Source organism: Leuresthes tenuis, unplaced genomic scaffold, assembly GCF_036924035.1.
Source record: "Leuresthes tenuis unplaced genomic scaffold, fLeuTen1.0.hap1 SCAF_5, whole genome shotgun sequence".
NCBI classification, from domain to species: Eukaryota; Metazoa; Chordata; class Actinopteri; order Atheriniformes; family Atherinopsidae; genus Leuresthes; species Leuresthes tenuis.
The window spans coordinates 12,124,699-12,193,637 of NW_027325359.1; the positions used below are offsets into that span (position 1 = coordinate 12,124,699).

Here is a 68,939-nt window from a genome sequence, read left to right on the forward strand (position 1 = left end):
AGTTTCCAAACAATATATAACAGTCAGCAATCCCTTCATTAGTACCTGTGCTGTGACGGTAATATAATTAGAAGTATGGGGGGTTAGAACTGTCCCCACAGACCAAGCTTTAGCTCCATATAACCTGAGCTACATGGCACATAATGTGCACAAAAGGTGAGGGATTCTGACTTGACATGAAAGTGAACTGCAATAATCCATCATTTAAATATACACAAAGAAATATGCTTTAGTGCATAAATGTCTCTTTAGTATCAGAGTACTCGCACAGTTCTTCTTTTGTCTCTTAGTTTTACTGAGGTGATTATGACGGAGATGAGAAATGAGTGCAGGCCCAAAGAAGAAAAGAAAGTGGACGATCCGAACCATCATTCCTGTCGTACAGCTGAGGTTTCCATGACAACGAAGAGTTCCCCGCCAGACAAAGACAGCTGAGGGCAGACGAGAGAGACAGAGAGAACATAATGAATGAGACCTTTTCAGTAACACAAGGTCACTATAAGCTAAAAATAACATTATTCTCTGTGTTTAAATTATATAATGTGTCATTGCAGAAAATATTCAAGACTAGTTTCTGATTTCAAGTCACGACTCTGAAGAACTTTGAGTGGACGGCAGCCAAGGTGGAGCTGGCTAAAAAAAAGGTGAGAAAATAAGCTACTATTCAGACAACAAAAGATACCAAAATGAGATAAAATTGTGATTAGTATTAAATCATAATAGATCATAACTTTAATTCTTAAAAGTTTTGTAAATGGCTGTATTTAGGAGCTATTATCCACGTCTTGTTTTTAGCTTCAGTTTCGTTGGATCACCTGTCGGTGGACGTCAGCCTGTCCCAGGAAGCTCCAGCAACACCGCCGAACCCTGAACAAAACTAGCACGATGAAGGCTTTCCTAAACCGAGCTGCACAGACGAAGCCGTGTGCAGAAATCAAGAATGATCAAGAAGGAGACACCGACAGCTCAGACTAAATCAGAAACAATGTGACGTGTCAACTTCAGAGGCTGGAAAGTGTCCACTGCTCAGGGAAATCTTTTACTCTGACTGAAAAGCACATCATAAAAGTTGGGAGGAGGTCACCGAGTCACGTTGCTGTGATGTTATTTATTCTACTGATGGTCAGTTTAAGAGAGAAGTGTGTCTGGAAGCCTGCTGATCAGCTGAAGTCTTGCTTCGTGTCTTTATGTCGGCGCCACTGTGCTGAACTTGTGAATGAAGTCATTCAAGCTGTATTTAACGAGCTCATTACATATTCATATATTTTAAAACACCTCTGGGGATGAATGGACTTTTCATTGAAATAAACATGTTTATGAGATGTTTTTGAGACTCGTCTTTTTCAGAGTTTGGGGTATGTTTACCGTATAAGGAAATATGAACAATTAAAGTAGTTCAGATGATCCTGACTTATTAGAATGACCATCTTTTAATAGATAATTGTGACACTGTTAAAGGTGGACCTCACACTGCTATAAACAGTTTTTACCAGAAACATGATGAAACTGAATGGAAATGATAAAAAGCATCGGCTGTAACATTTAGTTTATCCTTAACTTGCTGAACTCTGGTCGTACAGTCGATGCTCCTGGATTTTATTTCCAAAATTCTTATTATGAGGTCCGTTTTTCTAAACTGCTCCAAGTCCAACAGTCTATCACCAAAGACAAAGAAAAATCTCTTCAGCATTCCTCTGAAGCAATGACATCACAGCTGTTTCCACCCTGTTGATCTTTCTCATCATGTCACCACGTTCCTTCTTAATTCATGCTTCATTATAGGTTCTTTTTACGTAATTATGATTGTGAAAAGACAGATGTGGCCAAAGCTCCTCGCCATCTATTAATGTCTCCCAGTCACTACAGCAAGCCAAGGAAAGCGAGTTCAGCCGACTGTTACCTCGATCTTCTTTGCCTTCAAGAATAAGTCTCATTTGGCTACTTCATCTGTCTATTTTCTATGCAGGTGTGTTTGCACAAAGCTGTTGTCTTTTTTTCTTTTCTTTTAAGAGCCAGTGATTTTGTTTCTAGACTTTCTGAATGGTAATTGGTGCCACAATAATTCCTCAATAACACAGCCATGAGGAACCAGGCACCACTTGTTCAAACACTGATTAAACGATGACTCGGGAGCCTGTTGAAAGAATTGTTATTCCAGTCATTGCACATCTTTCTCCTCAGCTTACTAGTTGTTTCTCTCAAGAGTATCCCAGCATGTTAAGCCTAAAAATAATGAGAACAACGTGGAGCTGTTTTCGTTCTGTCCACACATCTGATTATCTGTAGCTGGATGCTACCACACCTTTTCAGAGGTGTTGTGAGCTGTTACAAAGCTCAGGCTTGGCTCAGCAGAATTACTGTGAGCATCAAATAAACCACTGCCAAAAGGTTTGTTAACCTCACTAAATGAGCAATTGCTTCTGATTGAGACATTTTCCTTTTTATCACCCTTTTTAAAAGAGATCAGCTATATTTCAGCGTTTAATCTCATGGTCACTGTGCAGCGCTCGAATTGGAAACTGCTGTGTCTGAACTGGGAAATAGATAAGCAGGTGTGCAGAGGGCAAGGCAGAGCCTATTGGGGACATAAAACCACCTGATGTCCTCATTATAGAGAGATTAAATTGCTGTAAAGACTGGGACTGGAAACAAGTGTTGCGTGTTGACAGTTTAGTTATCGGGCGGAAGAAAAAAGAGAGAAAGCAAGAAAAAAACATAAAATGGGTGAAAAAAAATCCAAAAGGATACTTACTTATATATAAATACCAGACCATATGGATACAGGATATGAACTAGTAAAACCAGCAGGATGAGTACAGTCCAGCTGAGTCATGGTGATTAAAACCTTGTCTTGTCGCTTTTGTGTGACACTAGTCCTCAGATTTTGTAACCAGATCAGGATTTTTAGTTCTCATTAATGTTTATGTAGACTCGTCAGATTCTGTAAGACAAAAAGTAACATGATATGCTGGTGACTGACTAAAAAGGTCACTTTTTTAGTGTGCGTGGACATTTAAAAAGGGCTCCGTGGTGTTTAGTAACTTCTCATATAGGTTCTTTGTAATGCATTAAAAAAGGAGAATTGCTCGACATTGTATAAAAAAAACGGGGAAAATATGCAGCAGTGTGACGATCAAGATGCCGTTAAAAATCGGCAACACGTCTGGGTTTGTATTACAAACAGCGAGTGTCAAAGCTTTATTGTTTACTGTCTCGGTTTACGGACGGGTCATTCCACGCACGTCCACGTTCTTCCAGGCCATAGAGAGTTACTTAACTGCAGCGGACTTACAGCTTTCCCACACACATGTCCAAAATATCCCGTTAAAAATAGTTGGCCTACATTTTTGACGTCGCTGTGAGGTCGAATAGCCACCCTTCGCTGTAGCACGTTAAGACGTGTTATATGAAGTTTAAGTTAGAGTTAAATTATAAACAATCGTCTGTGATTGGTTAGATATTGGATGGGCGGGACCTAAATTTTCACACTTCAATTGTTATTGGACACCAACTCTGACCGTAATCCGAGGGGGCGATAACTATAAGTCCACATAGCTGCTGTTTTTTCGGTTGAGGTGTGGTTTGTTTCAGTTTAACGAGGTGCAACAGGAGAAAAGACGAAGCGTGGTATTTCCTCCCCCTGAATTCATGGAAAAAGGGATATAACCGCTCCTCAAGGTAAGAGACATGCAAGTTTGTGTGTTTAAGCGGAATCCATCATTAATGTTTTTGTCAGTGCAGGAATGAGTGTAGTGAATACAGTTGATTGCGCAGTATGCAGCAAAAATGGGGTCAGGCAAATAATACACTATGATGAAATTAACCTGGCATGATGCATAGAAACGCCGCCATGCACGTTAGACTTTATATATATATATATATATATATATATATATATATATATATATATATATATATATATATATATATATATTCTGAGATTTAAATTTTTTTTTGTCAAGCCTGCTACTGTGTAAGCCTCCTTATTACAATAGCTGTGGTTATCAAAGCCACAATCACACCCATGACCTCATTACTGCCATGAGCTTAGCAGGCTAATTATTTGGACTGATGAAAGAAGTGATCAGAAATGGGTTATTTACAGTACCTATTCCACGAATCGACCACATCTGATTTTAAAAAGAGAACAATCTGAATGTGAAGCAACAAAACAGGAAGTGCAGATTTTTGTCACCTATGGTGAGACTCAGCCTTAGGCTGTACAAGTGGAGTTCTTACTAAGCCTAACGTTAAGCATAAATGACTTGTTTTGAAGGATCAGAGTCAAAATGAGTTGCCTGCGCCACCTGAGGCAGTGCCACACTGCAGGCATTGCTATCTCTCAGTATCACACCAGCAGCCGGGCCTCTGCCAAGCAGCATTACAAAATGCTTGTCCTTGGAGGAGGAAGTGGGGGAATTGCAATGAGTGCACGTCTGAAGAGAATGGTTGGAGCTGAGAATGTGGCTGTTGTGGAGCCATCCGAGGCAAGAATCCTCTATCCGTCTACCCTGCCTCTTTTACAGTATTTGTAAAACACAGTGCACTAGTTGACGTCAAAATGTTACAAATCTGCACATTTACATACAAATTTCAGTCCTTCAGACATATGGCAGTGTTTTTGTCACGCAAAGCTTCTGTCTCAACAGCTCCTCTTTTCATTTTCAGGTGCACTACTATCAGCCAATATGGACTTTGGTTGGTGCTGGTGCAAAAACTGTAGCCTCATCAGGTCGTCCCACTTCAAGTATTATGCCATCTGGAGTGAAGTGGGTGAAATCAAAGGTTGAGGAAATAAACCCAGAGACAAACAGCGTCCGAATAGATGATGGGTCTGAGGTATGTTCAGTTAAGGAGACTGAACTTGCTTGGTATTGAGTTGCTGTGTTCAGATTAAGATAAATATGCATAAGCAGTGTAAAGAATGCTTTTAATTTAATGCAGTCCTATGTCACCCTTTTTTCTACAGATCTCTTATGAATATTTGATTGTGTCTCTTGGTTTGCAACTTCATTATGAGAAGGTGAGATCCTGCTTCTTCTTTTTTTTTTTCACTCCTTCATTCTGCGTCTATCTAGTAAATGTTGTCATTGTATGTATATGGGCTTATTACATGTAGATTAAAGGACTACCAGAGGGGTTTGGTCACCCAAAGATTGGGTCAAACTACTCTGTTGAAACTGTGGAGAAAACGTGGAAGGCTCTGCAGGACTTCAAAGAGGGCAATGCTGTGTTCACTTTCCCAAATACCCCCGTGAAATGTGCTGGAGCTCCACAAAAGATCATGTACTTGGCCGACGCTTTCCTCAGAAAGGTACTTAAGAATCTTTTGGAATCGATTGATCGTACAATTGAAAAAAAAAAAATTAAAAGTTTGTTTTGCCTAATTCAGTTTTCTGCTCCTATTAAAGACAGGAAAAAGGGCAAAGGCAAATGTGATATACAACACGTCACTACCTGTGCTCTTTGGCATCAAGAAGTACGCCGACACGCTCTGGGATATTGTGAAGACTCGTGATCTACAGGTGAACCTTCGGCACAATCTGATTGAGGTGCGGGCAGACAAGCAAGAGGCCGTGTTTGAAAATCTTGACAAACCAGGCGAAACCAAAGTGTTTGAGGTAACTGTCTAACTGTAAACTTTCACTTTTCTGTGGCGTACCAGAGTTCCCCTAATGATATAACCATTGGTAGAAAAACTATTCTGTTTCCTCCATCAGTATGAAATGCTCCACGTCACACCGCCAATGGGGCCAAGTTTAGTGATTAAAAGCGGTCCACTGGCGGACGAGATCGGCTGGTTGGATGTCAACAAAGAGACCCTCCAACATAACAGATATCCAAATGTGTTTGGGATTGGAGATTGTACCAGCCTGCCCACGGCCAAAACTGGCGCAGCTGTGGGTAAGCAGATTTTGTGTCATGGTTTTTTGACCCCGCTGGAATGTGCCAGATTGCTACAAGCAGTTTGTGGCTTTGTCTTTTGTGAACGGCTTGTTCGTCTGTGATGTGAAAGCCATAACCCTTAAAAACTTCATTGCACAATCCCCTGTTTACACAGCACCATAAAGATACAAACCACGCCCGTATGAAGTTAATGTGATGGAATTTCACCCAGTACCTGACAGGCTGCAGTTATCTTTATCTTTGAGTGCAGCTGTGTCGTTACATGTCAAAAACACACGGCGAGAAAGTTGGACCCTGTCTGGCCGGATGAATCGAACATCCTGGGGATGGTGTCACTTCCTCTCAGTTTATTCCTAAAGTAATTTATAAGTTCTTTTTTTTTTTTTTTGGCAGTTTAGTGCAATAAAGTCAAGATTCTAGCTTTATCATCTCATCATCATTTAGTGTAAACAACGGACAGTACTGTTCCAGAAAATACCTCCTAACCGTGTCTGCAGTGTAACTTAGTAACTTTTTTTTCCCATCAGCTGAAACTCAGTAACCTTTAATGACAAGTTGAAAACATGTTTTATGAAACTATTAAAAAAAAACGATGATCTGTAAGCTACTATTTCAAGTCTCTCCACATGTTCTGGACAATGAACATAGACTGCGGTCCATATATTCCTCAGAGTTGCCCTTTTTCACACTCTCACCACTGAAAATACTGTTGTTTTCTTTTTCAAGAAGTGTTTCCAGGATAGTGTGCGAGAAGCAGGGCATGCTGCCAAAAAAAATTGCTGCAGTATCATTGAAGGTTTGTAGCTGTGACTGAATATCCCGTATCTGCTTTATCTGAGGATTTCAGAGTTTGCTCTCACTGAGAGACGTTCCTGGATGTCTCCGTTTCTTCTGTTAGACATTTTTGTTTGGCACCGTTAGTGTAAATTACAGTCCTCCATTTTCGCCCCCCCCCCACTGCCTGTGTTCTTATGGTGTCACTTTAGTCACATGACAGAATTCTCCAGACAGTTGCCTGCTCACCTCTGTAAGACCTGTCTGGTCCAAATGATTTGGGGGCATTTGTGTTCTCAAACATTTAGCTAATTTTGAAGAATGTCTGGAATGTTCCAAAGATGTGTAAAAAATGGCTTCAGAGACTTTTTCTGACATCAGTTTCTGTTGAGTCATTGTTGTGCTGCAAGGCGAACTGTCGCCCCAGTGTTGTATTGCACCGCTGTGGAACGGGTTATCTAAAGGGACCTCGCAGTATCCTGCCGCTTTTATCCATCTCTCTGTTCTTGTAAGCCTTCCTGTACCTGCTGCTGAAAGGCATCCTGATGCGGGCATTAAACAAAACCTCACTGTATGTTTGACAGTGTTGTTGGTGTTAAACAGACAAAGAGCTTCTGGTTAATCATATGTTATTTACCTTTTTTTTTTTTCTATATTTACATCCCAGAATCTTTTTCTTCGTCCTACTAATTGACAAACTCTTAGTTAGCCGTTGTGCCATTTACTCACTGTTGCTTCTATCCAGCTCCTTTACGCAGAAGGCCATCAATATACTGATTGTTATGCCTCTGCAGGGTTCTGCCATCTCTGCTTCTGAGGCTCAAGTAGAGTGACTGTTGGGCAGACATACTAACTCTGTTCAGCGCGGCTCTGTTGGTGGTCACTTCGCTCCGGTCAGATAAAGAAACAATTCTTTAATTCACTCTGACCTTCTGTATGTCTCGGCACTCACACCCCAGTTTTGTCACGATAGTCCTCGCATGCGATGCAAATGTTTGGATGTTGAAATGATGGAATATGGAATCAAACGGCCTAAATCAATTGTTACTGGCACTGGAAAGGGTCTGAATCCTTTCAGTTTCAAAGAGGTTTCAGTTTTTTTCTTTTTTCTTTTAGTTTTTCAGTGGATTTGCTAATACTGCTAAAGTATGTCTTCATTTTGAGGCAACACATTGTAGGTGCTGGGTTGATGGGGTAAATGGCTACTTATTGAGGAATCTCATTTTTCTCCCTTCAGGGAGGGTAACGCTGCTGTTTTTAACTCACTGGCAGTTGCACAGTTGACATTGTCAGCCCGTCTGTGTCACTTGCAGTAAAATCCATCCATATTCTGTACCAACTTAATCCAACTCTGGGTTGCGGGGGGGTGGGCTGGAACCTATCCCAGCAGTTATTGAGTGAGAGGCGGGCCGCATCATTTGCAGGTCGCCAGAGTTGCAGCAAAATGCTGCACAGACTGAGGGCTGCCAGTTTAGATATTATTGTGTTGACAAACATAAAATATTAGCTCAGTTCATGCTGATGAACATTTGGCAATAAATATATACATATACATAATTTTAATTTAAAATCAGGTGAGAATCATCACTCTTAAATTTAAGTGGAGCTCTAAAAAATATCTTGTAATTGAAATATTCACGTACCAAGTTGAAGTAAATCGATGCACAGAGACATACAGCAAAGAGCTTGACAAGCTGTGTCATTATTGATTATTTCACAAACGCACCGGCTTAAGGAAAGAAAAAGCTTTATAGCTTTATATTGCTGTGTGCCGTATTTTGAGCTGTAACTATGCTCAACAGCTCTGGCTTCTGATTGGTTGAAACGTTTTTTTCAAGGGTTAGGGTTCATGCTATATGAGTAGTTTGAAAAAAAAAAAAAACAACAACTTGAATCTCGTTTTGTCTTTTCAGCCGCACAGTCTGCAGTCCTGGGCAGAACTATCAGCAGAATACTGAAAAAACTGAAGCCAGATAAAAAAGTAAGAGGCACACGAATATCAACTGTCATTCATTCTTTTGAGTTTTTCTTTTTTTTTTTTTTAACTACTCTCACTTTGATGAAAATACACCTCAATCATCTTCTCGTTTATAGTACGATGGGTACACCTCTTGTCCGTTGGTCACAAGCTACAACACAGTCGTCCTGGCAGAGTTTGACTACAATGCGCAGCCACTGGAAACATTCCCCATCAACCAAGCCAAAGAAAGAAGACTGATGTACTACATGAAAGCTGACGTGATGCCTCACCTCTACTGGCATGGTCTTCTGAGGTACGTATGTGGTTACTTAACCTTTTTAGCGCTGATGGTGATCGGTCTTTCCGCAACTTAGAAAGTTCCCTCTTTGTCTCTTTCATTAGGGGCCTGTGGGGCGGACCGGGACCATACAGGAAACTCTTTCATCTTGGGATGAAATAAAAGCTGAGCATCAAAGGGCACATTTACTAGAATTTCCGGGATGAACTTGCACATGAAATTCATCTTGTCATAGCGCCCAAATGGACGGACGCGCGTGGCTCGAACAGGAATGGGTAAATGTTGTATCTTGAATGTCGCAACATGTTAAACTTTTTGAAATATCAGTTTAATCTAGAAATGCATCGACAGAGTGATGGTACAGTGAAAGCGCTTCTTTCTTTAAGCCGCTTGAAGACGAATCTTATGCTTCTTTTCTCGTTGAATATCAAGATTTGTTGTAGCCAGGAACAGTTTTCTGTTTTAACATTCTTTCTCAAGTGCATATCTGCACCCTTTTGTATGCTTGTGCGCATCAGATGAAGCCTGCCGTTATTTTTTTACTGAAATCCCGGAAGATGAATGAAGTTGAGGCAGCTTCTCTCCGCTGTGGATAGAATACACGTCCATATGGTCCAAATTACTCCAGTAAATTGACGCACAATCCCGTGACGCAGCTCGTAATAACTGTGCATTGTATGTGTAAAATTGCAGTGTAAGCTTACAAAGCGACATCTTGCTTCACCCGTTTTTAGCCTAATTATACAGTAATTTCTCGCTGCAGAATATTGTATGTATGCATTACTCCGTAGCTGTAATAAAGGAGTGGTGTTGACGGTGGTCACCATGCACAGCAAACATATATACTCTTTTTGCCACTACAGTTAAGATTGTATGTATTGGTGGAGGTCAGTAATTGTGGATCAAACCTTTAATAGTAGTGGGATTTTAAAGGTTTCACTCTGAGACGCTCAATCCATGATTGAGCATTATTCATACAGGACCATTAACATGGAAACTACCACAAATGCTTTTTCTTACATTTTAAATGTCATTGACGGATGTAATGTTTTCCTACACTGTGATTATTAACTGTATTCTGAGCTACGTTCCAAACATCAGGGTACACAGTACTGAGTTCATTGTTGAATTTCAGAAGAGTTATAACTCTTGAATCAATTAAACAACAGATTATACAAACTTTTTGTGGCTGTTCTTTTATTTTAAAGGAATGAAATTATATGCAGGATATTTTCAACGTACAATACAATGTTAGATGTCGGGTACAAATATTAATCGCTTTGCAGTTTTATTAGATGTATTTGTTTACTTGGAAACTGGCAAATGTTTGTCACTCGTACCATGATGCTGGAGGTTGTTGAGAGCTTCACTTTTGCATGTTGTTACTGGTGAACACAACCGGTTCTACCTGTTTTTAGCGTGATAATTGTATTTGCCGTTACCTGGAGGCATCAAAAGTCATAGTCCCTGCACAGGTCACCAGCCCATCCCAGGGCCTAGATAGCAATTTTTCCTTTTTTGTAATGCACAAGTTTTCACGTGACCCACATATCCATGTCATATGTGATTGTTTTGTGTCTCTGCCTGTACCAGAGTTGTCTCTGGTACATTTTCGTGTCATTTTTCGCTGGTTGTTTGTGGCCATTTTGCATTCTCTTAACATTTCTGTCTGTCTATTGTTGTTTTTGCTTTAAACTCTTCATTTATTTAGAGTTGATGGATGTGCTCTTAGCTGCAAGGCTCTTGAGTTGATTTTCTCTATAATGTTCCATTTTTTGGTTAATTTTGGTCACATTAGCCCCATTTTAAGTCCCCTTTAAAATGATCTAGTATCTCATTTAATGTTTAATGTTATGGATCTATATGTGGTGGTGTTCTAATGTTCTTTGCCATTTGACCCTCTGAACTTTACTTATCTTTTGTCCGTCTAATTTCGGTTGCTCTGTATCCCTTTGTTCAATATATGGAAATTTATAACTTGAGGATATTATCAAGACCCTCTGACTCATAGGGGCCCTGGAACAATGCCCTTTGGATCATTTAAGTGATCAATTAAAACAAACGTGCACACGATCTTGCAATCCTGATATCGATGAAAATAAGCGCATCGGTTCATTTGTTATTTAAAGCTTTCTTGTTGTCACGCACCAGCACCAGCGGGGTGATAGAGAGCGTCAGTCCAGCTGTGCACATTATTGTCATTTTCCTGTTGACTCCGCCACGTTGGTTCCTCTACGTCTGCGTTACATTCCCCTGCGCACCACCAACGTTATGTTTGTGAAGAGGCGGGAAATGGCGCCCGAAGACATGGTTGATCTGTGATTAGCCAACGAGCGACGGACACAGCTGGCTCGGCAGTAACCACGGCTCGACCTCTACTGGTGGCCGCCACGGTCGCGGCCGAGAGCCGACAGCGCTGGGGGAAGTTTCCGAAAGCTTCCAAGATAATCGGTATGTAATAAACATTACATAAACAGAAACGTTTGTCCTCGTGAGAGCCAACAGCTGCTAGCTAGCGGCTAACGTTAGTCAGCGAAGGGGGCGTAGTCTAATGGCTGAACATAGTTATGGAGCGAACAAAACAGCTTGTTTATTTGCTTTTGTTTGACCAACGAAATTATGGATAGCTTGCACAGTAAACAAGCAGACATTATCGGGGACACGTATGCGCTAGGTGGCTTACGGTCTGAATAATGTCACGGCATTGTTTTTGCTGCCTCTCGCGTTTTGTTAGCCACGAAGCTAGCTTTAGCCTGTTAGCCAGATAACCCACGAACAGTGTGGTGGCATTAATTGTAATTAACAGCTGACCTATTTAACTGATAAGTCTCCATTGGGACCAAACGAACACTCTGTTTTACAACCGAACAGGAGACGTCAGCGTCAACCTAATTTTCTAATGCGCACTGGGCTGTTGCTGCTACATGGCAGCACTTTGCTAGCGTTAGCGGCTGACGCTGTTTGTGTTAATACAGCCTGTCCGTCCGATGTTGCATAACGACAGTCAGCGGTTCCGTTTGCGATTGGATCTGATTTAAACAATCGCCCAAACACAGTGACAGAATGTTTTTTTCCTACTATACATAAGCAGAACCCTTAACATATCCCTTGTAGTGATAATATTTACGACTACCTCTTATGTCTGTGAAATGATCAACAGCAGCACTCCTCGGACTGCCCGTACAAACATTTGTTTTGTTTTGTTGACAACTTTTGTCTGTTTGTTGGGTTTGGCGCGGTTTTTGAGTGAAAATCGGTTGTCTGTCCAAAAAAAAATATATCCACGAACTTGCACTTTTCTTGAATGGATGATCATTCAAGCAAAGTGCTCATGTGTTGATAGACGTGTGTGTGGGATCGGGTTTACTGCACGGGACTTGTTGGTCAAAATTGGAGACTTGGATCTCGGTGATTTTCAAAGACTTAAGTTCACAGTTAGAGATGTAAAATGAAAGGTTTATTACAGCAGGTTTTAGGTGAGCGAGCTGTCTTGCTCAAGTAGGCAACCAACTGTTGGACTTTTAAGGGGCAGCTGTAATCTCTGATTATTTTTAGTGAATTGAGATGGAGGAACTGAGTAACTGCAAACACAAGTGGATGATAACACACTGTATGCTAAAATGTTGTTTATCTTTCATGTTAGAGCTTGAAGAGTCCAAACCATTCACTGGACTGTATGGGGGGGGGAATTAGGATTGCTTGCATGTTACAGGGCACTGCAACTTAAATCTAATTACATGTCATTAGGCGTATCAAACCTCCACTGGCTGCAGAATGCAGTCCAGCTTGGACCTTTACAAGCCAGAACCTGAATCTAGAGTTTTAATTGAGTGGATTTTCTCCACTTTTGCCAGATTTGTCTATGTGACGTTGGTGCATGATGAGGCTGAGAGTGCGTAAAGCTCCTCAGCAGCTGAACGCAGGCCATCGAACGCACCAGTCCCAGGCCAAAAGGAAACATTGTGAAGTGGAGCCATCCCCAGTGAGAGGTCGAGGCAAAATGCAGAAGAATGAAACTGGACTGCTCTCCACAATAAAGAAATTTATTCGTGGAAATGCTGTCAAGGTAGGTACAGATGGGGTTTCGGGTGCTGTTCTCATCTGTTGTGTTTTGTCCCACCGTGAAGCAAATGCACTTTTGAGAAACACACGACTTCTGAAAACAAAGAATTAATTGATTGGTGAATCGTTTCAAGGTTACATTCAGATGAATTCCAGATCTTAAGGTTTCATTCTCTTATTTACTTGACCTGTCTGTGTTTGTTTTTTTTAAGCAAAGGTTTTAACCATCACAATAACCTTCACAGATGAAAAGAAATAGACGTTGTCTTTTAATTTTTTTTGCTGATGTTTTTAAAAGTCTGAACTTTTAATTTTTAATCCAGACTCGTGTGTCTCTGGCTTTTCTTTCCCAGGTGGAGCAGGACATCCCAGCCAAGAGGAGTCGAATTGATTGTAATTCTGACAATGATCTCATTACTTCAACGCCACAGACCAGGGGTCTCACCAACAAGTCGGTGTCCAGAGTGTGTCGGAAAACCCCCAACAGAGGTAATGCAGTCTGAGTCTTAGCTGTGCAGCCTGCCTGAAGCTACGTATTCCTGGTTATGTTGTTAGGGGGGAAGAAAAAAAAAACCTTTTTTCCTTTTTAAAAAAAAAAAAAATAGACACGGTGACCTGCAACAGTAAACCCCTGAAGCCAAATGGGAAGATGGAGGCACCCGTCGACTCAGTGAGCAGCCCACCCCGCACCACCTTGCTGGGAACCATCTTCTCTCCAGTCTTTAACTTTTTCTCACCAGCAACTAAAACCGGTAAGAAAGCAGTGACGTTCATTGATTGTTAGGGAATTTGGAGACATGCGTTATTCAGAACTGAAGATATTTGAACGTCAAACTCGGGGCTTCGGACCAACTTTTCCTCTTGTAGGACTAGTGTTGTCAATTTTCTCAGCCAGGATGTGATTTGGTTGTTTTCTTTTTAAATGTAGTTTGTGGAAAAGAACCCAAACAGATTCCATAATACACATAATTCAATCCGTAATGTCAGCACGATATGTTTTGTTTTGAAGTCTGAATGCCTTAAATGAGGCCAAATGCATAAGGGAATAATTCTATTTATTTATTATATTTTATTTATTTAAATTAGCAAAGTGCAAATTTCAATGCGTGCGACTTTTGAAGGCTTCGTGTATTTTTAAGTGTTGTGGTAAATTTCCCATTGCGGATTAAGTTCTCTTGCTTTCATGTTTATCTTGAAGCATTTTATTAGGAACAACTGTTTTATTAGAATCGAGCTGTTTGAGTCGTCGATAACAGAAGTGATGGCGCACATGCAAACGCTCCTCAGTTCCTCTCCGCCATCTTATCACTGACAGAAAAGGGAAGTGCTGCACAGTACAGAGCGATTCCTACCGTTGAAGTTTAAAGTTTTATGGACACCGTAACAAGTCTGTAGATACCCGTGTGTTTGGTCACAGAATTTAATGTAACGTCGGCCTCTGCTTGCCTTCACTTGCACTTTCTCCACCCCCATCATTAGTTGTGCCCTGCTGTTGATTCTCCCTCTTCTACGGCCTCCTGCTCGCGCTTTCTCAGCCTTCACTTCTAATTGATTGTAGATCGCTTTATCTTTAAAATGCCTAAGTGGATTGCGTCACAGAGTGCAGGACAGAGTGAGCTTGTGAAAAAGAAAAGTTCTACTTTCAAACACAAACGCTAACAGGTGCTGCCGTCGCAGGGAGGGCGTCAAAACAGCCTGATGATTCTTTTACAGTTGAGCCAGTGTGACCGTGTGAAAGCCCTCCAGCTATCTTATGTGACCATGATTTTTCCCACTGTAGCCCTGTAAATTTGGACTTAACCTCACTTATTTCATTACACTGTATATGACATGTTCCTAGTGAAATTACTTCGATGTTTCACGCCATTTGTTCTCCCGCTTTTAAGCCACTCCAGGCTCAGACTCTCCGGGCCAAGCAGTGGAAGCAGAGGAAATCATTAAACAGCTGGACATCGAGCAGGCAGAAGAAATACCGAGCAGCACTCTCACATCCACCGAAGAAATCACTCCGTGTCTCGCTTCCCCGTTGTTACCTCAGAGCCTTCAAATCGCCTCTGATGCAACCATAGAAGAAGGAGAGATCGTCACAGAAATTGACATGCCCCCTTTAACGGGTAAGACCACGCTCCTGTTGAGCCTCGGCGTCACTCTTGTCTCTTAGGAAACTTTGACATAAGCACTGCAGAGTAAGTTTGAATTACAGGATGTTACCTGGATGGAGTTTAACATTATTGGTCGTAACCACCTTCATCATCTGAGGCCTGGCCCTGACACATACGCTGCCTTATTGTCTGTTATACTGAAAGTTGGGTTATTAGCTACTAAATGCTGCATTCGAGAATATGGGGAAAGTAGCAGTTGAGCCATAAACTCCAGTTTGTTCCAATAGATTACTGAGATCATTTATTAGCTGAAGAGTGAGGTCACTTCCTCAGAGACTCATGGTAAATATCAGCTGCCTGCTTTTTGCAACCACAGGAGGCACCAATGTAGAGATAAGCAACAAAACCACCATCAGACCATAGAATGCAGGTTGAAGGCTCTGCCGCGTTGGTTTAAATTCTCAGACTCGGGTTAAATTTTTTATACAGTTATAGCCTCGCCATTTTTTCTTCTTCTTCTTCATCTCGGTTGAATTAGTCTTTACTGTCTTTGTGTGTCCACCAGCTCCTGGATGTATGTCAGATGGCAGCTACGCACACACGATACCCTCGGCTCCTCCTGAAACCTCGTACGATGAGGACTGGGAAGTTTTCGACCCGTAAGTTGATCACAGTTGGTGCTTTTTAAGGATTTTAAGGACCTCCGCTCTGCCTTTTGATAGCTGTTTGGGTTAAACTGATCGAGTTGCGATCGCAGGCAAAGTGACACTGCACATTTGTGGGAGCAGACTTTTACTGCAGTGGAAACCTTTAACCACCAGATGGCAGCAAAAAACAGATCTTATGCATAATCCCTAACAGCAGCGCCTCCATGTTCACGCCACTGCTGCACTTCATCAGACAAACAAAGCCAGATCTGACTTACCTGACGATGATATTATTAACATCATCTTTTCATTAACTTGGCAGTTCCTACACTTTAGCCTGGGTGACCAACAGTAAATGATTACAAAATATGGGCGTTTGTTTGAATGCTAATTTCTTTTCATGGCTTCTCTCTTTCAAGGTACTTCTTCATTAAGCACGTGCCTCCTCTCACAGAAGAGCAGTTAACGCGCAAACCAGCGTTACCTTTGAAAACACGCAGCACGCCTGAGTTCTCTCTGGTCCTGGACTTGGTAAGCAGCGACGTCTTGATGTGCATTTATCTCGGCATCCGAAATGAACGGACTCTTATGGGTTTTTGTGCTCCCGCTGCCAGGATGAAACTCTGGTTCACTGCAGTTTGAATGAGTTGGAAGACGCAGCCCTGACATTCCCTGTGCTCTTTCAGGACGTGATATACCAGGTAGGAGCAGTGACAAAGTCTTTCTCTAATTAAAGAGTCTCTCCCCTACTGCCGACGATATAAAACTTGCTCCGTGTTTGTGGCTTATGCGTCTGAAGGTGTACGTGCGTTTGAGGCCCTTTTTCCGAGAGTTCCTCGAGCGCATGTCTCAGCTGTACGAGGTGAGACTTTTCTTCACCGCTTCGTCCTCACAGTGTTTGTTGGAGCTCACCGCCGTCACTTTGAATGTCGCGCATTTATTCCTGTCCGTTTTTAAAATTTCAGATTATTCTCTTCACGGCTTCGAAGAAAGTCTACGCGGACAAGCTGCTCAACATCCTGGATCCGAAAAAGCAGTTAGTGAGGTTGGTGATTTCTGATCTGGGCATCTCACTCCTTAGCACAGGGCCTCGTAAAAGTGAGCATTCTGCTTGGTGCGTGAATGTTCTGCTTTTCTGTTGTGATGGAATTGCACAAAAAGGTTAAAAGTGGTAAAGTTCCACCCAAAAGAGCACAATATTTTGAAATACTCAAAAGTATTGCATGTATATTTATGTAAGACCTTTGGTCGGTGCCAGTTAACTTCAGAAGTTACAAAGTTGGTCTGATTTAAAAACCGTCCGTGAGCAGCCCATCTGTGTCACGTTGCCTTCAGTGTACATGGGCCGTTTGCGAAAGGTGTCTTCAACACCACAAAGCAAGCAGAACAATGGACACAAAGATGCCGTCCGAACCAGTCAGGGCAAAGTTCTGGAGGTTGGGGTTGGGTAATATCCCTCAGAGCAGTGTTGAATTGGCAAATGGAGAATATATGGACAGACCCACCAAGAAAAGGTCAGACCACCAGAAGAGAGGTAACAAAGAGGTCAGAAGTGAGCTGCAAAGCTCCACAGCACAGATCGGAGGCTCTTTCTGTCGGACCACTTTGATTCCACAGAGATCGTCTTTGTGGAAAAGTGGCCATTGTTTCAAGAAGAAAACACTAAAGCACGTTTGTAGTGAGCAGACTCTTCAGACACGCAGCGCAGAAGAAGGTACCCTGGTCAGAACCCAGTTCTCCAAGTGTACCATCCAGTGAAGCAGGGTGGTGGCCGCAGCGTGCTGTGGAAACGAAACGTTGAACTGCACTGAAATGGCCTCGTCAAAGGCCAGACCTCAGTCAGGTGGAGGAGCCGTGGTGTGACCTAAAGACTGGTGAACGACAGCCGAAACCATCTAAAGTTGAAGGAGTTGGAGCAGTTTGCCTGTGTCACGTCTATCACCCTCAAAATGAACATAGTTTGTTGATCAAAGATCCATTTTTTAAGGTTATAAAGGCAGTAAAATAAAGCAAACGCAGGTCATTAATACGCTTGAAACAGCACTGTTTGTCAACAACAAGATTGTTAATGAGTAACCACGGTTTGTTATATGTCGAGGATCATTCTCTCCTCTTCTTCTTCTTTGTTTTTTTTTTAGGCACAGACTGTTTCGAGAGCATTGTGTGTGTGTTCAAGGAAATTACATTAAAGACCTGAACATTCTCGGGCGGGATCTCTCCAAGACGGTAATAATCGACAACTCGCCCCAAGCCTTTGCTTACCAGGTAAAACTTTGAAAGCCAAAAAGAAGACTTCTGTGGTGTTTTTGGGATACTAATATGCGTTTTGTCTTTTGCAGCTTGCCAATGGAATCCCAATTGAGAGCTGGTTTGTGGATCGAAATGACAACGAGCTTCTGAAGCTTGTTCCTTTCCTCGAGAAACTCGTGCAGCTGGTATGTTTATTGACTCTTGGCATCTGAAGCATGTTTGCTGACTATCAGTCCTCTGTACAACATTACTCTTACAGTGCAAGTGCTGTAAGAGGAAGTAAGATGCCTGATTTTGAAGTGAAATAACTGTGACTGAACCTGTTACTAAATTATAAATCAAAGAAGGTTGAAGGTCACGGGGTATAATAGAAAGATTGTAGTGATGAATGGTTGGTATTTTATCCTGCTTTGATTTAAGGCCATTAAACAACGCAGTGGTTCCTTTTTTTTTTGTTTCAGTTTCTGATCAGTCGGCAGTTCATTTGCCACACCCCCTCCGCAGTGTTGCATGTTTCAAACGCTGCACTCCAGCTTAAATTGTGCAGCATATTGCTGGGCTGCAGTATTGAACGGCGTTGGCTTTAGCCATCCGTTTGTCAGCAGGCTGATCGCGTAATGGGACTAATGCAGCTGTGAAAGTCTGCTTTATTGCTGCTTTTAATGGCCACCTGCCTCCGTTTTTATTTTGTTTGTTTTTTTTAATCGCAGAACGAAGACGTCCGGCCGCACATCCGAGAGCAGTTTCGTTTGCACGACCTCCTTCCTCCAGACTGAGGCGCTCGTGGTCGTCTGTCCCTCTGAGGCGGTAAACAACGGTTGCGTGGATAAAGACTGGAAAGGATACATTCAGTGGTTTTTCTCTTTGCACACACACATGACATTGCCATATTTTTTTAAAAACACACACACATAAAAGAAGTAAATTACAGCTATGTTTGAGTCTAAAAGTCCTGGATGTTTTTGTACACACACTCAAACCAGACTCGGAACAAACGGACGGCCTTCTGGAGGACAGTTTGTCTTTAACAACCTTTTTGGATTGACTAAACTGAATGTCACGCAGTGTTGGTTCATACGGACCCTGATGGTTTCGGCCTGACCTTGAACGGCCAGTCAGACCTGTATATTATTCATTCTATTTACTTGTAAATATATGTACATAATTGTTTTAGGGTTGTTTTTTTTTTTTTTTGTCCCCCCCCCCTCCCCAAAGATTTTTAAGTCATTTTACTTTCACTTCAGATTTTATTACGTACTCCTTTGATTCAGTTGCTTTTATAAACCAACAAAATGTCCTGGTTTTTGTTTGAAGTCGTCGACGAGCAGCTGCTTTTCTGTGGTAAGCCTGCAGTATTCCTGTGACGCTTTACTCCATCACACGCGGTTGTCTGTAATAAGGTGCAGTTTTTTGTTTTTTACAAAAAAAAAAAAAAAGAAGAAGAAGAAAGTGTATCTCTTTGGGAGGAAAAATGTTTCTGAAAAAAAATTTAATTTTATTAAATGCAAGCTAGAATGAGGTATCAAATGAATGCAAAGCCATAATGGCCAAACAATAATTTTAGAAATTTGTATCTTGAGTCCATTTCTGATTTCGACACTTTGATCGTCCTCTTTGATGTTGATGGGGGGTGAGGTTCAGGCATCTTGCACTTTGACATCCAGCCCTTTGTAAGTTGATGTAAAATCTTGTCACTTTTCTACACAGGTGTGTATCGCCTAAATTTGTTATGTGGGGGGTGGAGGGTGTGGGTGGGGGTGTAATTGTAGCACCAGCAAATTGCCAACCTGTTTGCTTTGAAATCTTGTTTTCCAAGACGTCTTGTATGTTGGATCTTTGATGTAGGAGTCACACGTTTTATTGACTATTGAATGATCACTCCCGGTGTATTCAGTGTTACTCAATGGTTTCCTTGAAAATAAATGCATTTTTATACGACTTGCAGCTTCCTCATTTTCACGTCGATGAAATGAATGTTTCCATTTGAATGTTTATACGAACTAAAATAGAGGACAGACTAGGAGAATCCTTTACTACATGAACGTTACCGGCAGTCATGAACTCTTGCAGTGCGATGGTGCGAGAACACGCAACGATTATGTTGATGTCCAAAAAAACGCTTAATGATGAGGGAGGTCATCTTTTATTTTTTTAATTAAAAAAAAAAAAAATCAATCAACAAATTAAATGAGGGCTGCAGTGGAATTTTTTTTCTCTTAAGACACACTGGTAGGCTCGTTCGGTATACAGGTACTAAATTTGTTATAAAAATTTATAATAAATTTGTGAAGCATTTAAAACTAATATACAGCGCATGGAAGAGACCGGTACTTTTTGGGGATTTTTATTTTTTTACATCGCCGCGTGACGTCACCGTATTACATTTCGGCGAGCAAGCAGGTGAGTGAGCAAGAGAGCGGCTTGGAACAGCAAAGGGAGCTGGAGTCTGGCGACACAGAGAGAAAAAGGATAGAAAGACAGGAGCAGGGAGAAAATGGCAGCTGCTATAACCTTCACCATGCCGCAACTGGTAGATAAAACAGATGCGAAGTACTATATGGAATTACTCCGTTAAGCCATTGATACCGAAGCAACACCGTGCAAACGGTGTTACAAAACATGTTTGGCCAAGGGTGGAAACGCTTTCAACTTGTCAAAACACTTTTAAGGACAGACACACAAACCTGCACAAGGAGTTCAGAGATCAACAGGTAATAACTTATATACCCATGAAAAAAAGCCACATTCAGTGCTAAAAGCAAGCAAGGCCTTCGCTCTTCACAAAAGTAGCTCTGGAAAAAAAATTAAAGCTGCATTGCAATTAGCTACCATTAGAAAAGCCTGTCTTTGTGATATTTATTTTATTTACTGATACATAGTTATAGTTCTTAGATTTTCTATTAAAATAAAGTCAATGATGACATTTTTTGTGTTCTCTTTTTATTTGGAAAAGTATCGAAATACATGTTGGTATCGGTATCGGTCGGTATCGATTGGTATCGTCACAACACTACACAAGGTTTGAATATCTATACTTTCAGTGGTCAGGTGAACTGAGATAAACAGGTTATGCAATTATCTTAAGATTTCATAGTTTAAAAAAGAACATAGTAGGAGCTCCAGGCTGATTTAAAGCCATCGGATCGGTGGTTAAAGTTTGCAACAAACGCAGAGAGAGAATAGGCCATGTCTCTCTGGGATGAAACCTCTGTGGGTGAAGGAAACCAAAGCAGTGCATCACTTTTTTTTTGTGGAGCCCATAAGGGCAAGAACACAGTGCCTGCTATAAAGCAGGGCGGAGGTCCTGTCGTGCTGTTGAGCTGCTATGCTGATGATACTCCTCTATCAAAGGTAAAGTCAGTAAAATGGTTTGAGCCTTTTCAGCTGAACAACGACCTGAAACTCGCATCCAACGTCACCAAAGAGATGTTGGGCTGTTTTAAACTGGGTTGCACGATAAATGCCACTGAAAACCTCCAGAGTCAGCTGAAATACACACTGTAAAAAGAACCGCAAACAGTTTGGTGGTGGAGAAGGCTACAGCAGAGGCTACTGTGCTATTACATCAAACATTTAGTGGCTGTCACTCTTTCACCTATCAACCCGATGAATTCAGAATTAATTAATTTGTATTGACTTCTGAGCATTTTGCCAATTCTGAATTACAGTTCGAGGGCACCTACACAGCAGCCTAAATGCTTTTAAAGATAATAAAATACCCGAAAAACAGGACAATGCTAAATTAGTGTTGAGGCGCAAAGCAGGAAGCTACAATACTGATGAAACCAACTTTTTCAAGGGAAGTGAGAGGGTTATGCGACGGCCATATAATGGGTTGTGACACCCTACAGCCATCTTTTATTATTGTGCACACATCCCGCCAGAGTTTTTATTCGCCGATACGACACTTACGAGATGTCCTGATCAGATAACCTGCTGGTGTCTTGATCCTTTTGTTCTTTTGAGAAATAGGTCATTACCTGATTGTAGGTGTGCAGTGAATTGCCCCTTCTGGAGGTCATGTGACTCCAAATACAAAGGGGGACAGTCTTTCCAGCTTCAGCTTCATCAGACTTATCTTAACTGTGCTCAGAAGGAAGAATTGTTTCAAAACAAAATCACGATAGTGTGGAGATAAGACGAGGGGTTTATTAAACCCCCCCACGTCCTCTGCCCCTCATCTATTGGCTGCTGGTAGGGGTTGTGGCTGGTCCTTGTGGATATAAACGGTGCAGACAGGTGTGCTCACATTATAATAACACCATGGTGACATCGAGGATGTGGATGCTCTTCTTCCTGTGCGTCTCCTTGGGGGTATCGGGGTCAGAGGGAACGCCGGTTGGAGACCCTCAGCAGCTTCAGGCTCTTCACTGCCCGCCCTGCGAGAGGATCCACTGCTCCTCCAGACGGGTGCTGAGGCTCCAGTGCAAAGGTGGTGTCACCACAGGTGTCTGCGGCTGCTGCCCCGTGTGCGCCAGAACGGAGGGGGAGACCTGCGGGGGGACGTGGGACTACCTGGGAAAGTGCGACGAGGGCCTGGTGTGCGTTCATCAGGAAGCGGCCGTTGACAAAGCAGATGCAGAGCGCAAAGGAGTCTGTAAGGCAGGTGAGACAGTAGTTCATGCCCTGAGTTAGGATTAACAGGCAGGTGCTGGATCTCAGGTGTTATTCCACCGCAATCAGACAGCGAAGGCGTTGTCTTGGTACAACCTGGGAAAAGATGCAGCAGCGACTGAACCTTTGCATCGCCTTGCATTACATTGCACTTGAAATATTTAGGAGAAATCACAAAAAGCGTAAACACACTCGGTTGCATTTTATCACTGTAAATAATTATCGTGGGACTGGTGCCAGTCTCGTTTACGAGCTGTGAGGACTGATAGTGTGGTCAAGGCTTCTTTTGATTCAAAGGTTTCTGCTCACATAATTACTCCTCTTATCTGCCCGTGATGGAAAGCGTTGACACCGTTATAGATGTCGTGTCGGATGTCTTCCGAGAGCGGAGACGGTCGTGTTTTGTTGCTGCTCTGGGGCAGATGTGGGAGTTTGACAGATTCTGTGTTGTGCAGTGATTGAACCGCTGGATCCAGAGAGCTGTAACCCAGACTGCACCAAGGAGTACTGTCAGGCCAACCCCTCTGCAATCTGTTCTGCCAGGTGACTGAACTGAAGCAGTAAAGCTTCTTTTTCTTAATGCTTTGGAAAGTGTATTTTTGTATCATTAACCAGACTTCCCCCTCTCCACAGGTCTGTGTCTTTGGAGAAAAACGCATGTCAGGGCTCTTGCCAGCACACCACCTGCTCAAGCTGCCTCATGCTGAGGAGCCCATCGTGCCCCCACACCTGCACCCCGTCTGATTCTAACTGTCTGCAGCGATTTGGGAAGTGCGTTCACAATCACCTGAGAGCTCCCCCGCACCCTGTGTGCCACAGCGACCTACAGGTAGGAGAAAGTGCAGTCAAACGGCCCCCTCTGTTCCATTATTGTCACATTAGACTAAATCTGTGTGCTCCATCTCCTTTTTTTTTCCTTCTTAGAGAAACAGTGAGGGCCACTTTGTGTGTTTGGTCCCCGCCTGCGCAAACTAGCACAGATGATTCCTCATGTAAGGAGAAGAAAGCAAGAGGACATCGCCGCAAACCCATGTAGCAAAAGAGAAGAAGGCAGCTATGTGTAAACTATGTGAATAACTTGAAAATACCTTGTATGACCAGATTCTGTAATGCAAACTGTAACATTGTGATTTAAATTGGAAAAAAAGTTGTAAAATACATTTCCATGTCATCTCGTACTGTCTGTGATTTCATTTACGTGAGGAGGACGATCGATGTTGCAGACTTCAGTCTGTGCTGGTTTAAGCAGATCTTCTGTGATTTTGATTCTCTGACATACTCATGCTTGAAGTTTAAATGTGATAGACTTTCAGGCTCTGTTCAGCACTCGGACACAACAAATGTGGAGAAAGAGGGATCTGCATGTTTATAAAGACTAAGATCAGAAAGCTAAAGCTAAAAAATAAAGCCAGAGGGGTTAATGTGATGAAGAAACAAAATCAAGTTAAACTGAAGATGCATAACCAAATCAAGAAGGTTTTAAAAAAGACTGAAGTATAGATATCATGAAGTGTTGTAGTTCTGGGAAATAGTGATTGTACGATTGTTCTTTTACTCGCTCTTTTCCACACATAGACTTATAATAATAATGATAAGCAGCTTATTTAATAAACCAGTGCTTCACTTTAAACCTTTTGCAGTCAATTTAAACACATATTGTTATGATAATCAGCATCAGTACCATATAAACTACATGTGAACTCATTTTTGTTCATCCATACATGATTCATACACATTGAAAAGTGTTTTTAAACAAACAAACAAACAAAAAATCTGTATATAACCACGTTTGTGTCTTACTCGTCTCGGAAACTACTGAAAAATCAGCGTTGAGTTTACGTCAAAGTGGTCAAATTGGTCCATTGGTGTGGACCAATTTGAAATTCACCAGCTGTGAACATCAACTAAGTGTTGATAAATTCTCTTTACTGGCATACAGTTAATGCCACAGCGGTCCATAAAAAGTAGCTAAAAAGGCATTGCTTTAAATTGATCGATTGATTGAATGTTTTACTGATGATCGCCATGAGGTCTGATGATCCATCAGCCTCTGATTTGTGATGGTTGTGAAATGGCGCGACCGGGTGTTTCTTCTTCTTTTCTTTGGTTTGACATCTGCAAAAGCACTGCAATTCCCATCAGCATGAGTCATGCTTCTTTATAGCTTTTAATAATGAATGAGCGGACCACTTGAGAAACCTGCATTTGAAGCACGGTTGAAAAAAAAAAAAAAAAAAAAAAACCCCAAAAAACAATACTTGAGGCTGGGAATTAAAGTGGAATAATCCAGAGAACTAAAAGTGCCACCGCATCTCTTCTGATTGAGTGCTTCCCATTTTGGGAGTCTTTCCACTATTGTTGCCCCCCCCCCACACTGATGGTGGTTATTGAATAACAGACAGTTTATGAGGCAGCAATAATGGAGCTTGTACAGAGAGGGACTGAAGTGTGGACCAACAATGGGCAGTTTGTTCTGTGGCCTTCATGTGTGAGCTGCTTCTGAAGGAGAGACAGTTTATCTGAAGGATTTCGCAAGAAGGAATTGGTTTTAAAACCAAAACAATGGCCTGCACTTGCTTTCATCTTCTTTAATTAGTCATTCAGTTGCATTTTTGACCTTGAGTGATTTTTTTTCCCCCAAATATTATCCAGTTTAATCGGGCTAATGAGACTTGTTCTTCACTAAAGAAAGCCAGAGGAGGGAGATCAGTTACGAGTTGACTTACCCCACTTAAAAAAAAAAAAAAAAAAAAAAGCAGCTACAGCTCAATACAAAACCTACAGTTTTACCCAAATCTGTCGAAATGTGCGCTTCAGTTATACGAACTAGCAAAGCTCCAGTTGGCGATAGAAGACCTTTTCTTGTCTTTTCATTTGTGTGGTATTCTAGTGCTCCATCATCTCACATTGCTGCAGAAACGCTTTGCTCGAGCTTCTATGAATATTATCAGTTTTCTATTAGAATGACAGGATCTGCACCAAAGCCAGGCCGCCTCCGTTATCAACCCCATATATCCGTCTGACTTTTCTCGACTGATAAAAACAGCGGATAACAGAGGACTGTCTGTGTGCCAGCTGTAATAAAAGTGCTCCTGTCATGGGTGACCCGTGTTGACGTTTCGAATGAAACGCAAAAGCTGAAAACAACAGAAAACTCCCCAGGATCAAGATGACAGAAGGACCTCCCTGGCTTCCCCTCAAACCCTCCCACAGACTCCACATTGTGCGGTTACTTCAACCGCATGACTGTGAATGTGCGGCGTGTTCCTGCGTTCTTCTCTGGTTGGGAGAAAATGTCCTCAGAGGTTGAAAAGGAAAAATAAAGCAGAGTTTTCCCACAAAAGAGTGTTTACTAAACCATACAAATTACAGATGAAACATTGCATAATATTCTTAAAATGCACAGTGGTCTTATTTCAACAGAATGAATGCAGAAAAGAATCCCCGCTGTCGCTAAATTAAAGACATGTTAACATGGAATAACGAGAATTATAACTATTTATACAAATGAAGAACTATAGCAGAGATAAACAGTGTAAATGTGCATAAAAGTTTACATTAGCTCGGACCGCCAGTCAGTCCCCGATCAGAAAGGCACGGCGGGCCACCTGTCCTGTCGTCTCGTCACCTGAACAGTCTGTTCCAGAAGGACACGAAGGTGGTGGAGTTCAAGGCACCGATGAATATGAGCAGCAGAAGGTAGAGACTCATCATGATGGCAAAGTGGTGCCTAAGGAGCCACGAGCTGCTGCGGGAATGCCTGATTTAAAAAAAGATCATTAAAACACGAGGAAAGTCCCGCTTATCAGGACAGCAAACATAACTAACTTCATGCCGAGGAGGCCTATATTTCATGCTGTAATGAAAGTCAAATACTACTAAGATTACATTATTTTTCTAATCCATTTAACTTTACAAAAGGAAATAATTCCTCTCTATTCCTCAGCAGATTCTGTTCATTTACAATAAGACAGCAACAAAAGGGTATTGCTCAGAGTAAAGTTATGAACTTAACTAATCTGTACATTTGTCTGCCTGTCGGCCCATCAAAAATTCAGAATTGAGTCAAAAGTCATATGAGCACAGGACTTGCAGATGGGATGCAATTTCCTCACATCAGCATGACTGCATATCGTCAGATAAATTTAAATTTCCAACCATAGCGTGATCTGTGCAGCTTGTGACAGCTTGTAAAAGTTAACTGTTCTGAACCATCCATCATGTGGTTTGACAAAGTTTTGTTTGAAGTTGTTTACAGGAAATGGTGTCAAATAACCGAATGACTTATGCATCATTTTTCATTTCAAGCCTGGAGTGAAACACAAGTCGCGTCGACATTTTAAAGACAAACCAACGGATTTAAGAAAAAAATATTCATACACATGAGAGCAAGGTCAATCATTTACTATTAAAGCTGATGATTTAACCTCTCAAGTGGATTTTATGTCAAGTTTCTACTTTCTTTAGAGGCTGAAAAATATTAGAAGGCCGTTTTGAACAAATTCTTAAATCCGAAGCGGTTAAACCGCACTTTAGGAAGTTTTTTTGTGTCCCCACTGCGGCTTACAAAGTCTACAGCATTCATATCCAACCAAGGACATTCTTACCTGGACAGGTGCTTCCTCTGTGAGTAAACAAGCAGGTACTTGACTCGTAAAAGCTGATTGTTGGTGACTATAAAGTACTTCTGTGGCACATCCCCACCTTCACTGTTCTTTGCTCGCGAGCGCTGCCGGTCTATGATTTCAGAATCTGAAAAAGAAAACAAGCAGGAGGCTTCAATTCGATTCGAGCTGAACACTCGCTGCGACCTGAGGGAAGGTAGCGACGGACCATCCAACTCCAACCACATCTACGAGGTTTATCGTGTTACTTAAGGTGCGACACACTGAGCCTTCCCTAATCCTAATCAGTCTGAGCAAACTGGGTTTGGAGTGGAGCTGGATGATCCAAGCGCAGGTCGCAGTCAGCCATAGCTGCACCAGTTAAACATCAGTTACATCCAGTCTGTGTGTCACTTCCTCAAACACACCTTTTTTCTTCACCTGGCACTTAACATCTGGATGATCGATGATTTCACACAGGGCGACGCAGCTGAGCAATGGTCCCAGGATGCTTTCTTGCCAGCCGCTGCTGTGGGGACTGTAGAGCACAGCCATGCTGAGGTCACTGGTGAGGTAGGTCCCCTCTCCAAACACAGAGTTCTGCACACGCACAGATCAAAATACAGAAAGATGTCAGTTCGTATGTCTGAGAAAAACTAGTGGATCCTACTGATTTCAGTGCCACTCATGCAAAAGTCATCATTCTTTAGAAGAAAGCGACAAAAAACATCTTGCGTTTTACCTTGTTGAGGTGACAGTGCAGGCCGTTGTGAATGATTGAGTGAAAGTTCTCCAGTCGGCTCCCGTGGAATGCATAGAATACGTCTCGTCCTTCTCTCGTTCTCTCAAACCTGGCGTTCACGTGATCAGAGTACTCCAGCTCAAAGAGGAAGTCGGGCACGGGAGCAGGGATCCCTTCATTTTCCGTCAGGTTACAAAGTTTGGCATACTGGTGAGGACCGAACAAACACAATTAAAACATCAAAAAGCCTTTAAAGTGTTAAAGGCTTTTACATTTGTCGCACCGTACCTCGTCTTTTTGTAGAGTCTTCACAGCAAAGCTCTTTGAGGACAGAATCCAGTGTGTCAGAGCCAGATGATGATCTCCCTCTCCAGGTCGCAGTCTTACCAAATCTCTCACACCGGGCAATGAGTTCACATCTGCCAACTGAAGAATTTTTTTCAATCATTTTAACGAAGAAACAGCCAAATCCTGTGAGTGACTGTTGGAGCCACAATGCCTGTCAAAAATGTCACATTTTAACAGAGGACTGATACAAAGTTCAGCATAAACGATAACCAGATTCCACTAACCCATTGACTGATGATCGTCGTATGATGAAAAATGTGACAAACATACAATAATCTAAGCTAAATCTGCACTGACATCACAAACATCATTTTCTTTCAACATTTCTCAACAAAAATCCAGATTATCTGTATTGGAAACACTTCCCCTGGCTCCTCCATCTACCTCTTCAAGAATATGCAAAGAGCCATTAATGATCTGAATCTAAGAGTCTCATTGTTTCACTTGAACGGGCAAAAGTTAGCATCACTGCCACCGAGTCAATGTGTATCCCGCTGTACACCAGGTCACACTATGGAAGGGTATTCTTTATTGTAAACAAAGGGGTGAAAAGTAGAACTGCTCATAAACTTTGCCGCCGTCACTGTTAATACCACGTGTTTGACACGTGGAAATGACTGCTACAATTTATGGCCCACAAAAGCTTTTGACAATCACTATCGCCCTCACCAGCTCTTCAAAGTCCTTATTGTCACCACTGGAGTAACGAGGAGGGAAGGGCCTGAGCAAAGAGTCTCTCTTGTAGCTCTTTGCAGCTGCGACAAACAAGCTGCAGCGGAGGTCTGCTGCTACGGGGTCTCTGTGCAGGCAGGAGCTCACCAGCTCTCTGGCAGTCTCAGGTGGCAGCGGTGGCTGCATTCCCAGCTCTGCACACACAAGTGATAAAACACACGAGAGCGTTCAGTGAAAAATTAAGTTATCTGTTAACAGCAAAACAAACAACTCAAGCCGACACCATGAGGGTTGACAAAAGATTCAAGACTGGGCTTGACAGTTATTTCTATTACTGTTTAAACTGTATTTTTCCCTCATTCACTGATTTATTTCTCAGTCTCATACCTTCTGGCTTGTGTCTCAGTTATGTCCAATTAACATTTAAAGATGTTCAACCTCATCAAGGACAACAAACTTCAAACGCTTACAACTGTTTAAGTGAAATCAGCAATATTTGTTATTTCTAGCTTTCCATTTGCTCTTCTCATGATCTGAAGGAGGTGACGTTTTCTGCTGACGTTGCAAAACTTGACCGTACACCACATGTAAATCAGGTCACTTGCCACACTGGGTAACCGTGTTGATCTACTCATGAGTTTACTTGGAACTTTTATGGCTGACGTATAGACAGAAGCTGACACACACCCTAAATATATATATATATACACACACACACACATATTGACATTGACATTTAAATTCCATACTTAGTTGTCATTGTTCCTCTTAACTAGCAGTGGGTTGGGAGCAAGCTACGTCAACATAGCTAACATGAGCTCAGAGCTACACATCCGTCACCTTTTAACAATATAAACGACAAACACAGCATTGTCACAGTCCTATTGGTTCCTGTTAATATCATGGAAATGCCAGGGTGGCCCCTATATATTCACATGTGCTATTTTTGTATAGTTAATAGCTCTTACCTCCAGTCTTACTCAACTCATAGCACCACAGCAAAAGCTCGTGCTAGCTTAGCATACGTGCTGCTGCATTCAAGTGCAGGGAAAACGTTGTGTGTTCAAGTCTTCAGGAGCGCATAAAAAAACGTGAAAGTGAAACGTTTCTTGTCGATTTAAAATCAGTAATACACTACCATCGTGTCAGATGTTTAATACTAATACATCTCAATACATTTTGGTGCGGTATTTCATCAGTTTATTTCAAAACAGACCCTGAGGCAACGGGAAAGCAATCATTTACGTGGACACGAGAAGGCACCATCTATCAGACATTAATGAACGGACAAATCACAGGTGTTTTGCGTTTCAGTATCATTAAGTCATGAGTGCGACCAACAAAATACTGTGATAAAATGTATGTATAACACTATTTTCCCACAAATTATACGATATTTGTGAACTATGTGGTTCTTCCATGTTTTGATGGGAGATTTGTTTGATGAGTTTGTGTTTTAATCACTGGCATTGTTGAAGTGGACCTTGTTCAATCTGGTGAATGCGATATTTAGGTGAGGAAATGAGGAGCATGGGTTTGATGGGAGGATTTATGGAGAGGAAGGAGGAGAGATGGAGGTGGAGAAGTAGGGATGTAAGGTGGGGAGAGGAAGGAGGATGTGATGAAGTGGAGGAAATGGTAAAGGGTGAAGAGGTTTAGAAACAGAAAAAGTATTTTAGTCCACTCATCCTTGAATACTTTTACATCCATGAGATTGTGTTGTCTGGTTGCTTTTCTCTCTCTCTCTCTCAATTTAAAGGTCTTTATATGTTTTGTTTTTCTCTTAATCTTTACGAGTAAAACAATCTTCATCACATCCTACCTACAGCAAGTAAAACCAAATCATCAGGATCAGGATCTGACGCTGAAGCTCTTCTGTGAAATAATGTGAAAAGAAGCAAACATTGTTTAACTTTTTCGGTGAGAATGGAACAAGTCAGATTCACAGCTTCATGATTAATTTATCTACAGTTGCTTAGGCTTTCTTCTATCCTTTGAATCTTTCATTGAAAAAGTTTTTAAAAAGATATACATTCCAATCTTTAAATGTTCTCGCAAACTGCTTGAATATATGAGGAAATACATCAGATAGTTTAAGGTCTGCTGCTCGTCTGTTTCTCTGATTTATCGTGTCAGCCCAGTCCTGTCAAAATGGAACGGTTTATTTGCACCATCTTGTGGTAACAGAAGGAATGTTCTCAATCAATTAACAGTGGGCAGAGCTAGTCACCATGAACTGGACAACCCACCAGTCCAGAGCTCATCTAGGCATTGGTTAAGAAAAAATCTGGACAGAAAACAAACTAAATAGTTGTAACATAATGTGGCTGCACAGGTAAACCAGCTGAACTTTACTTCAGTCAAGAATTTAGGGACTAATATGGTCATGAAAAGGAATATTTTGACATGAGTGGTGTTTGCATGTTATTAGGGGCTGACAACTCGACGGATAATTTAAGGGTTTGGGTTGGCAGTGTGTTATATTTAAACCTTGTCGTGGCACAAGGTTTTTGTGGTCACCAGGCAGGAAACAGTCAGAAATATAATCTCTGCCCAGTCTGGAGTCAAACGGATGGGAACTGAAGGAATTCAAGTGCAGTGTTTAAGAGGTTGTCAGCCAACAGATATTACTCCAAACCAGGTGTATAAAAACCTGTAAGGTTCCAAAGGAACCCGGTGTCACTTCAGAGCAGCACATTTTTGGAGAAAAAGGAAAAATTGCATTACACTGCATCAATCTTTATGTTATTTATACACTAAATTGCATTCTGTGTGAGAATACTTGCTTTTAATCTATGAGTCCTGAGTTCTGCATTTTATTGGTTATCATTTAAAATGTGCAGCCTGAGTATTTTTCATTTTGGACCCATCTCTCCAGGTCTGTTTTTGACAAATCAAAGACAAAGTGAGTCTAAAACCTACCAAATACCTACAGAGGTGTCTTATAATGGAAGAAAACTAATATCAGGGGGGAATTTTTTTATCCCTTTTACGTCACAGATGTTTAAATGCACAACAGATAACTTGCATCTTCTTATGGAGTGGGATAATCTGTTTATTGCTGAAATGACCCAACTGACCAGGAACACATCTGTCCCAGGAAACAACATTATAGAAGGTGAAAATTTGAACCTCTGTCACAAAACATGTCCGAGTTACACAGTGGCTTCGGTATAACAAAAATAAATTTGTTTGTCATACATTTAGAAGAGGACAAACACACGTATAACACAGAAATACAACATATTAAAAGATAGAGGCAGCCAATCAGCCTCTTTTTCAGCACTGTGGACAACATTTCGATAGGGGCGGGGCTTGGTGAAACATCCCAGTTTAACGATTGGTTGGCACAGACTAGTAACAAATCCCATGTTGTTCCCGGGGCCGTGGTCCTCCCGCGCGGGTGCAAGCCAGAGGAGGAGGGGGGTACGTGCGTAAAGAAAAAAAAACCTAACGTCACGTGACCACCTCTGAGTCCCAGTCGCCCATCATTTGAGGAGTAACGGGGCACATATCTGTCTGAACAGCGGCGGGTCTGGCTGTTTGCTTTTAATGCAGATTAATTTGTAGGATGCAATTTAAACGAACGGACGGATTCTAGAGCCATTCTCGGACGAAGCGGGAGGTAAGGCGTTTCAATCGCTGTATTACACTCCAGCTAGGGGAGGAGGGGGAAATTCTACGTGTTGTTGACCCCTACAAAACCTCGAAATTTATAGGCTGTGTTGCTGAATGTGAGGCGTTTGAGGCTCGACATGCGCGTAGTCCGGATGAAAAAAGGAGCGCCGACGCGCAGTGTCGCACAGGCTGAAGGACGCTTCTCCATCGCCTGTGATCACGATGCACCGCGTCCTACTGCTGCATCACTGCCACCCGCCGAATGATATTCACATTTAAGACAGCCTGGGGATGATAGTACGTCAAATCCGCCCGGATCAGTGCGTTTCGTTTGGCAAATATGGCTTTATATGTGCCAGAAAGATGCCCTTCATAGCCCACCTACATACGAACAGTCCGATAATGTAGGAGGCGGTTCATTATACCCCGCTGGCAATGATACTAAATTAAACAATCAGCTGAACTATATATAGCTAAAAAAAATAATGGTGAAGGCTGGTTAACACGCCAATTTCGCACCCTTAGGTATAAGGCAAATCTGATGGTTAGCGACAAGGCCACACTGTGCCCTACTGCGCGCACTACACCGTTGTAACGTGGTTAAGACAATATGCATTTCTGAACATTCAATGAATGATGCTCCATGTTAGGTGGATGCTCTAAAGGGTTAGGTACCACCTTTCATGGAACCACAGCAGGATGGGGAGTTGTGGTGTGTGGTGATCAGTAAGGCCTGTAGAGGCCTGTGGTCACAATGAGAGCAGTGTTTGTGACTGATGTTCTTAATAAGACAACTTTTCTCCGTGCAGTTTGTTTTTCAAGGCAGCTGTCACTGAGGTTCGTGTGCCTGTTTGCAAGTGGAGAAAGATACTAAACCGTGATCATGGCTGGTAAGATATTCCTTCTTTTTCGTTTAACTAAAGCCGTTTAAGCAGCCTATTTGTGAGGGCTCAGTTCTTGTGCATCTGTCTTGACTTGACTTGACTTGTCGTTATGAGTTTGGCGTGTGGCAATGAAATGTCCGTCTCTGTCCTAGAAAACAACTTCCCTCCCCTGCCTCGATTCATCCCCCTCAAGCCGTGTTTTTACCAAGACTTCAATGAAATCCCAGACCAACGGCGCACAATGTGCAAGAGGCTCTACTACCTCTGGATCTGTGAGTGCACCTGAGGGAGAAAGCTGTGTGTTGCTGTTCAGTAAATGCTACTTGCTCCATATTATTCACATCAACATGAGCTGTCAGCGTTTATGAGGTTTGCAATGCTGTCTAAGAACCCTGTGAAGGCCACATGTCGTGCCACGTTGTTTAACCCAAAACACTGAGATCCAAACATGACAGACATCCTGCAGCAGGGAGACCAGAACAACTGGTCTCACAACATGGAGCGGAGCTGGATGAACCCCCCCCCCCAATGTTATTGTTTGAAATAAGACTGAGTGGCACATTTGCTGTTTTTTTTCTAAGTATTTTAACTAACAAAGTGATCCATTTGATTTTGACCAATTGGATTGGCACAAAATGTCTGGCAATTATTGTTATTATAGCAGAATATTTTCAGATTTCAAGCGAACGATTCTATGTTTTCTATCTGTTATAGTGTGGCTGAAGATAAGACATTGGTCATTAAATCAGAGAAATCATGACGCATTAAGATATCTTGGACTCTGGGAGGCTGCACTGCCCTTTCATTTGAGATTTACAAATATTTTAATCATTACATGAAGCAAAACATCTGACGGAAATAATAAGCAAATGAATCACTCAAAGAAACGAATCATTCGTTGCTTTAGATATAAATAATGTGTAAACTTGTGACATTCACACGGCATCTTTTTCTATTATTGCTTAGGTTCTGCATCTTTGAAAAGGAGAAGCCTGTAAGTCTGGTGAAAAGGTAGTTTAGTGTAGACACAGTGTTTGGTAGTAGTAAGATGATACTAGAGAAGAACATTTATGCTGTGTGTGTGTGTTAAAGTGTAGCTCCAGCCCACATTATTGTAGATGTAACATAGAACAGAAAAAGATAATATTCATAGTCTCGTGCTTTCCAGCCAACTCACGTAGCCCTCCCAGTTCATGTCAGTGATCATCCATTAAGTTCACCTAACAAAACTTAAGACCCTGCTCCAATTATGAATTATGAATTATGAATAATAGAGGTTTGGCCCTCCAACCTCCACTTTATCTTATTTGTGAGTCTCACCTCATTTGGATAATAGATGAAATAGATGAATAATGGAATAATGTAACATCTTTTAGTTATTTTAGATTTCTGTAAATAACTGTTTGACTCGTGCAATTATCCTTCACAGAAAATATAGCATCAAAAAACTGCAAAAGGTGCATTTTTAAGCTGAATATTGCAAGACCTGCGGCATTTAGTTTTATTATTTAGGAGATATTGAGAACTGAGCATTCTTCATTCAGGTAGAATATTATTTATTACCGATGTGGCTGTAAAACACACAACATCAATAGTTTAGTTGCTAATTATCTGTAAATGTCTGCCCAGTTCAGAGTAGTATTTGGTGTCAAGGTTTACTCTTGAAAGGTGTGATGAACTTAACCGAATTTTCAGATTATACATTTTCTCACTTTTTTTGTGAGGAAGACCAAAAAATGAAGTGGGAGGGTTTAGTGAGCTGGCGTGGAAGGATCCACAGTATCGGCTCAGATTCATAGTGATTAACCCTGCTGCATTGTGAGTATTCAACAGACAGTTTCTTTTTTGCCTTCAGTTTAACGTTCCGTATCCTTTCTTCTTCTCTGTGATGCTGACAGTGAATACTGCCACACTAGCTGTGAATCTGATTGGCTGCCTGGCGTGGATGTGTGGAGGTGGCGGAGCCACAAACTTTGGCATGGCCTTCCTGTGGCTCATACTGTTCACCCCTTGCTCCTATGTGTGCTGGTTTAGGCCCATCTATAAGGCCTTTAAGTAAGCATTCCTGCTCTAATATTTGACGGTTCTGCCAGATCACATCATTTATTACACTGATCATTCTCTCTTTGCAGGACAGACAGCTCTTTCAACTTCATGGCTTTCTTCTTCGTCTTCATGGCTCAGGTGGTGATCAGTATTATCCAGACTGTTGGCATTCCAGGCTGGGGAGTGTGGTAAGAGGCTTTCACTGGTTTATTCAGTGTGACATATATTGTATATTTATCATCTTTCTCGTAAAAATGGATGACGAATTCAAAGAAAAGAGCATTAGTGCCACTTGGCTTGCATTGGTTCTTAAAGGTTCTACTGGAGAACTAAATCAATCAAGAGAAACAATGAATCTAAAAAAAATGTGTCAGTAAAGGTTTTTAACTGTACTCACTATTTTCCTATGAACATTTCCATTGAAAACACGATAAGCTGTTGTGTGTCATGTGAACCTTTGGTTCACTCTGCTGTAATTAAAAAAAAACAACCAGCATTTGATGAAATGATAACCCGCAGAACAAAAGAAAAGAACAACAGACAGAAGTTCATATTAGACTCACTGGTTGAATGCTAACACAACTCGGAATACTCCATTTATTCTGGGAGTGTAACAAGCAAATGTTTGTTGACAGTTTTGTTGTGTGAACTTGATCATTTGACGTCATTGTTGCGTTTACAGTTCGCCCCAAATGTCTGAAAAATCAGCGACGCAATAAAATCAGTGATTACACACGCTATCAAAGCAACTCTGGGAGTATAGCCCCGCTGGAATTTTACCTTATCGATTAAATTGCTGTATGTGTGTGATGACGCCGCCGTTGATCCCTACAGCGGCTGGCTGGCGACCATCACCTTCTTCAGCACCAACATCGGCTCAGCTGTGGTGATGCTGATTCCTACCATCATGTTCACTGCAGTGGCTGTGCTGTCCTTCATCGCCCTCACAAAGGTAATTATGCTTTTCTTTCTTAATGCTTCAGCTTCTCCTGTCTTGGGCAGGTCTTTAGTGTAGACGCATCCTACTGAAACTATTGCTGTAGTCTACATAATACGATGTAAAACATTTTCTTTAACAGGTAGGTCAGTCACAATCTGTCACAAACTGTATGACAAAAATGAGGGTGAATGATTTTATTCTTTCTTTAAATTTCACGCTACTATCAAATTTGGATTAGCGGTGTTAGCATCGTTGCCAGTGATACCTTGGACTGGATCTCAGTCTTTTGACTGTAAATAGAGCCCCAACAAACCGCACATGGTCTCAAATTAGAAGTTAAGCTCATTGAGAAAAAGAGTTGATGCCATTAAACCACAGAATAAACTGCAAGACTGGAAACAGTCATAGGAACATAGGGTTTTCTGTCAGACATTTTCAAACAGATGCTTGGAAATGGGTTTAGGAATTACACAGAATGATCATGGCCAGTACAAATCACTGCAATGAGGAGATGAAGCAAAAATTGCCACATACAATGCTCCTCTATAACAAAACAAAAGAAGCTTTAGGGAGTTTTGTTAATGATTAAAAAATATAAGACATGTCACATTTACAGAATTATTCATGTGAGTGAAAACGGAGGGCTTTCTCTGTAGGTGGGAGATCCTCACAGAGGCACAGCCATTACTTCACCAATCAGGCCTTTGTGGTGCATTGACCAGAAAGAAACCATTCCTCACTATGACGGCCAGCTGGGAATCTGCCAAAAGCACCTGAGAGAGTCTCAGATCCTGAGAGACACAATCCTCTGATCTGTTGAAACAAAGATTGAACTATTTGGCCACAGTTCCAAGCAGCATGAGTGGAGGAAATCAGGCTCCGAGCGTCCTCTCGTTAATACCGTCCCCACAGTCAAAGACACTGCGAGGAACAGGCTCTGGAGGACGAGTCAGAGTAGAAGGAAGGATGGATGCAGGAAAAAAAGAGAGTCATACAAAGTGAAACTTTTTTAGAGAGTGGCCAAGAACGTGGATCTGAATACAGAATAACTGGAGAGAGTTGAAAATGGCTGTCACTGACACTCCCCAACCAACCTGGCTGCTCATTTCTGCCAGAAAAGAATCGAGGAGGCTTCCAAAGGAACAGTGTGCCAAATGTTTGGGATCATTTCCCAAAAAAGTTGAAGCTTATGTAGCTCACATAGGTGCTTTAATCAAGTATTAAGTGAAGGGTTTGAATACTTACATACATGAAGTATCTTACTCTTTTACTCATTCAAAACTAGTAAAACACTCCAAAAAACTATTTCCCACTTTGCATCGTGTAGAACCCCAAAAACCAAGGGGAAAATCTTAGTCTCAAAATGATTTTCATATACTCTATGATCTCAATTTCAGGATGCCTTAAATGTGTTTTGCTCTTGAACATTGCAATTGCCGAACAAATCGTTTTACATCCCATCTCCTACTTGCTGTACTTTGCAGGTTCACAACTTCTACCGCGGCAGTGGTGGCAGCCTGGGTAAAGCCCAGGAGGAGTGGGCCACGGGGGCCTGGAAGAACCCACATGTCCAAGAGGCAGCTCAGCAGGCAGCCATGGGGGCTGCACAGGGAGCCATGCAACAGAACCAGTACTCCGCAGCTCCCACCTACAACTATGACGACCCGATGTAGGACAGACGAGGGGGAGAGCTAAAAAGGGATCAATTATGAACACAACTCTGAATTAGGTGCCCTTCATTATAACACAGTGCGAGCTGATTTCAAACAGAAAAGTGACACGTGGGATTTAATCATTTTAGACAGCTCACACTCAAGTCGACAGTTATTCAACAAACTGTTGTTGCTTTTGTTTTTGCTGTTTAATTTTAGCAGGTATTTGTATGTTGAACAGTGTCACATAACATGGCTAAAAGCAATCCCCTGCCCTTCATTAGTTTAATTCAGGTAGGTTCATGTATTATCTGCACAGAGCCACACTCTGCCTCTGATGTGTTTCACTTCCCATTTTTTTGTGAACTTTCAGGTGTTCCTACAGCTAAAATTTAGAGTGTTCACTTTTATTTAGCCTGAAGGTCAGTGAAAGCTAAAGCATTTCTCAGTTGATGCACTTTAAAAATTATTCAGCAACCAAATCACACATAAAACATGTCCAAAAACATGTATGAATTATTTCTAATTCACACAATAACTCAACAATTTGGGAAACACCTTTATTTACTTTTCTTGTGCCAAGAGTTAAATGAGAATAAATGACATGCTTCCACTGGCAGCTAGTTAGCTTAGCTTGGCATAAAGACTGTGGTGAGACAACTGATCTAAGTCTAACTGTCCAAATATACCAAATTGCACTCAACAGCAGCCCTGATTCTGTAACTAACATGTTTAACATTTCATCTAGGTTTTCGGATGCAGATTTTATAACCTCTGGAGATGGTCATGTTAGCTGTATCTCCTACTTCCTGTCTTTAAGCTAAACTAAACTAAGCTAAGCTAAGGTAAATTAACAGGCTATAACTTCATATTCTCCGTTACGATTTTTATAGCACTGTTATTGTTCTTATTTGAATCTCCTCAACAAGGCAACTAATGTCAGTCTAACCATGTCTCATTTTTTCTTTTCTTTTTAAACTCCAATCAGAATGTTTAGATATTTGGTTTAGTGATTTATTTTGTTTTTAACTGATGATGCAGTTGAAGCCAACTTTTTTCACATTCTCAGGAAAGGTGCGATAGCCGTTTTTAAAGCCCTTAGAGAGTCATCATGTCGGGCTTTTGTCTCCTTTTATCCTGTTTGACCATTCGGGATGTTTGGTTTTGTCATTACATGCTGGTTACATGTGGGGTAGGCTGATTTCAGTTGAATGTTTTTTATCATTTCATGTTAAAGTGAAGCACACACTGTATTTAGGGATTAGTTCTTATTGGATAAACATTCCAAATCAATGTTGTACATGTGAAAAGTGATAAGAAAAGTAAAACCCCAGCAGGTGGAAAAAACAGTGAATAATAGTAATATTTGTTGTGGGTGGTCATAGCATCGTTTGGAGTGATGGATGTCCCCCCTCCCTCCCCCTTTGGTAAATTCTCCCCTTATCCCTACATGTAAATGCTTCAACGACTACTTGTTTCTGAAGTTCTGAATTTCAAGACTCACAGTACTGTGTCATTTTGTGGCTGTTGGTGTTATTCCATGAATCAATGTGATATAAACAGAAGATAGAATATTCAATTAAAGCCAATTATTTCTTTATGGAGTGGAATTCAACAAGAGGATACTATTGCGAAGCCCTGGAAGGCGCGGTGTGTCGAATCAGAGCCAGGTTTTTGTCACTTCGAGTCTTCTTTAAGAACTTTGTCCACATTCATTAGATGATTACTACAGTTATATACAGTATTAGACTTGAAACAGATGTGAAGATACGTATCTGAATGCTCCTAATTTCAAAATCTGTGAGTCGTTTTGTCTGATTGTGATGATGTGATATTCAATAGACAGTTTGCTGTTTTCTTTTATCATTTTGAACTGAGCTCTGTTTTTCAGTATAGTTTGGATGATGTGCGGATGAGTTTGAAGCACATACTTCTGCGTCTTTCCATGGCTGTGGCGTAGTTTTTTTTCCCCCTTCTCTGTTTTAAATGTACAATTCTTTTGAGGATTCTAGCAAGCGTTCGTGCTGGGTCACCTGTTGATATTCACTGCAGACTAAATTCACAATGAACCTAGGGTGCAGCAATACTAATACAACTATATTAAACAGAACTGAGTCGAGTTCAGCAAAAAGCAGGCTTCAGTAAATATTAACACACACAACACGAAGTGTTATGAAATGAAAAAAAGAAATTGGCCTGTTTTCAAGTTGTACCACACGAGTATGATTTTGCGGTTGTGTAACATTTTCACCAGCAGATGCACAAAAAGTAGTTATTTCGCTGTAAACAGCACTACATGTCTGCGCCTCCGTTAGCAAATGCAGAGCTGAATACTCCTATACACTATGTGAAGAATGTGAAGGACTGCGTAAGAATGAACAAACCACATTTGTGTGTGTGTGTGTGTGTGTAGTACTTCTCACGGTGAACTTTCTGCCATATGGACGTACGGTTCATATGAACATGGAATTCACAGCTGTGTAGTTATTGTGTAGCAGGAACTGCACCGCTTCGGACAGGTTACACGTTGCGTTTCATTTTGCTGTATCAAAGCTTCTGAAAAGCCATCTCCCATTTCCTTTCCCATGTTCCCACACGTACTGTACTGTATGTTGTATGAAATGTATTAACATGTACTATATCATGAGTAGTTATAAATATATAATTACTGGAGGTAAATGTTAGCCATTGGTAAACACATTCAAAAGGAACATGCTCTAATAAGGTGAACGAAATGTTTGAGGGGGCTGTGTCTCCATGAGTGACTTAAAGGAGGAATACGTTTTTGTGTATTACTTTTGTATTATTTGGTCTTATCCTTATAGATATTAAATAGTTCTTGTTGCATCCTGTTTTGCTCTTTTGTTATAGGAATGCACACGGGTCTTTGATGTTTCCCGGCCATTTTTGTTTATGTAGAAAAGTCATAAATCTCAATTTCAGGTGTTGTTGATACATTTAGGTGAAATGAAAGATGAGAGTCTACTTTCTGGTTGAAAAAAAGGATTCAAATGATTCCCTGAAACAGAGGCTCATCAGAAAAACATACACAGTCTGCATGGACATCCAACCTTTACACCCTCCTATTAAAAAAAATGTTTCCAAGCTTCATTTCCATACTGACAAGAATTAAATGAGCAGCTTTGCTCCTTGGTTAAAATCCAATTTAGTGTGAGCTTCTTATTCCGAGCAGGGTGAGCTACTCACAACGAACTCTGACAAGTTTTTAACGACAGCAATCACCTAAAAAACATGTTCCTTTTCATTTTTTGACAGATGGAGGGATGAGCTGGGCTTTAAAATAAATCTGTTCCGACATTCTTGCTCTCAAAATTAACCACAACTTGGCAATGTTCCTAATCATTCAGCCTTTCATCACTCAGCTAAGCAGTGATTAATAATAACTATGTGAGTTATTCTGTAGATTAGATGTAATAAAACTTACGAGTCATTTTAACCTGGATGCGAGCCTTAATTTTGTTTCAACACACACTTTTAAACATAAATTTAAAGCTGGCTGGTGAGACATAAATGGTATCCTCACTTTTTGCTTATGTAGTATGGTTCCAACTACTAAAGTAGAATTCGAAAGCAGGATTTCTAAGCTATAATGTAGTACAGTATTCATGTCATTTTAGTATTAACTCTAAAGTGTCCTCATCATTCTTAATCGATCTTAACTGGCATGTAAAATAACATTCAGAACAAGGAGGGTTTGAAAATAAATTCTAAAATGTTTACTAGTTAGAAAATAAAAATGCAAGATTTTTACTTTTTAATTCTGACAGCGTAATTTGATTTAAAAAGGATTCTGACCACATTTTTCCTATTTAAAGCTTTGAATCTGTGCAATACATCTACTCCCCATTCATTCTTATCCATTCAATATAAGGACAGTGTCTCCTATAGTTTTCATTAGGTTTCTGAAATATTTATAGACACATGATTTGGTTCTACTTGGTGTGTAAACGGGTGTTTTCCAAGAAGTAATAGTATTAACACCACACAGACAAACCAGCAAAAAAACAGCAATAATCTTAAAATTCTTTATTCATAAACTTGATGCAAGTTTACAAATTACTGTACATGGTCAAAATTTCTTCAAATGGGAAATGAAAAACAAAAGAAAACCAAAGCGAGTCAACAGAGCCAGACTCGATCGCTTGTTTGATCCAGAAAACGAACTGACAATTGAGATAAATGAATCTTTTCAACACACAGTCCAGTTAGAGAAGCGTGCAAGTCCAATCACCACAGCATGACTGTCAAAATTAATCCTCTCTGCATTTCTCCTGTGACCAGTTTTGGCATTTTCGGAGACATTCTCTGGGATGGTTGAAGAGAGATGGATAGATTTTGTTGTTAAAACTCCAAAACATTTATGATAGAACTTTTCTTTCGTCACCACACAGACCGGCCAGAGGTGAGGACACTTCTAAGGATACTTAATAACCCCTCCCCCCCGGAAAGATCTTAGAAATGTAACAGGAAGCGGATCAGGGTACTGAGAAACATTGTCCTGAACTGAAAATACTCGCCTCACCTTTCCATTAAACCACCTCTGCAGGCAGATTGCTGCCAGTCGTGCAAACGCCTTAATCCGGAAAATTTCGAAGACCACAAACTACAACTGGGAGTACGAAAGCAAAGATTACAATGGATGCTAAGGAGGTCATCATGCTACTGAAATCCCAGACTATTTGTGTAACTGTCTCCAACTTGCACTGTTTGAATTACAAAAACATGCTGCCTCTGTTGTAAAGCTCGTTTCACTTTCCGTTTCTGACATCAGCTCAGTGGGCGAGTAGGCCAAACATCAGCGGATGTAGAGCACTAATTCATCCCAGAAAGTCACCAATAACAGGAACATGTATCAGCCCCGCCCCGAAAAATTCTTTGTTACCTGAGTTGCCATTTAGACAGCTTTGCAACGTTGACAAATATGCTGCAAAAGAGCCATCGGATTGATAGATACAGTGCGTGTCCTGTGGTACGGGGGGGACAGCAGTATATTGCATTTTTAAGGATAAAATGTAAAGTTTCATACAGGTACTGAGTTTTAGGCTTTCATCACACTACGAATGATCCCCTCTCTAATAGTAACATCAAAACACATCTGTGGTACGGAGTCCTACAGATGATGGACATTCAGCTGCAGAGACAGCAGGGATAAACTCCGCTGCAAAAGAAAGCAACTGTTTTACATGGGATGGGGCTATAATCAATCTACAAAGTGTGGCTATTAAATAATGAGACTGAAACTGTATTTTAGTTTCCCGAAATCCCTCAACACATGAGCATTGCAAATGGAGTCTGGAAGCTGTGCTGAAGGGTCAAAAAGAGGCAGCTGAAGGTCATCCTCCATCAGCACAACTGCTAGCACACAGCTCACTTCTCCCCATATTAGTTCCGATTCTTAAACTCTCCGGGTAAGGGCTCAGCTAACAATTTCAGCCGTGCCAGATCGACAAAGCGCCATACATCCTTTCTGTCCACCCTAAACGATATGTCACTCCTTCAGATTTCCTCACTGTTTGCAACAGAAATCTAAAGCTACTTTTTTTTTGACCAACTTCAGAGATTAAGATTTCTGGTCAAAATGCCCAAAACGGAAGAAAGACGTGTGCAAAGCAACACCGAACCTGCTCCGCGTGGACGGAGCATCAGCGGAGCGGTTTTCTTTAAACCGCTGTACCTGAACACCTCCCACCTCATAGTACCATGTGGTTTATCTGAGAGAATAAAAAAAAAAAAAAACATCTGAGACACTGGAAGAACGACCAGAACGCAGTCGGGTGCGGCTGCACAAAGGGAAGGAAACTGAAAGTCTAATTCAGTCTAATTTAATAGCCACACTTCACGACGTGAGGAAGATGACACAACTGCTATAGAAATGGGCAGAAGAATGATGAAAGATCCAACATCTGTGCGACCCCTCTTTATTCGACTGCAGTCGAATCTTTTTACACACAACAGCGGCTGAGATGAGGCTCCTGTACAACATGCTGTTGACTTTGCACACAAAGGGCTGCACTGTCAGCATCATCCTCAACTGCCTTAATCAACAGAAAGACCAATAGCACGTGCGGGGGCCGTTAAAAGAAAATCAGGCAAAAAGAGCCTTTCAGCTTCAACACTAGGCCTGTTAGAACTGCCAAAATTTCACCACAACACTCGTCTTCTGATAAAAACTCCATCTTCCCAAGATATACACGATGCAGGGATGCATCTTATTCATCAATGCTCGTCTTGTTGATCAGGCATCTTCCTTCGACAACACCGCAGCAATTTGAAACTGCGTGACCAGATGTCGTCTTCTTCTTTTTTTTTTTTTTTTATTTCTTTTTTTTTTTAAATACACTTAAAAGTGAGCTAATGATACCGAGTAGTAGATAATCTCAATTTCAAGATAAGATTCGAACATAAGACATCGGCTCCTTTAATGTCTCGGATGCTCAAATAACAAAAACAATTGCCGAATAATATATCTAAAACAATATTTGCATTTATGTACCTGTTCATTTTCAAAAGAAAAACAAAGAAGCAAAAAAAAAAAAAAAAAAAATCACAGTCAATTAAAAAACAGGTGCAATGAGGTGCCATTTCAAGAGCTTCGGTATCAATCTTCCTTTAAAATTCCCCATTCAAAGAGGGCTAACTGACTGGGGGGCCCACTTTGTCAAAGCAGCTAAAGAAAAAAAAGCATTTCCCCGCATTTAAAAGGGAGAAAAGTCTCTTTTTTTTCCCCTCCTCTTTCTTCTTTTTCCAAAAGACAAATGAGCATATCTAGAAAACAGGACGAGTGACATCCTCACGCCCCCCCCCCCTCCTCACTGAGGGGAGAAGTGAGACCGGAGTAGAGTCTTTCCTGGGGCAGAGCGAAAGAATAATTGTCAAAATAGCCAACGAGATGGTTTCTGTGAGAAAGATGATAATATTCCCAGTAAGTCAGAGAGGGAAAATATTCCGAAGAAAAACAAGATGACCCAAAGACACGTTCCTAGTGCATAGTGGCGGCAGCTCATTATCCGTCCTCTTTAGGTGGTGTGTACCAGCCTGGAAGAAAAGAAGAAGAAACTCCTTTCCTTATGCATGCAACTGGGACAATTCACTAAGAACCAGTGACTCTTAAGACCGTAACGTACCGTTCTTTTCATGAATCTGCACCAGGGATTTGTACGACTGTTGTGCTCTTGCAAGATTGTACTGATTCTAAAAGAAAAACACATGCTGTTGATTAACGTACATGTGTCGCTCCGTACCGGCCGGATAATGCTCCGTTTGGTAAGTGGAACTACAAGGAGAGCTTCATATATTTTAACTGTATAAATCCCTGATATTGAGCGTAGTTAATATAATCATCAGTGTTAAAATTACCTTATTGGCTCCGAACTGCACTCTGGCTTTGCCTTTCACCAGAGTTGCATTTATCTGCATAATGACAGATTCTATGGAATAGGCACTGCTCCAGCCCTGTAAACACACACAAACAAATCAATCCAGTTTCTCATTCGTTGGAGATCTAAAAAAATTAAAAAGATCTGTGAAACTTCTCCACATACCTGTTTTGTGAGAAGTTCCATGCACAAGGCTCCTCCTCCTAGAACATAACTAAAAACAAAACAAAAACGGGATTAAAATCGACTTTAAATATCAGGCGTTAGCCACCGTCATCAACCAAGAGTTCCCCCGTTTGCTAATTTGCTTCAAACGTCACTTCTGTATTTGCCTAGTAGGAAAGGAAAGCTTCAACGGCATCATTAGTTGAACAGTTGTGGATGCAAATGATGTCCCACTAAGATCAAGCAGTTAGCTTCTCGTCTTTTCATAATCTGAAGCCTTTTGGTTCATTTATACGATTTGGAATGTTTGAAGAAGCTATCACAGTATCATCAACTCTTCACGGGGCTCGGTCTATATATCCGATCTGTACTTAAGACGAGAGAAAATCGCTTCGAATCCATCATAATGCGCAGTTACGACAGAACACAGTGAAGTTTGTTCTGCGCCTGGAAGACGTACGACAGTTCACTTAGAGATCTGCCCGGTTTGCCGTGTGTCCTGCTGTGTGAGCGAGGCAGCGAGGCGCCACAACACACTTACCCTCCGGAGAGCACAGGCGACACAACCCGCACAAAAGGTGGGTCGAAAGGAAAATTATCCTGCAGGAGGAAACAAAGGAAACCTTGAGAAAAAAGTCCACCTCACACCCCTTCCAGATAAACACACAACAGGAATGTTTCCACAGAACTCACTTTATATGAGAAATTGAGCAGAATGTAGTCCACTCCTTCCTTTTCTTTTAAAACCTGCAGGTCACTGTGTAATGGACTATCTGGGTCTACCCTGAAATGAAAAAAAAACAAAACATAAAAAACAAAACCGTCACATCCTTCGTACACCTTGATGTTGACAAAGCGACTTCACTGTTTAAATCACCGGAAACGAGAACTTACGTCCTTAATTTGACGTGCCATTCATAAAGGCTGTCACCGACTAGTTCGACTGAATAAATACCTGAAAAACAAGTAGGAACAATATAGCTGCAATTCAATCTGCTCAGAAAACAAACAAACAAAAAAAAAAAAAACCCTACGACTGCACAGAAATGGCCCCTGTGGTTACCTGTCTTGTAACTCTGTGACCTGTAGATCTCCCTGAGTTCCTTCATTAGGCGATCTGAGGCTTGCACTGAGCCAGAGACTGCACCCTGCAACACAAACAGCGACGACGCGTCACACAAATGCCAAAAGGAAGATAAGGCTACACATGCCATTTTCTATCTGGAAATCTATGCAGGTTTCAAACAACAGTAATACTGCGGCGGCTGCCACTGTCTCCGAATGGTGGAAGCAACCTCGTAACTTCTCCGCTCCGTTACAGACACTAAGGTTGATAAAAGGCACTTACATTACATTTACTTACATTCAAGTGATCTTGTCTCTGGTTTTTTCGTATTTTCTCCAAGATGGCCAGATTTTCTTTCTCTATTCCATCATCCTCTGACTTTTTACCCTCTGCTGGCTCCTCTTCTTTCATGTCGTAATGGTCCAGGTCTTGGTCCAGGTCTATGTCCTGCTGCCACAGTATACGATTATGTGTAAAAAAAAAAAGAAAAAAGAAAAACAAGGAATGTAAAATAGATTGGACAAATAGACCTTTCATAATATGAATTAACTGAACCATCAGCATCATATATAGGCACCTCTCCCATGTCTTCCTCCTCTTCCTCTTCAGATGTCACCTCGTCTGTTGGACCGTGCTGTCGTGGGGTTAAAAATGGCAAGCTGACAAATGAGGAGCTTCTGAAAGCAACAAATAAACAACGAGCTCTCGTTTCTTGCGCATACCTTACGCTCTTGGGTAATTGGTCCAGCAGGTAGCGGCTGGTCCAGCATCTCCACATCTGGATGTTGTGGCAGGTTGTAAAGTCGACAGAGATCACAAATGAGGCGCTTCAGCTGCTGAAGAAGCTGGAGGCGTCATAAAAGGGAAGAAAATATCAGTAAATGGGAAATAAAGACCAAACTACTCTGCAAACTTTGCATTGTTGTAGCAATAAAGACAACCAAGCGTCCACTTTATTAGCTGAGCAGGTACAGTCTCTTTAAGTCCGATGTAAATGCTTCACGGTTTACATTTAACTTTCCAGTTCTTACTGACACTTTCACAGAATTGTTGATTAAGTCCTTTGTTTTAGTTGGGCTACTGTTTTTTTTCGGGTGGTTCAACAGAACTAAATGCAGTGTGATGCAGGTTAATGCATGGAATTAAAGCCATTGATGTCTATGATGGCCCTTGATGTTATGACTCCCCCCTCACCGTTTTAATCAAATTGTTTTTATGACTATAAATGGAGCGCAGAGGGCCACCCACTCTGATCCACTGTGCTTCAACTGGAGGAGGAAGGAGAACGGAGAGGAGGCGGGTATTTGAAGGCATGGGACAGACGACCAGGGTGACATGTTCAGAGACTGAGGGTTGTACTGGGACTGAGTACCCAGCATCCGTCCATTACGTCCACAAACTGGAATGTGGTCGTGGATAGTGAGGCCTGGGAGCTGGTTTACCTGCGGAATGACTAAAGTCCTCTGTGGCGTACATAGAGATCCTTAAAGTGTGATAAATCAAGGGTCCAGCAAGCAGGATTTGCCACTAGATGTCAGATGTCAAAGCTAAATAAGCCGAAAATGTTTTTTTCTCTCGAGCATTTGGTTAACATTGATGCACACTGAATCGTGATAAAAAATAAATAAAAACTTGTTTTCTCCGAGGAGGGATCTACTCACCAACGTGCTGCCTTTTCTCACATCCTCCAAGCGCTCCAGCACCTCAGCCAAACTCGGATCATCAGAGTCAACAAACCATATCGGTGGTGTTGAAGGGTAGGATTCCTACAACAGACACAGTCATTTAGCTGCTTCGCTGTTAAAGCCTTTATTGTTTACAGATGGCTCTCTACTGTGACTTAAAAGTGCTGAAAGTTGATTTCAGTGCTACAAATTATTCAGAACCCAAAGGCTCGGCCCACACAGCCGCCCACTGAAGTAGCACCTCGAGCACCAATGACAGGTGGCTCTGTGCTGCTCTAAACTCCAGTTAGGCCGCAATGATTGATCGTTGAAGCTTTTAATGTCAGAAACTAGTAATTATGGTGGACTCAGTCATCATCTCTTCGTGGTGTGAGCCACGAGGACCTTTTCTATTTATTTCGGACTGTTGTTCGGACAAAACAGGAGATCTATAGACATCTCTTTGAACTCTGAGAAGCTGTGATGGATTCAAAAAGTTCAATCCACCCCCCCAAACGAACCAAATGATTACTTGCGGCTGTCGTCGCCTTCTGTTTGAGGTGGAGCACCGAGAGACGAATTGAAAACTACCAAAGCTCGAAGGTGAAGCCATTGCGGAAATAAAATACAACGCCATCATGGTTGCTAGGCGCCGTCTACACAAACAAACCAGCGAGAAATCATTTTCCTGTGGCTTCATCAAGGCTCAAACTCCTGCTAGATACCAAGTCTGTTATATTCTACAAGTTATTACTGTACAAATCGATAAATTGTGGGTTTGAATAAGTGCACGTGCATTTAATTTGAAAATATTTACTCTCTTAATCAGATTTGAAGCCTCATTAAATGCTGTAATGGCTGTTCAAAGGCTGAATTTTGACGCCTCTTGGACTTTTGCAGGTAGAATTTGAAGAATAAAGTTTTCACCTAAGTTCCACCTATGGAAAAAAAAGAGTTCTGATGTTGTGCAGGGTTGCTCATCAACGTGCAGAGCCTTTGGCTTGGACTTCCTCCACAGCTGCTGGTTGTTCTCTGTAGGGCATTTCACAGCAGGCGGTGCATTGTCATAAGTGGAAAAACCACAGAGGGGTGCATGGGTAGAGTGCAGAGGATGCACAACATGATGCAAAAAGCATGCTTTGAGAGAGGTCTGTTGTGCTAAAAGAAGATGACGCTCCCAGAAGCCTTTTTTTTCCTTTAATGCACACATCAAAAGCACATACTGTATATTTACTTACATCCCAAATATTGTTGCATGACTGTACAGCAACGTACAGGTCAGCAGAGATTAGACCGAAGCAGTAAACGCGAGCAGCACACCCACTCGCTCGCCGTGAACGTTCCAGAGGACTGCCTACACTTTTCTAACTAAGCGGCTGGTCAGACACCTGCAAGAAAGCCAGAGCCAATGTTGCTGAGATTTGCGTGAGAGAATTTGCCTTTGTGCTGCCGACGAAAAGAAAAGACGGGAGCTGGCTGGGAGGCGAAACCTGAGGGCCTCAAACTGTGGGTGCAACTGTGTCTTAGCAAGAATCTGCTTTATTAGACCCTGGAGTCTGCAGGATAGTGTTCCCCGTCAGGTGCACTGAGAGCACGTGCATCCGAGCCTCCTGCCAGACAAACTAACCAACTTCCTATTGGCCCCACATAAACTGGATGACTAATTTTACAATTCTTGCATTTTGCGGCAGTGTGTTACAACAATGCAGTTTGCCCATTCGACCAAAAGCCGCCGTATAGCCCCGCCACTGCTTCAAGCCAGGTGAAAAGCTGACCACCCCTCCACCTTTTACTCCCTCGCCTGCCATCCCATCAGGCAGATTGTGATGTAGAGGCTGAATGTGATCTCATACGGGCCTGGTTGTGCCCCCAAAAGAGAGCAAAAGTGGAACTGTGTGCGTGTCTCTGCAGAGAGAGATGAGGATGTGGTCAGGATGCAAGAAGGTTCTTCATCCGTGCCACCTGAACCGTAAAAACGAGTAATGTGACGACAGGGACAGTTCTCACGTCTTTCATCTATGCTGTGATGATTTGGCTGTGCTAAGCGTAAGTTTGAGGTGGACTCAAATCCTCGCTGACGTATGATTCATTAACGAGTTATTCAAACTGATAGCGGTGAAGTGCAAGGCCCATCTTTTGTGTTAACAAATAATTAAATAAAACGCGCAAAACAAATCAAGTACAGGGGAGAGTGCGCATGCAGGTCTTCTCGATTTTGTGGGTTTTGTTATCGGGTTGATGAGCCACTGACCTCACCGCTGTAATAAGTGAGCCAAGGGGGATCAGTCTATTTACTGAACAGGCACAAAAACAGTGATCAACATTCCATCAAATCGCCCGTATCTGACGTTACAGACGCGAATACGACTTCAGCCCTTCGTCGGGCTTGGTAAACGCATTACTTGAAATGTTGTTGGGGGAAAAAAAAAATGCGATCAGTTAAAAGTGTCCCGAAGCTTAAACGAAATCACGTGGCGACTAAATCAAATACATTTTAATCATTACAAAGTTGATAGTTCCAGCACCGGGAGAGGTAACGCAGTTATTTTTGGCTAACAGATCAAGCTAGCGTTACTTTCAGTTAACAGGCTAGCAAAAGCTACCGCAGCGTCGTTACCAACCGAGGTCTTATTGTACACTTTTTAAAGTTAATTTAACACTGGCTGTGCCGTGGCTCGTTTGAACAACCCTATTTCTTAATTCTTAGCCGCCAACTACTGAAGGAAAACAAGTCCACACTTTATTCGCAGTTCCATGAGTAAACACGGTGGACTGCTTTGGTTTCAGTGGGTAGTCGGCGGCTGCGTTAGCTTGTGCGCAGAGCTGAGCTGGCCTGGACTCACCGTGATGTTGCAGTGAATGATCAGCAGCTTCTCGCCTGTTACGTTGAATTGGCAACTGAGTTCGTCGGGTTTCCAGTCTATTATTCTGAATCGTTCGTGGTTTGGGTCAAAAATTGACTCCAAAAACTTAAGTTCGGCCTTCAGCCCCGAAACCGACATCTTCTGTTCATCTCAAACCACCAGGCCGCTGGCAGAGGGGAAGTCAGGGCGGAATGCGACCGCGCAGTGGAGTCGGGTCCTCGGATCTCGCATGTTAGCGTGAGAACAACAACAAAGGGCTGGAGCTCAGCTTTATCATAAACCTACAGTATGGTGCACACTTGTCGTGAGCATATTGACAGAAATGACACAATATAACTTCTATTAGTTTGATCTTCATTTAGTTTATTCCCTGGCATCAACGCTGGTGGAGTCACTACAAATGAGTTGATATATATTTATATACAATATATTTATATATATATATATATTGCAAAATTGATTAATTATAAATGGTTCCATCACAATAGGCCACACCTGGGTCCAGTGCTGTGATGTACAGCTCACAGTGTTAAAATGACAACAAAACTAATTGACATGTAAGCGTGATAAGAAACAGGGACACTCAGGAGATGATTTAAAAAAAAAAAAAAAAAAAAGATTGTATGTAAGATTATAGGAAACCGACAACCTAAAGCTTTCAACTGCTTGAAATCTAAAATACAGAAAAATTAGAATGTGCTCTTTAATTATGAAAAACATGTGTAGAGTTTAGGAAAGCCCACTGGTTTTCTCACCATGTATGTGATTTATGCTTCACTGTGGCACAGCCCTGCCCTTGAATTGCACTGGATGTTTGTAGACTGAAAGCACTTGCATTCAAATCGCACGCACACAATGGGACTGCATAAAGATGTTAAATGCATGTCTTAGAAGAGGTTAGTTTTTCTTCTCCATCTTGCTTGTGAATGAGAATCCGGGTATAGTGAAAATACAACGGACTGCATTTTGGACTACCTGAATGTAACACAGGAATGCCCCATGGCTTCTTTTTTTTGTGGTACAACAACATAGATGACTGGACATTGCTGGAAATATCGTACACAGGCATCACTCCAATAAGACTATGTTGAATTAAACTGATCGAGGACCATTTATGATGGGAATGTAAAACAAGGGGAGAGCTTTCCTGCGCTGTATCTTGGAATATATACTCGTCAAACAACTGTGTGTTAAAGTCGTGGAGGTCCTGAGTCACCAGTATGGCTCTGTGATGTCCTTGACATTTGTTCTTTATCTGTTTGGGTACCTATTGAAACACCACATGCATGGAGAGGTTCACTTGGGTCGGGTTAATCACATCTGGAAACAACTGGAACATGTCAAAATTTGTGTTGCATCGCGTCAAATTCACAATGGGCATATCTTTGAATAAAACGATAGAATTCTTCAGTTCCATCATTTATTATCTTGTCTTTGTGTTATTTTCAATCACACGCTGTGTTTAAAGGATTGACGTATTGTTACTTTCAGTATTTAACTCAGATTTTACACAGCAGTCCAAACAGCTTTGACCTTGGGCTGAACAAAAGAACCTGTGGTATCATTGGCTTGTTTCTGGGTCTGTCTGTGTGCGTGCGTGTGTGTGTGTGTGTGTGTCATCGACAGTTTGCAGAGCCAACTTAGTGGAATTTTGCAGGCATCCGAGGGGGAACAGAAAATATTTGCCTGGACCGGCTAATCTAGTCAAGATTAAATGATAGAAGTCGGCTTTATTTGATTTTTTTGTACTGTGCTTACATTATTAATGTCGACATGCAAGCAGGCAGGACAGCTGCTGATTAATGTTCGACCCTTATGCAGCTGAGCTTGCTGTGCCCTCAGTGTGTGCCTCAGGCAATGCAAGATAACGTGTAAAAGTAGAAAAATAATATGCAGTGTAAAGTTCACGTTATTTCAGGACTCCTCAACATCAGTTTCACTTACACGAGCCAATTTAAAGTTATGCACTGACTTGACACTAGATGGCACAACCAATGAACCAGTTCTGTGTTCATCTAAACATGAACTCAACTGTGGCAGCTCACTGACCAGCGCACATGTTTCACCACAGGATCCTTATCTGAGCGGCTATGTGACAGGTAACTGCCTGCCAAATAGTTGTGACGCCGATGAGTGGACTTCAGTCTGAAGTGACTGTGACATTTTGGCCGCAGTTCGAAAAGTCTTGATTTTTTTCCCTAGGTTTAAGTAAGAATATCAAATAACGGACTCTGAAAAGCTGTTACAAACACAGTGAAGTCATAGCTGGCATGAAATGTGAGTCAAAAGGTCACAATTTTGTTGATAGATGTTGAGATATGTTTAAAGAACTTGTTGTAAATGTATGCTTTTGAATATCATTGTTTTGTTTCACCATATTCAATCATTTCATTTCTGTGTTGGTATTTGGCTCACTCGTGTTTATTTAGAGATCAATGACTGCGCTGAGGCTGCAGGTGGAAAATGATTAGAATCTTGTGCTTTTAGCAGATGTATTAGTAAAAGTTTGAATGGCACCTCAAAATGGGAGGTAAAGGTATAGAAATATTATGTGGACAACTTAAACAGGGTATCAAAAGTGCAAAAGCTTGTGTAAATACGACCGATAGATCAAATACTAATAGTTTTAATAGGGCAGTAAAATATCCCATGTAACGACATCATTTTGTAGCTATTCAAAGTGGAACTACTTCAAACTACTTCAAATACGAGGAGCCCTTTTAGTCCAGATGTTCCCACTTCAAGGAGCAGCAAGGTAAATCTAAGGGAAACTTAAGCCGATTAATGTAAAACCATAGTGATAACACATAGATTTGTCCCAGTTTTTTGTATGTATTTAATGTATTTAACCATGAACAGATAATGAAACGTGTCTCTTGAGCACAAACCTATGAAAGGCACACACTCCTCCTGCCAAGGACTATGACACCAAAACTGAAAGAGAACCAGATCAATCCTAAACTGCGTGGGACTGAGTTTTTATGTGGGAATCTTGTCCGGTTCAAAATTAATTTTAAGATCCTGATGTTTGTTTGTAAAATTTTTAATGGTTTGGCCCCAGAGTATTTATCTGATCTGATACATGTTCACAGACCAATCAGAGCTCTGAGGTCTGCTAATAAACTACACTTGGATGTGCCTAAATGCAGGCTAAAAACTAAAGGCGATCGAGCTTTTGCAGTGGTTGCCCCTAAGCTGTGAAATGGGTTACAGCTGCATTTCCAGTCATCAGAAACTCTGGACATTTTTAAATCGTCTGTTAAAACTCACCTTTTCTCCCAGGCTTTCGGACGTGGGTGAAATGAATGTTGTCTTTGTGTGTCGATTGTATGTCTTTGTTAAATTTATTAATGTATTCATAAAGCATTTTGATCAACTTAGGTTGTTATAAGGTGCTCTACAAGTAAACGTGACCTTGGCCTTATCTTGCAGGTGTTTTTCGAGATTTCATGTTAGTTGGCAGCCAATTTGATTTCTTCTTTTATGATTGTTGTTTTGGTCATTGTCAGCAATTTGTACTGTGTCTTGTTTTTACAAAAAGACATTTTTATGTTTGTGTTTTCAGATTTGGACTACTTTGTGTCAGCTAATTTTGAGTTCAACGTTGGGTCTCATTAAGGTAGTTTTGCATTTAATTGTAGTAACATTATATCCCCTTATGAGACTTATATCACTAAAATTGCCAAAATTACCCCAATTTTGGAACTTTTTCTTTGTTTTGTTTCACATATTGGACATTTTTGCATCTCTTTGTGACTGTGTGCATCTATTTTTGGACATTCTGTGTCTCTTTTCATGGGATATAGGGAACATCATACCTCTGAGAAAAGATCAGAAGACCCTCTACCCTTTTAGCCTCTGGGCCTCAGGTAATAAGTATGTGCATAAATCAGTAACTTCGGTGAATCCATTTTGAAAGATTAGCAGAGAAATCCCTTCAGAAAGAATCTGCTACAGTAACAACTAGACATGTGAAAATTGACATGGGGTCCGAATCACTGATATGCATTTTCTTAATTGTAATTTAAAACTAGTCACAACTACTGATTTAGCAAAATAGATAAGTAAGGGAATTTTGAAAAAGGACAAAATGCTTCTAAACTGCATAGATGTAGGACTAAGATGTAGTATAATATAAATGTAGTATAATCTTGTTGTATGACTGCATGCTAACAGAAAAACCTGCGAACCAGTCAGGAAGACCTTTTTACTGATGTGTTTTGTGTGTTTTCAAGGTAACTGACAGTCAACATGAACATGCCTCATTTGTCTATGTTCACCTTTGCTCTACTGGTCACGCAACTATCCAGCACATCTGGGGGCAAGATTCTGGTGTTCCCACTGGACGGAAGCCACTGGGTAAACATGAAAGTACTCATAGAGGGACTGCATGCCCACGGCCACGAGATCACTGTGATTCGTCCATCAGACAGCTGGTACATCAGCGAAAAGTCTCCCCTCTACACCTCTGTCACCCTTCCCTGTCGCGGTGGATTTGAGGAAAACTTTGAAAGGTTTTTGTCCCAGCAGCTGGAGATCCGGCTGCTGAGGAAATCTGTATCTTTTTGGTCCCACTTATGGACCCATATTCAGATGCAGCAGCTTATTGTAGACCAGTTCACACAGTTTCACAAGGCAGCTGGTGAAACAATAATCCACATGTTTGAAAATGAAAAGCTGATGCAGTCTTTTCATGCTGCCAAGTACGATGTGGTATTGACTGACCCTGGCATTGGGGGAGGGGCAATGCTGGCACGGCGGCTCCAAGTTCCTCTGGTTTTCAATGTCAGATGGACCATTCAGGGTGAACCTCACTTCCTTATGGCTCCCTCACCTTTGGCATACATCCCTTTTACTGCGACAGAGCTGACAGATAAGATGACTTTCACTCAAAGGATAAAGAATATTTTGAGTTACATTGCAGGGACGTACACTCTATCATGCATTACAGAACCTGCTTACAAGCCAATAGTTAGGCGCTTCTTTGGTCCTGATATGGATTACTCAACATTTTTCCTGGATGCTGATATATGGCTCATGAGAAATGATTTTATCTTTGAATTTCCACGTCCAACGATGCCAAATATTGTCTACATGGGTGGATTTCAGTGCAAGCCCCCAAGTTCACTCCCTGCTGATCTAGAGGACTTTGTCCAGAGCTCTGGAGATCACGGTGTCATAATTATGACTCTAGGAACTTTGGTTGGAAAGCTTCCTCTGGATATCTCTGAGGAAATTGCTGCAGCCTTTGCTCAGCTGCCTCAAAAGGTTATTTGGAGGTATGTGGGACAAAGGCCAACCAACCTCGGCAACAACACATTACTGGTCAACTGGCTGCCACAAAAAGACCTCTTAGGACATCTCAAAACTCGAGTGTTTGTGACCCACGGGGGCACCAATGGAGTTCAAGAGGCAATTTACCACGGGGTTCCTGTAGTTGGACTTCCTCTGTTCTTCGATCAACCCGATAATCTCTCCAGAATCGGAGCAAAGGGAGCAGCTGTGATAGTGGATATCACCATGCTGGACAGGCATATCTTTACAGAGGCACTGACAACCGTTCTTTACAATTCCACCTACAAAGAAAACATGCAGACACTCTCAAGGCTGCACAGAGATCAGCCAATGAAACCTCTGGATCAGGCAGTGTTTTGGATAGAGCATGTTATAAGGCATAAAGGAGCCCGTCATCTGCGCGCACAGTCCCACAAAATGTCCTGGTTTGTTTACAACTCTCTTGATGTCGTCATAACTTTGGTGACAGTTGTTTTGTTTCTGACTCTCGTCTGCATTTCACTTGTTAGATTACTGTGTAGATTTTTATTGGGCAAAAGACTGAACACGAATGACTTGAAAAATAGAAAATGACCATGGAGTGAAACCTTAGCTCATTTAACATTCAAGTTTGGGACTTTCTTTGCTAAAAACAACCAGTCAACATACCGAAGGATTAGAGTGCCTTTTAGTTTCTGAAAACCTTTGAGAGAATGTGTTCTTAACAATGACTGTGTTCAGTCTGTTATACTCATATATTTAGAGCCAGGCCTGAACAGACACAGAGCTGATACAGTATAAGTTAGTTTAGCTGTTTAACAAAACACGTTTAAGTTGCTGTTGCTGTATGTAATAATTATGAATACAGAGGTTAGACTCTGAGGGCATTCACATCCAGATTGGAGGCGCAGATAAGGAATTCCAGCTTTTCTACAGCTTTTTGTCAATAAATCAAACTCACTTGATCAGTTGACTCCAACGCTGTTTCATTGACAGATGTGGGATGTTTCATAATTGTTGTTTCATCAGCCAAGCAGAGAGAAGCACAGCGGTTTATACCATGTGCTGCGTTTGTACTTAAAAAAACTCTACAGTGACCCTGCTCAGGAAAGGGAGCTCTCAGTATAGCTGAAGCAGGTCATACTCACTGATACACTGGAAAGCAGAAACAAGGGACTTTTAATCAATAGGGAGTCACATTCTATAAATAAGAGTGCACTGATGAGTTTGCTAACTTTGAAAAAGCCTAATCACTGTCCAGCGAAGACAGTGGTGAACAACTGATGCATTCCCAGTAAAGATAAACCCCTTCGTAACACTGAGCCAAATGGAGAGCAGTTACCAGGAGGTAGACATGCAGTTATCCAAGTTTATCTTGAAGAAGACTTAGCAAATACAATGGGTTCACTACAAGAACCGAACTATTCATTAAAAGAAAGATGAGAAACCTTTACCAAATAGAGAAAAAAAATCTAGCAAAGAGCAGGTCTTTGGTTAGACTAAATCTGCACCTGAATGACTGACTGAAGGTATGTAGACGTTTAAAAAGGCTTACGATCCACAGCACACGGCATCACCTGGGAAACACAAGGCAAGTGAGATGGGAGTAGCATGCATAGCTTCTACTGGGAGAGCTTCACTTGTGTTGCATTCTGAAGTGTAGAAGGACATCCCAGATTCAACAAAAGACAGCACAGTTGAACAGAGCTTCAGAGTACAGTTCAGGAGTTTCTAAAGGTTAAGAAGAGGAATATCTGGCATAGACCAAGTCAACCCCTTTCAGTCTGACTTTGCATCATGTTTCTTCCTGAAGAAAAAAACTAAAATCTATGGACCGACAGACAGGACCCACACATAAACTGTCATGATCCATGTTTTTTGTGTTTTGATTATTTTTTATTTCTTACCGCCTTTGTATACCTTCTGCTCTGTGTTTTGGTTGCCACTCGTTTGAACTCTATCCACTGCATTCTGTCTCTGGTGTTTCTCTTCATTACCCCTAGATGTCCTCAGTTGTCTTGGTCTTTTACCCTGGTCTCTTTCACGCCTGTCTCTACTGCTGCAGCCACTTTCTCAGTGTATATGCGCCATTGTGAACATCAACCTATATCAGATTCTTTTTGTCACTTACAACTTATTGGGTTCCACTGTGTTTCTTTTCGATTCTTGTCTGGTTATCCCTGTTTTATGTGTGTTTGCATTTTGATTTGTTTTCTTCCAGCTGGTTGGTGACTGGTAAAGACATTGATGGAGTCTACCTTAAGTAGACTCTTGTTGGACTGTTTCCAGCATTTGGGTCCTCCATAACTTTTTCTCCACCAGCTTTGTAATATAAACAACTGAAGATAATCGCAGTGAACAATGAAGAGAGCGCTACAAAGGAGGAAAGAGCTGTTCTTTAATGATTTACATAGTGCAGGCAGAGGTAAAAGTAGTATAGATGATCAATTTGTGTGTGTATGTGTAAATAACTTTTATTTCATTATTTTTTTTAAGAACTTCCAGAATAACAATGTATTTTAATAATTGCAGGACAAGTCAGTGAATTATTTATAACTAAATAACACAATAGCCCCAACTGTTGTCAAGCTATTTTTTATTTCTTTAAATTTTTTTTTACAAATTTTCAGTATCTTTTTATTATGTATGTTCCTTTTTGTCTTTTTTTAGAACATGTAATTTCATTCAAGGAATGTTATCTTCACTCTGATTGTTATCTTCACACTGCCCAAATAAGTCGATGACTGCATACGCATGATATATCCCAGGTATGCTAATTTCATATGAAATTTTGTAGAAGATTGTATGTGTGTGAGTGATATGATACCAAATAAAATGTGAAGGGAGGCAACCACTCCCTGGAGAAGTCTTGTGAATCTGCAGAGAGAGGGTTTGTGTGTTGTTGTCCCCTTGCAAGTAAAATACTGAGGCCTTTGAGTGATTTCTTGGTTTCAAGCTGTTGTCTGTGAGTGAATTTTTTAACATCTTTGGTCCTTCGAGCCGGATACCCACATTTCCAGGGCCGAGACTCTGTAGACTGTGCAAGTCTGAGAAAAAGAGGCACGGGGCTAAAATTCTCCGTTTGCCAGAGAAGGTCCTTTCTGGGGGAACTCCTCGCGAATTACGGCATCCAAGCGCAATTTTGAGACGGATGAGACCAAGAAAGACTCTCGTTGGGGGGAAAAAAAAAAACAGCTGAATTGTGAGTAACATCTTTTGATATTGAATGTTGCAACTGAGTATTGAATATTGGTTTGAGTCCTCACCTAAAGAAAAGGAGGGTTATAAATAAAGTTGGGGTACCCAGTGCCTTTAATTATATTTGGTGTTATATTTGGTGATACTCCTGTGTTTTAAGAGTATCAGTGTATCAGTGTTTGTACTTTGCAATTGCAGTGTTTTAAGTGTCTGTGTAGTGGTTGCAACTCGCTGTTTTGGGTGTGTGTGTGTGAGAGGAAAAAAGTGTTGCAACTTCCTGTTTTGGGTGTGTTTGTGAGAGAAAGGGAAAAAAAAGTGCTTTGAATGAGCAGCAGTGTAACTGGGAACCTAACGGTGCCAACAAAGGTTACTGACTGTTGAAGTAGACAAACTCGGACGTTCATTAAGGACAAATATATTAATAAAATGTAAAATGTGAACGGTACAATGGATGGGGAGGGGGATTGTAAATCTATGGAGCAGCAACACCCTGGTTCATGTCGATATCTAAAAGAAAAGAAAATACGGGTTTTCGGGAAAATTGTCTGTCACTCAGTGCCAAATGCTGGTGAACAAATTAAAAGAAAAAGATAGAAATAAGGGTCGAAAACAGGATGGACACAAACCCACTACTGCAAAAGTGTGGTTGGCTGAAACTTACAAGAGGAAATCAGGGGAGGAGAAAGGGAGAAAGGAAAAAGGCACAATAGGTGCTGTTGTCCGTCCTGAAGATAATGAAACAACCCCACGGGCTCGGGGGGTGGGGCAGATGAACCTGTCCCAGCGCCGGCATCTGCGCTCCCCGTTTCTGGTGCTTCTGCCCCACCATACTCTCTGTACCCAGATCTGAGTGTGAATAATAATATCTTCCAAGAGAGAACAACACAGTAGAAAATATAGAGTTGCTCTGACCACTGAGGCAAAAACACTTAGTTATATTGTCCACTTATCACATCATCTCTCTTTGGGTATAGTTGATTGTTCATGTGAATAACGGATCTTTCCTCCCCAACCATCAGTTGAGGTTACCCAGAAACAGTCGTAAATATGAGCCTCAGCCCTGTCCCCCTCAAAGTGCAGCTATCTCATTATAACAGGCCCACCACTGTAAAGAGGAATTTAAGAAAAACAGGACAGGGTGGTACCTTGCAACTTTTTCATTTGCAGGTTATACACAGTAACACTCAATAGACTGTATATAAGAATTAATTTTCCATTACAACATCTACACTTGACCACTAGGAAAACTGAGAACTCTTGTGAATCTGCAGAGAGAGGGTTTGTGTGTTGTTCTCTCCTTGCAAGTAAAATACTGAGGCCTTTGAGTGATTTCTTGGTTTCAAGCCGTTGTCTGTGAGTGAATTTTCTAACACAAACCCAAAGGGAATAAAAGGCCAGCACAGCAAAGACTTTGACAAAAGGCTTTTAAACAACTTAGAAAGCAAAATACACAATGCATGGGCGCTGGACACAAGGAAAAATAAAATATTTACTATGTTTCACATCAAAACCAGATTAAACTTGGTTTAATTAATTGTTTATTTTATATGATATACAATGAAAATCACAAAACACATTAATTCAAACAGAACTTTTTCTGAAACTTTCTTTTGGAGTAGATTGAACTATATTTCATTCAAGCAGTCATAATACCAATGAAAGCATAACCCCAGCTTCACCCCAAATTTCCTGTTTCTTTATTTAGACAATCATAAGACCAATTTAAAGCTTCAAGTCAGTTGTTTTTCTGTTGTTTTTAAGAGGAATTAAGGGGCATTCAAAGGCTCCAACTCTGGCTGTCTTTTTATAGTCTCCATTTCAAAAGCTCCTTTCACTTCAGCTTCTTTTGTTGAGCTCTTGTTGCAGCAGCACCAATAGATTGAGTAGAAAACAGTCAGCATCAGCGCCACCATGAATCCAATCATCTAGATCAAAACAATAAATAAGCGTTAGCGTTGTTCAGCAGCATAATTACTGAGCAAACTTTAGAAACATCAGATTGTTCCTTACCTGAGATTGAGAATACCATCCCTGTGTTTGGCTCAGAAACTCTTCAGAGTAGTTGCCTGATGGTTTACACCATCGGTGAGGTGCAGCGTTGTTGATGGTTTCATATTTCCCTGACCATGGTGTTCTTGCACAGGTGTAATACCGGCCATCAAGAAACACTATTACCATCCACGTTATAGCAGGGAATAAGCTGTAGTAGAAATCTTCACAAAATGACACCTTACACTTGCATCTTCTAATCACACACATGAGCATAAAGACGATGAGGGCCGGGGCGATAAAGAAGACTGAAGCAATCCAAAGATTCCACTTGGAGTTGCAAGGGCATGCAAACTCAATCTGTACAATCTTCTCAAAGGAAAACAGGATGACTCCAAAACAAAAATTTGCTGCCAGAGGGCTATTTCTTACTTTTTCCGTCACTTTAGAGATCCATTGTTCGTTCTCCTCCATACTTATGTCTATATAGCGAGAAAAGAAAGACTTAGAAAAATACAAAGTTGAACTTTATTCGACATTTTAAAACTTTTAAAACTACTTTTGGTCATCTACAAACGTATTGTCATTGTTTAACACGACAATAGGAAATGTTCATTAAATCCAACAGTGCACATTAAGTAATGACGTGGGGCTTATGGAAATAAATAACTGAGTGATACAATGAATACAATGTTTAAAAAACAGCATGTGTTACTCAAATCTGGAAATGTTCAAACCAGATGCTAATTCCAGCAAAGTGGTTAAACGTTACATTTAAAAGTTCAAACTATCTTTATCTAAAATTTATATGTAGCTAGATAAGAAAACAAGGAGGCTTTACCTGAAGTGAAGAGTTTGTGATCAGAAAAATCAAAGGGAGATCTGTCTTTTCAGAGGGTCAAATGAGCCCTCTAAAGTATTATCCAGAGAAGACAATTTCAAAAGAAAACGGAAAACTCAACAAGTTTTCAGCCACAGTCAAACAGTTGAGCAGGCAGTGAAAGAGAAAAAAGGTTCCTTAAAGTCTATCGAAAGCAAATGCAGACGTCTGTGTTTCTTTTTCAGTCACATGTCAATATATATATATATATATATATAACATGTTCATACTACAGGAGGAGCGACATTACTGACCTATCCACTGCTACTGATGTCACACATTACATATTACACATGATTTGCTTCAAAAGTGCCTGATTGGTTTTGTGATGCCTATATGATGAATATTTAGATCACACAGACAACAAACACCAGTACATATCAAACACCCACAAACACAATGCAGCATGCACTGCAAATGAAAAAAAACCCAAAACACTTCCTCTTTCTTTTCTTAAAGGGGAACTCCGGTATTTTTTAAACCTAGACCTTTTTCTGGTATGAAATATGTTCATCTACTCACTGAGAACAGTTTGGTGAAAGTCGGCGTCCTTCGGAAGATATTTAGATTACTCGAGATCCATTCATTCATTCATTCGTCTTAAAGAATTGGTGAAATAAAGACAGATAATGCCTTATTTAGAGGCTGCATGTCTTTGCCCCCGTTCACTCCGTTATACGGATCTCGAGGAATCTAAATATCTTCCGAAGGACACGGACTTTCACCAAACTTTTCATGCCAGAAATAAGGTCTAGGTTTAAAGATACCCGAGTTCCCCTTTCACAGTCAGATACCAAAATGTGTGATATTGCAAATTTGCAATAGGTTTTGGCTTCTATCCTGTAACAAGGGTTGCTTTTGATCTGTTTGCCAAACTGCAACTGTACACCCATATATATTATAGTGCTCCATATATCTGTTGGAGCAGTCTCCTCCTTTTTCACCCAAACACTATGCATTGCATCCATGGGCTTGAAGCCCGCTCAGGCGGTGCTGGCAGACCCAAGCTTCTGATATCACTGCTGTGCAATGCCTCTCTGGATCTTGCTACGTTGCTTGTGAGTGTCAAACCTCTCTGACACTGCAGCTACGCGCGACATTAAATCCGGTGACAGGTCCACAGCAGGTGTCCCGAGGGGGGGCACGGTGGAAGATCCAGATACGGCTTTCCCCCCTTTGTTATGATGAATCTGATGAATCAGCCTACCCGATTCCCTGAATAAACTAATATGTTTATCATCACATATTCTGTCCATGACAATATCTCTTTAAATATCTGAAATAAAAAGGAACTAAATAACGTAAAGTTGTGAAGATTAGGCATCATATTTCAGTGGAATATCCGACTGACTGACAGGCAGCTGACTCTGTGTGTGTGAACTGGTTTGATAGAGAGAATGTGTGAGTGGATCTGTGCTGTATGCTGAGGAAGAAATCATGTGAATAAAATATGCTTCATGCATACATTAAGTGCATATAACCAGTCAATTTATAGTGTTGAACTAAATGAAAAGAGAAGATTTGTGATTGCGGTTTGATTAATATTCTTGTTAGTTCTGCTTTTTCTTTTGAGACAAGTGTTTTCTGATTCTGTTGCTTTCTGTTTTTGTCTAACGCATAGTCTTGAATGCTGAGCCCCACCCGTCACGTGCTTCCTAAAGACCCGAGTCCCGTAGACCATGAAAAACATTTCTTTCTATATTGAAACTATCATTACTGTTGAGTTGGACCTGCTTTTGTTTCCTGCTCAAACTGCTTTTTGGTTTAGGTCTCTGTTTTGTTTTTCCCTGCTGCAGTGATTCAGTTTTACTTGAGAACAAACATTTTCTTTTGCTTCATTTGGTTTATCAGCGAATGAACATGCATTTGTCTCCCCCACATTGTAAAGAGAGAAATTGTGGCGCGTCCCTGTCTGATTGGTCAGAATTGGCAATGCTTTGACGTTATTGTGGAACACTGAAGTTGGAGAGCGATTCATGTGGCTTCAGATAATCCAAGAAATCCCTGGCAGCTTTATTTGTGTGCATAAGAACAAAGGGAAAGAGCTGTAACAGTTGGAAATGTTTTCATCATAAATACTTCTATCTACATTATTCACAGAGCGAGTAAGTCCTGTGCACAGCGCTTTTGCATGTAATCAACTTTACTGGAAAACAAATTTCAATCCTTTTCAGTGTTTATTTTAACATAAAAGTTAGAAGACTGAAGAACGTTTCCGTTGCACCTGTTTAAAAGAAACCAAAGGTGTAAAATAATCAACAACAGAACTACTACAAAGAAATACAACCTAAGTATTTGCTTATGTTCTTCTGCCATTGAAGATGGGCTGAATAAGTTTTCTTTGTCTGCATTCATGCAAATGTTTTTCTTCAGTAATGACAGATAATGCACTTCAATAATTGCAAGACAAGTCTTTTACCCTAGAATTGACCCTATACTTCCCTACCCCCTCTACTGCACTTTCTCTTTCTGTACTTCCCTCTATGCCTGCACTCCATCTGCCACCCCTGCCACCTCTGACAGAGTCTGACTGGGCGTTTCCTTCTATGTAGCTTATTGTTAGCTTTGATGTTAGCTGCAGTGTTATAGCCTCATTTGTAAGGTACTTTTAATAAAAGCATCTGCTAATTGCATAAATATAAACATGAACAAGTTGGTGAACTAAGATTTTACTAAGACTAGGCATGCAAATTCAAATTAAATGAGACAATAGTCTTTACCGATGTCAAGTTTTGCCTATAAACTATTTTAGCAACTATATAATCACAGATGTACTGAAAATGTTTTTTATTTTATTTCTATTTTTACCTATTTTTCACAGTCTTCTGCTGGGACGTGGGTCTTATGTAATTTGGGACCTCTTGAAATAACACAGGCCCACAAAGGGATTCAAGATTTGTTATTGTCATGCTGGCAAACACAGAGGGAATAAAGGGTCAGCATGACAAAGATTTGGACAACAGTTGTATGATACTAAAAAAAAAACTTTTCTTTGTTTACTATCATTTATTTGCACATATGTGTCTGTGGATCGCACCATGAGAACTAAAAAGACACATTTTAGGAATTTCCTTCCACAAATCATTTTCACACAGAATAATCACAAAACTAGTAGTCTTGCAATAATTGTGTTTCATGAAATGTATGTAGATTATCACACATTGGCTGACACATTAGCAAGTATATTATCCTGTAAACATGGTGAAACACAAACTTACATACCTCACTGGCTGCATTAAACTCATAAGGGGTTATAGGAAACACATCTGGCAGTAACAGTCTTCACTTCAGTCTCTTCTTAACAGAAGTTACCACAGCGTGTAGCTTCATGCGCCTTCCTTTCATCTTGCTGCCCTCTCTTGGCACATCGTGTGTAACAAAAGCGGACCTAAGCTCAAATAAACCAAAGCACTGATTCCACTTTTTATACACAAGGCAACACTTTTTAAACACATTTTTAAATGATGATGAGATGAACAATGTTCCTTTACATAAATAGATATTATTTTCATTAACTAAGACAATTAAATGACCTTGAACTATGGAATTGGTGCTGAATGCAACTACACATTCTGTCTATAGTGATTAGATTTTGTTGTCATCACCACTAGATGTCCTCAGTTTCCTTGGTCTTCTCCCCTGGTCTCTTTCACATCGGTCTCTGCTCAGTCGCGGCTTTTCACTTTTCATTAGTTCCCCTTAGTATATATGGTCTACCGTGAACCTCAGTCTTCGTCACATCCTCTTTGATACTCACATCAACTGGGTTCCTTTGCTGCTCTCCTCTGGTTATCTCCCTGTGAGGTTGTTCCATTAGTTTGTTGTTTATTTTATTGTTTCCCTGCTCAGCTGTGCTTTTTTTTCCACAAATAAATTACCTCCATCGTAATCCGTTTCCTCCGGACTGTTGTGTTGTGTATATATATATGCGTCTATATATATGTATATATATGTATATACTGTTACTGTTAACTATCCAGACATCTAATGTTGCTTGAACTAAACTGACAGTAGATAACAATACAGGGAAGAGTTGTTGAACCAAAGTAGATGATGATCTCGTGCGATTGAAGTTTGGCTGAATAAGTTGTCTTTGCTTGCATTAGTGCAAATGTTTTTCTTCAATAATAAAAAATAATGCACTCGGCGAATTAAGAGTTTAACAAGATTAAGGAACATTTTTGAATATAAGGAGACAATAGTCCTTACTGATGTCAAGTTATGCCTATAAACTATTTTAGCAACAAAATAATCACAGAAGTACTGAAAAAATTACTGTATTTAAGTTTAAACATGAGAAGTATACATTTTGGGGCTTCCTGAAGTAACATAGGCCCACTTAAGGATTAATGAACTATTACTGTCATGCTGGCAAACCCAGAGAAAATAAAAGGCCAGCACAGCAGACTCAAGAGTTACATGGTTTTAAAGTAACTTAGAAAACAAGACACACAATGCATGAACACTGGATACAAGGAAAAAGAAAATGTCAACTGAAAGTCAAACAGGTTCAGCTGGTTGCTGATACAATCTTTATCAGATCTGGAACACATGCACACCATCAGGTTACAGTAGGTGAGCCAGTACCAGTTAATGCTAATGAATGTTGTTCTTCAGAAATGTAGAATAAAAAGCATATTGAAAACCATGCAGAGGAGAGTATTTAAGCCTCTACACGTAGCAAAGGATGTTTCTAATAACCACCAGAAAAACTTCCATAAATACTGCAGTTAAGTATATTAAATATTAAATGAAATTATGGTTTCACCTCATTACACTCGTACAGAATATGTGACAGTCCCAGAATACATTGATTTTAACAGAACATTTACTGTACATCTGAGGGAGCAGAAACTTGTTTTAGAGTAGATTTAACTATATGTAATTTGTCTAAAATAACTCAGTTACTTATTAAACTTGTTCCTGTCACTACAACCAAGTTGTAATATCGATGAAAGAGCAACCCAGCTTCATCCCAAATTTCCAGTTTATCTTTAATCAGATATAATTGTAAGACCAATTTAGGGCTTGAAGCCAGTTGGTTTTCAGTTGTCTTTAATTCAGTGGCATGCCTTAATGCTGTATTTGTTCCATCTCCCTGTCACCACCACTTCCAACTTCTGTTTCATTAGTTGAACTCTTGATGCAGCTGCACCAGCAGACTAAATAGACAAGAGTCTGCCCCAGGGCCACCATGAATCCAATGAACTAGACCAAACAATAAAGAAATAAATGTGAAAACATGAATTTATTTAGCAAAATTATTAAACAAAATGATTTCTGATTAATCAAATTACTGATTGGTGCAAAACAGAAAAATCAGATTCTTTCTTACCTGTGATTCAGCATACCATCCCTGTGTTTGGCTCAGCAACTTTTCAGTTGAGTTGGCTGGTTTACACCAATACTGAGATGTGGAACCTTCAATGATTTCATATTTTCCAGACCAAAATGTTTGTCCACAGGTGTAATACCGACCATCAAGAAACACTATTATCAACCATGTTATGGAAGGAACTGTGACATACAAGACATGTGTCCACAGGTCCTTAAAGTCACGTCCTTTAATCATACACATGAGCATGAAGACTATGAGGGCTGGAACGACACAAAATGCTGAAGCAAGCAAGCGATTCCATATAGGAGTGCAAGGGCATGCAAACTCAACCTCCACAATCTTCTCAAAGATCAAAAGGATGAGTCCAAAACAAAAATTTGACGCGGCAGGGTTCTTTTTAATTTCTTCCAACAATTTAGAGAGCCAATGTCTCCCCACAGTCATATTTGATTCTATATAAAGAGAAAAAAAAAGACTCATAAATATACAAAGTTACACTTTATATGGAATTTCAAAACTTACTTTTGATCACCATGTTTCTCATAGTGAATCTACAGACAGGCAATAATAATTTTATTGATAAAACAGCGTGTGTTACAGAGATCTTTTTCTTAGAAGAATAGAAAAGTCCCTCAAAAAAAGTTGCAAGCTCCCAGATTCAAATTACAATAAAGCAGTTGAAATGGTACCTTTAAAAACTCAAGCTATCTTCATCTAAAAAATTTTATGGAGCTATTTTAGAAAACAAGGAGGCTTTATTTGACGTTAAGCTTTTTGGATCAGATGAATTTGAGAAACTAAAGAGAGGACAAAGTATTCTGTCTTTTTAGTGGGTCAAATGAGCCTGCTACAGTAGTATTCAGCAAGCCAAAAGCAGTGCACTTTGATGTAGGGAAAAGGACAAATCAGGACTAAGGAATGGACATCAAGCCAGTTGAAAATATTTGGCTTGATGAGTCCCAGTTTTGAGATTTGAGATTAGTT

At 40.9% G+C, this 68,939-nt stretch overlaps 6 protein-coding genes, 1 long non-coding RNA gene and 1 pseudogene across 9 annotated transcripts; 5 read left to right on the plus strand and 3 right to left on the minus strand.

The window, feature by feature from the left end:
• Window positions 1-3,581: 3,581 nt before the first annotated feature.
• On the plus strand, window positions 3,582-10,118 carry sqor (sulfide quinone oxidoreductase). The gene is made up of 10 exons (XM_072386060.1): window positions 3,582-3,678; window positions 4,277-4,487; window positions 4,669-4,839; window positions 4,970-5,023; window positions 5,120-5,314; window positions 5,412-5,621; window positions 5,721-5,904; window positions 8,595-8,662; window positions 8,776-8,954; window positions 9,044-10,118. Exons 2-10 carry the CDS (start codon window positions 4,290-4,292, stop codon window positions 9,099-9,101), a joined length of 1,317 nt encoding a protein of 438 aa, XP_072242161.1. The 5' UTR covers window positions 3,582-3,678; window positions 4,277-4,289; the 3' UTR covers window positions 9,102-10,118.
• A 1,033-nt stretch (window positions 10,119-11,151) lies between these two features.
• ctdspl2a (CTD (carboxy-terminal domain, RNA polymerase II, polypeptide A) small phosphatase like 2a) lies at window positions 11,152-19,412 on the plus strand. Of its 2 annotated transcripts, none has more exons than XM_072386062.1 (13): window positions 11,152-11,394; window positions 12,794-13,005; window positions 13,355-13,490; window positions 13,607-13,753; window positions 14,888-15,115; window positions 15,669-15,762; window positions 16,170-16,281; window positions 16,365-16,451; window positions 16,550-16,612; window positions 16,716-16,795; window positions 17,889-18,015; window positions 18,090-18,185; window positions 18,711-19,412. In XM_072386062.1, the coding sequence occupies exons 2-13, from the start codon at window positions 12,817-12,819 to the stop codon at window positions 18,774-18,776; spliced, it is 1,425 nt and encodes a 474-aa protein (XP_072242163.1). In that variant the 5' UTR covers window positions 11,152-11,394; window positions 12,794-12,816; the 3' UTR covers window positions 18,777-19,412. The 2 variants fall into 2 exon arrangements, with proteins under 2 accessions (XP_072242163.1, XP_072242162.1); XM_072386061.1 differs by having other exon boundaries at window positions 11,153-11,390.
• Window positions 19,413-22,253: 2,841 nt separating this feature from the next.
• LOC140306626 (uncharacterized) lies at window positions 22,254-23,737 on the plus strand. The gene is made up of 4 exons (XM_072385231.1): window positions 22,254-22,606; window positions 23,070-23,157; window positions 23,248-23,443; window positions 23,539-23,737. Exons 1-4 carry the CDS (start codon window positions 22,264-22,266, stop codon window positions 23,587-23,589), a joined length of 678 nt encoding a protein of 225 aa, XP_072241332.1. The 5' UTR covers window positions 22,254-22,263; the 3' UTR covers window positions 23,590-23,737.
• Window positions 23,738-25,944: 2,207 nt separating this feature from the next.
• Window positions 25,945-30,033, minus strand: parp16 (poly (ADP-ribose) polymerase family, member 16). Its single transcript, XM_072386063.1, has 7 exons — window positions 29,949-30,033; window positions 28,978-29,174; window positions 28,249-28,386; window positions 27,961-28,167; window positions 27,647-27,818; window positions 27,222-27,366; window positions 25,945-26,374 (listed from the first exon to the last, which is right to left on the minus strand). The coding sequence occupies exons 2-7, from the start codon at window positions 29,164-29,166 to the stop codon at window positions 26,239-26,241; spliced, it is 987 nt and encodes a 328-aa protein (XP_072242164.1). The 5' UTR covers window positions 29,167-29,174; window positions 29,949-30,033; the 3' UTR covers window positions 25,945-26,238.
• Window positions 30,034-32,426: 2,393 nt separating this feature from the next.
• Window positions 32,427-40,967, plus strand: scamp5a (secretory carrier membrane protein 5a). The gene is made up of 7 exons (XM_072386064.1): window positions 32,427-32,605; window positions 33,408-33,488; window positions 33,635-33,754; window positions 35,381-35,537; window positions 35,615-35,716; window positions 36,363-36,480; window positions 37,953-40,967. Exons 2-7 carry the CDS (start codon window positions 33,482-33,484, stop codon window positions 38,139-38,141), a joined length of 693 nt encoding a protein of 230 aa, XP_072242165.1. The 5' UTR covers window positions 32,427-32,605; window positions 33,408-33,481; the 3' UTR covers window positions 38,142-40,967.
• Window positions 40,968-42,152: 1,185 nt separating this feature from the next.
• Window positions 42,153-51,511, minus strand: LOC140307265 (ubiquitin-conjugating enzyme E2 Q2-like). 2 transcript variants are annotated; one of them, XM_072386066.1, is made up of 13 exons: window positions 51,256-51,511; window positions 48,410-48,514; window positions 47,471-47,593; window positions 47,326-47,382; window positions 47,046-47,195; window positions 46,746-46,830; window positions 46,577-46,637; window positions 46,376-46,466; window positions 46,224-46,282; window positions 45,683-45,731; window positions 45,498-45,593; window positions 45,266-45,332; window positions 42,153-45,176 (listed from the first exon to the last, which is right to left on the minus strand). In XM_072386066.1, the coding sequence occupies exons 1-13, from the start codon at window positions 51,412-51,414 to the stop codon at window positions 45,145-45,147; spliced, it is 1,134 nt and encodes a 377-aa protein (XP_072242167.1). In that variant the 5' UTR covers window positions 51,415-51,511; the 3' UTR covers window positions 42,153-45,144. The 2 variants fall into 2 exon arrangements, with proteins under 2 accessions (XP_072242167.1, XP_072242166.1); XM_072386065.1 differs by having other exon boundaries at window positions 47,046-47,198.
• Window positions 51,512-53,320: 1,809 nt separating this feature from the next.
• On the plus strand, window positions 53,321-57,997 carry LOC140307266 (UDP-glucuronosyltransferase 2C1 pseudogene; annotated as a pseudogene).
• A 3,355-nt stretch (window positions 57,998-61,352) lies between these two features.
• LOC140306627 (uncharacterized) lies at window positions 61,353-62,683 on the minus strand. The gene is made up of 3 exons (XR_011915773.1): window positions 62,579-62,683; window positions 61,759-62,219; window positions 61,353-61,673 (listed from the first exon to the last, which is right to left on the minus strand). It is a non-coding gene; the product is annotated as an uncharacterized lncRNA (long non-coding RNA).
• Between the last annotated feature and the right edge of the window lie 6,256 nt (window positions 62,684-68,939).

What these genes read in the sequence shown, in the direction of transcription:
- sqor (XM_072386060.1), top strand. Translation starts at nt 4,290, where the DNA reads ATGAGTTGCCTGCGCCACCTGAGGCAGTGCCACACTGCAGGCATTGCT. An exon ending in TGCAACTTCATTATGAGAAG is followed by an intron (nt 5,024 to 5,119) that starts GTGAGATCCTGC and finishes TATTACATGTAG; the next exon opens with ATTAAAGGACTACCAGAGGG. An exon ending in TACTGGCATGGTCTTCTGAG is followed by an intron (nt 8,955 to 9,043) that starts GTACGTATGTGG and finishes CTCTTTCATTAG; the next exon opens with GGGCCTGTGGGGCGGACCGG.
- ctdspl2a (XM_072386062.1), top strand. Translation starts at nt 12,817, where the DNA reads ATGATGAGGCTGAGAGTGCGTAAAGCTCCTCAGCAGCTGAACGCAGGC. An exon ending in TCGGAAAACCCCCAACAGAG is followed by an intron (nt 13,491 to 13,606) that starts GTAATGCAGTCT and finishes AAAAAAAAATAG; the next exon opens with ACACGGTGACCTGCAACAGT. An exon ending in CCGAAAAAGCAGTTAGTGAG is followed by an intron (nt 16,796 to 17,888) that starts GTTGGTGATTTC and finishes TTTTTTTTTTAG; the next exon opens with GCACAGACTGTTTCGAGAGC.
- LOC140306626 (XM_072385231.1), top strand. Translation starts at nt 22,264, where the DNA reads ATGGTGACATCGAGGATGTGGATGCTCTTCTTCCTGTGCGTCTCCTTG. An exon ending in CAAAGGAGTCTGTAAGGCAG is followed by an intron (nt 22,607 to 23,069) that starts GTGAGACAGTAG and finishes TGTGTTGTGCAG; the next exon opens with TGATTGAACCGCTGGATCCA. An exon ending in TCTGCAATCTGTTCTGCCAG is followed by an intron (nt 23,158 to 23,247) that starts GTGACTGAACTG and finishes CCCTCTCCACAG; the next exon opens with GTCTGTGTCTTTGGAGAAAA.
- parp16 (XM_072386063.1), bottom strand. Translation starts at nt 29,166, where the DNA reads ATGCAGCCACCGCTGCCACCTGAGACTGCCAGAGAGCTGGTGAGCTCC. An exon ending in AGACTCTACAAAAAGACGAG is followed by an intron (nt 28,168 to 28,248) that starts GTACGGTGCGAC and finishes GGTCCTCACCAG; the next exon opens with TATGCCAAACTTTGTAACCT. An exon ending in TGCACTGTCACCTCAACAAG is followed by an intron (nt 27,819 to 27,960) that starts GTAAAACGCAAG and finishes GTGCGTGTGCAG; the next exon opens with AACTCTGTGTTTGGAGAGGG.
- scamp5a (XM_072386064.1), top strand. An exon ending in GCTCTACTACCTCTGGATCT is followed by an intron (nt 33,755 to 35,380) that starts GTGAGTGCACCT and finishes TGATGCTGACAG; the next exon opens with TGAATACTGCCACACTAGCT. An exon ending in CCTTCATCGCCCTCACAAAG is followed by an intron (nt 36,481 to 37,952) that starts GTAATTATGCTT and finishes TGTACTTTGCAG; the next exon opens with GTTCACAACTTCTACCGCGG.
- LOC140307265 (XM_072386065.1), bottom strand. Translation starts at nt 51,414, where the DNA reads ATGTCGGTTTCGGGGCTGAAGGCCGAACTTAAGTTTTTGGAGTCAATT. An exon ending in TGAGAAAAGGCAGCACGTTG is followed by an intron (nt 47,594 to 48,409) that starts GTGAGTAGATCC and finishes TGACGCCTCCAG; the next exon opens with CTTCTTCAGCAGCTGAAGCG. An exon ending in TGGAACTTCTCACAAAACAG is followed by an intron (nt 45,594 to 45,682) that starts GTATGTGGAGAA and finishes GTGTGTTTACAG; the next exon opens with GGCTGGAGCAGTGCCTATTC.